The sequence below is a fragment of the Capra hircus genome, chromosome 21 (genome assembly GCF_001704415.2).
Source record: "Capra hircus breed San Clemente chromosome 21, ASM170441v1, whole genome shotgun sequence".
NCBI classification, from domain to species: domain Eukaryota; kingdom Metazoa; phylum Chordata; class Mammalia; order Artiodactyla; family Bovidae; genus Capra; species Capra hircus.
The window spans coordinates 68,255,382-68,323,910 of record NC_030828.1 but is presented as its reverse complement, the minus strand read 5'-3'; the positions used below and the strand labels follow the sequence as shown (position 1 = coordinate 68,323,910).

At 60.0% G+C, this 68,529-nt stretch overlaps 2 protein-coding genes across 2 annotated transcripts; one reads left to right on the top strand and one right to left on the bottom strand.

The window, feature by feature from the left end:
• On the top strand, positions 14,320-26,007 carry TMEM179 (transmembrane protein 179). The gene is made up of 4 exons (XM_018066596.1): positions 14,320-14,758; positions 20,629-20,766; positions 22,501-22,579; positions 23,928-26,007. Exons 1-4 carry the CDS (start codon positions 14,454-14,456, stop codon positions 24,105-24,107), a joined length of 702 nt encoding a protein of 233 aa, XP_017922085.1. The 5' UTR covers positions 14,320-14,453; the 3' UTR covers positions 24,108-26,007.
• C21H14orf180 (chromosome 21 C14orf180 homolog) lies at positions 27,452-34,130 on the bottom strand. Its single transcript, XM_018066598.1, has 5 exons — positions 33,961-34,130; positions 30,150-30,276; positions 29,704-29,830; positions 28,139-28,174; positions 27,452-27,740 (listed from the first exon to the last, which is right to left on the bottom strand). The coding sequence occupies exons 2-5, from the start codon at positions 30,258-30,260 to the stop codon at positions 27,535-27,537; spliced, it is 480 nt and encodes a 159-aa protein (XP_017922087.1). The 5' UTR covers positions 30,261-30,276; positions 33,961-34,130; the 3' UTR covers positions 27,452-27,534.

The window sequence follows — 68,529 nt, the reverse complement described above, 5'->3', positions numbered from 1 at the left end:
GCGTGAGATCTCTGGGTTAGAGGAAGGCCTTGGGTTTGCCTGCAGAAAATCTCCGCATCTGCTCCCAGCGACGGGTCCCCACCCGGGCAGCAGGCGAGAGTAGGATGGACCCTGCTGAGCAGAAGGAGATTTGCCCACTGGAGAGGGACCCAAATTATGATCCTGCGGCTCATACATGAACCACTATACAGATCACTGCCTCCCAGCCCAGCACTCACCTCCCCAGGAGCCCGGGAGAAGCTTCTCTTTCTAATGCAGAGAACAGAAGGGACAGGCCCTCGTTTACCACCTTGGGGATGTAGTGGGATAGCTCTCAGTTTTATCCCATTTTGAAATCTAAACACTTGGCAAAGGGAGAGAGACCTAGATCCTCTCCCCCGGGTATGTCACTGTCTGAAACTTCAAGGCTGGTCTGACCCCCTGGCATTCTGTAACCCAAGTCACCAGCACTTCCGGCTCAGAAATCCACTGCATTGCAGAAACACGAAGTGTTTTCTCTACAGATGCAGACTCCTTGGTTCAGACTTTGACTGGTTTTTTGGGAAGATTGCCCCACTGCAGCCTTGCTGTTATTTTTGATGCCAGGAGAGCTCTTTCGCTCTTGTGAGTTGTTCCTGGAAGTGTGGGTGTTTCTCCAGGAATCATCTCAGAGTGGATCACTGCAGGTCAATCCTCCCCAGTATCCTCGGGGATGGGCTTAGGGTATGACTCCGGGCTCTACTTCTGGACCCTTTCTTGGGCTGTGGTTGTGAATACTGTTCCTGCCTGTCTCTGTCCTTAGCGGCTGCACTCGCGCCTTGGAGCCCCTTCTTTGCTGGTGTTTCTCGCCCCCTCTCTCTCCCTGGCCCCTCCCGCCTCTTGTGTGCTCTCGTTTCCAGGCTCCTGGCCGCCTCCCCCTTTCCCTGACGCCTTTATTCAGCCTGCTCTTTCTCGGGGGTCTTGACTTTGATCTTTGCTTCATGGATGATTTTCCCTGTTCTTTCCTTTTCTCTTCTGATCTCCACCAACCTTTTCACTTCTTCCCGCTTCTGTCCATCTGTGTTTTTAGAGTTTGAATTTCTGACTCAAGATGGTTTCCGTATCCCCCAATGCTCTTTTGAGTATATTGGTGGCTCTAGGAGTAAAGAACCCTCCTGCCAGTACAGGAGACGTAAGAGACTGGAGCTTGATCCCTGGGTCTGGAAGATCTGCTGGAGAAGGAAACGGCTACCCACTTGAGTATTCTTGACTGGAGAATTCCATGGACAGAGGAGCCTGGCAGGCTACAGTCCATGGGGTCACAAAGAGTCGGACCCGACTGAGCGGCTAACACTTTCACTTTCACTTCAGCATAGAGGTAATTTTGCTCTGTTCATTTTGTGGATTTGGAGGGGGGGTGTTGGCAAGGTTGCTGGTTCAGCGGCCCCTCTTCCATCTGTGCAGCGGAGAGCCAAGTCCGGGTTCCGTAATAGATTCATTTCTGGGGGCGGTGGGAGCGGGGCAGGCGGTAAGCCCCCTGAACTAAGGGGGCCTGGAATCTCCCTGTTGCTCTGCTTTCTGCCTTTGCCACGTGACTCCTACAGGGGAGGGCTTCCTTCTGTCTTGCTTCTCCTGACGCGTTGCTTCTCAAAGCCCCCACTTTACGCGGGTGTCTCCGCAGTCGGTGCCCTGATGTGCGGCACGCGGGTTGCTGTGCGGGCACGTGGGGCCGCCCGCTGCCCTGTTGCCGGGGGTTCTGCTTCTGCGCTGGCTGCCCGGCCAGCCCTCGTCTGCAGCCCCCTCCCCAGTGCTGGATTGCTCTCACTCGCTGCAGAGCAGGGGAGCCTGCCTGCTGGGTCTCCTGTCCTCTCTCCCTTTCTTCCGCACTCACAGTTGTTCTGAAGTCGCGGCGGTCTCATCTTCCAGTCGTGCTGAGGGCGCGGTTTCCATGCGGTTGTGTTTGTTCTTGTTTTTCGTTGTTTCTGGCAGCCCTGCAGGGGATGCAGACCCAGGCCGCTTCCATCCTCTTTGGTTCCCCAAGTCCTGTTCTGGGAGCTTTAGAGCACATTTCTTATGCGAGTGATTTAAAGATCCCATTCATGTGTTTAAGACTCAGTGGGTTTTATTTTCTAATGCTTTGTCTTTGAAAATTTCTTTCTGCTGGCTTGTGGGCCTTCTCTTACTGGTTTTCAGAAGGTCTTTATGTATTCGGAGTAGTGTGACATGTCTGCCTGACTTCCCCCAGGCTCTTAGGTTTCCTGTTGATTTTGCTGATGGGGAGGTGTTGGCAGCGCTGGGTGCAGGGTGAGCTGTTAGACCTTGACTTTCACTTGGGGATAGGAGGTTTGAGAGCAGGACCTGCATGTACGGAAGGAAGGAGGCAGGATTCAGGGAGGAGGATCCTGGGGCAGAGGAGCTGAGGAGGAGGGGGGAAGGAGGCGGCAGAGCCGGCCCTCGGACTGTGGAGGAAGGAGACAGGAGAGTGTGCGGCGGGCGTCCGGCTGGGGTGGTGACAAACGGGGATGTGAGGGCATTATCTGCACAGCCTTGCAGAGTGGGAGACCATTTGCATAAATATTGTTTGCAAAAAGCAATTAACGGTTCATTTACATGCAGCGAACTAGCAATTTGCACTTTTTTTTCAGGAACAATTTCTTTGCCTCTGTGCACAAATTCGATGCATTGCAATTGGCCTTTGATTGTAGGGCATGGCAGTTTTTCATGTTTGGTTCTTCTCTTGGTTTCCTGGGCTATAAACATTTTCTTTTTAAAAAGGAAGTGCCAAATAAAGGGCGGAAGTTCTCCAAACTGGTGCTCCCTGTACTGGTCCCTTCACCCTCTCCTGCGCCCTGTCTCATCCCCCCAGCCCCCGGATGTTCCCCAGCTGCAGACTGTGTCCGCGTTCCGTCTGTGGCCGCAGCCTTCTCACAATACGGAGTAGGGGCATCCGCTCGGTGGGTGGCAGACAAAGCTGTCCCTGGGTGTGGGACAACCTAGAAATCAAACACGTTTTGCTCAGGGCAGGGAAAGGGCCGTCAGTTCCAAAAGGGCTTCCCCCAGCCTACGCAAGCCTTCTCCTTGATCTCTGATGAAGTGGATGCTTGTGTGTGAATGAAGCTTTTTCACCTGGACACTGATTGGCTGCGCTTGTCCCCTGCCGACCTGAGGTCACCTCGGTGATCAAGGGTCTGTCTAAACTAGGATCAGCGGCTGTGGGATCTTGGTTCAAAGAGGCAGGGCACGTCCGGGTGTCTGCTGGCTCTGGGAGGGGTATGGAGCGCTCACACCCAGTCTGGACCCAGTAACCTCAACCAGGCATGACCTGCCCTTCCACTCTTACTGGAAACTGAAGTTAAGTCTCAGCCTTTAGCCTTCCTTTGGCAAAAGAGAAAAAAATACCCTGGACACGTTTAGAAATGGCAAGGAAGACTTTCTTCAAGACTGTTGCAATAGGAGAGAGAGACTGGGCTCAACTCTGAAAACACAGGGACAGGTGGGCAGGGTGAGGGCATGGATGGGAGGGTACCCAGAGGGACGCGGGGCGTGTCCCAGGTGCGGGAGGCGGGGCTCGGCCGGGTGTCAGGAGCTGGGGGTTCCTTTCATCTGCTCACTTGGCTGCTGTTTAGTCAATACGTTGTGTCCAGCTCTTTGCAACGCCATGGACTGTAGCACGCCAGGCTTCCCCATCCTTCACCGTCTCCCGGACTGTGTTCCGGTTCACGCCCATTGGGTTTGGCTGTGCCGGGTCTTAGTTCTGGCGTGCGGATCTAGTTCTCTGAGCAGGCGTGGGACCTGGGGCCCCTGCATTGGGAGTGCGAAGTCTCAGCCACTGGGCCTCCAGGAAAGTCCCGGGGCGGGGGCGATTCCTGCTGAGCTGGACTCAGCCGGCCAAGGACAGGCTGACTGGTGGAGAGTGCGCAGAGGTGGCTGAGGTTCGGTCGCGAGAGGCCGTGTCGCCCCCAAGGGCGTGGCAGGCGACAGAGCAGGGGCCTCATGGGAGAAGGCACAGCTAAGGTGAGCTCACCGGCACACATCGCCCAGTTTCCAAGGCATGGGAGCCTTCGTGAGAACAAAGGACAGCGGAGCCAGCAGAGAGGGTCTGAAATGCAGGACTGGAGTCCCAGGAAGTGAGATGGAGGGCGTGTCGGAGAAACAATCTGGGGTAAACTAACCTCGCCGGGAGAGACCGCCTGGTGCTGAGCAGGATAAATGCAGACAACTCCCCCACCCCACACACACCAAACCTGCTTCTGGACACATTAGAGAGCAAAATGATGATTTTTTGATGAGACGCCTGGGATTTAAAGACTCGTTAGGAACAAGCCAAATGTGTCTGTGGCTGGGCTGCGTGAAGACTGGAGATGCCATGGGGCAGCCAGTGGGCTGGGACAGGGAGCTGAAGGGACAGAGTCAGCACACAGGGCGAGCCGAGACGGGGCCTGCAGGCCTGAAAGCCCCGCACCCACCTTCTGGGGCTCCGAGAGACAATCGGGGGTAAACTAACCTCGCCGGAAGAGACCACCAGGTGCTGAGCAGGATAAATGCAGGTAACTTCCCCACCCCCCACACACCAAATCTGCTTCTGGACACATTAGAGTGCAAAATGATGATACAGAGAAAACCCTAAAGTCTTCCCAAGTTGGGTGAGGAGGAAGAGGCAGGGGATGTTACTGAAAAAAAGCAGGGATCAGACTGACATCTGTCTTCTCCATGTTGGAAGTGATAAGACAGAAAAGCCTTCCCTGTTCTGAGAGGAAATGCCTGGGTAGTCCATTATTTATGTGTAAGAAAGACATTTGGCTCTCATCACCCACCTTTCTGGAAGAACCGCTGGGCGATGTGTTTCAGCAGGAAGGAGGGTGACGAGGGCGCTGCTGGCGACGGTTATTGTTGGAATTCTGCTAAGTGATGCACACAGATGACCTGATTTGAGCCTCACGGTGAGGCTGTGGCTCAGGGGCTGCTGCTCAGATTTCACAGGTGAGGATGAAGGTGCAGATGAGGATGAAGTTGCAAAAAAAAAAAAAAAAGGTAGCACATTGTGACGCTCAAATAAATAGGTATCAACTGTAAAAATGTTAACAATCTGAAGCTAAAATTTCATGTGGGGTCAACAGGGGAGGCTTGGGGGAGATCTGAGACATGGAGAGAAATAACATCACACTGCGAGCCTTGCCTTGTTCTGAGGGCATCTAGGCCCAGACCGCTGCCAGAAAATTGTGAGTTTAAGTCTACCGGCAATCAAGAGAAGATTGGAAATAGAATGCAAATATTTCAAAGGCAGTGAAGGAAAAAATGGAATAAGGAAAACTGTTGCTGTAAAATAAGGTAAGGAAGGGGAAAACAAATAAAATAGAAAATATGAAGTGGGAGTTTATTTTATCACAAAGCACAATAAATGTGAATGGGTTAGGTAAATGTGTTAAAAGATCAGGACTCTCAGATGGATTTAGGACAAATTGCAAAAAAAGCTGCAAAAAAAATCCCTATAAAAATACCCCCCAAAAATGTAAGTAATGCAGTATTTATATCATAGAAAGTAAAATTCAGGGCAAATATTTAAGAGGGCCAAAGGAGGGTATTTCTGATTGGCAAATAGAGAAGCTCACCAAGAGCACAGGGACGCTGTAAACTGCGAAACAGCGAGACACAGACACAGCAAGAAGGGATTTGCAAATCCAGAACCCCGGTGGGGGGCCTTCCCCTCCAGCTGTGTGGCCCCCTCCTGCCGCCAGCCCCCAGCCCTGCTCCCCCAGGCCAGAGGGGGTGGTGAGGCCTGGTGGGGGCGTCCCTTCCAGAGTCTTCCATCTGCGACTCTGACTCTGAAGAGCTCCCGTCGTGCCTTGAGCCCTGTGTGTCTCTGCCCCTCCCCCTCAGGCCCCTCCCAGACCTCCTGGACCCTCTGGGCCCCTCAGGGCGGCCTCTTCCTCTGGCTCAGCGTGGCCCATGGCTTGAGCGCCTGTGGTGCCTGTGTCTCGCAGAGTTAGGAGTCGGTCCCCCATCCTCCATGTCTGGGGACTCTGGAGGGGGAACCGGTGCTCGACTCAGGGCCATTATGGAGCAGGTACCCAGACACGGTCCACGGGGGAGAACGGCTCACGGATGCCATCCTGAGAACAGCTCTGGGTCGTGGCCCTGCCCCCACACACGCCTGGCCTGCGGTGGAGAGATATTAGCCCAACCTGCAGATGAAGACGCAAAGGTTCAGGGAGGCAAGGTTTGCAGCCGGTTGGCCACAGGCCAGGAGGAGGCCAGGAGGAGGCCGGGAGGAGGCCGGGAGGAGGCCGGGCGCTCCTCTGCACTCCGCTCTGCAGACAGTCTTGCCTCAAGGGCGCTGGGGGAGCTGCCGGCCACTGGCAGGCCTGAGAGCAGCCTCCACATCTGACTCCAGGGCGACTGCCTGGGAACTGCACAGAGTTCCTCCAGACCCCGCAGCACCGGGCACCTGTGGGCCACAGTGTTCCTCCAGAGCCTGCAGCACCGGGCACCTGTGGGCCACAGTGTTCCTCCAGAGCCCCGCAGCACTGAAGCCGCACAGTGTTCCTCCAGACCCCGCAGCACCGGGCACCTGTAGGCCAGGGGGGACAGACGGACGTGGGCCCAGGCCGCCTGCAGGCTCCGGCCCCCCCGAGGCTGTGGGCTGGCCTGCGCCTCCTGCTCTGGGCGCACCCGTCTCACGTGTGTGTCGGATAAACAGCCAGACTGCCTGTGCAGAAAGCGCAACGCTGCACACATTGCTCTGCAATTTGCTTTTCAGATTTCGCTCTGTGATGGATCATCCTTCAAGCCGGAGCCTGGAGCCCTGGCTCCTTATGTCTCGTGTGTAGGTTTTTCCATCGAGAGGAGGCACGGGAGTGTATTCAGCCTGGCCCTTGTTAGTAAACATTCTGCTTGTTTCTGCGTTCGGGAGGCACAGAGCGTTGTGATAAACATTCATGGACATATGTCCTTACAAGAGGAAGATCTGGGGAGGGGGGTGTGTATGTGAGAGGACGGAGCAGAGGGAGCTTCTCAGATGTGCCCCCAACCCCCAGACCCAGCCGCCCTCCCTCTGCAGCCGGAGCCCCGCCCCCTGGCCTGGACACACCCGCCCCCCGCGCCCACTACTGACCTTTTGCGTTTGGAGTGATTTCCACTTTGGTTTGCGCCTCCTCACTGCCCGCGTGTGCAGGCACCGTTCCACATCCAGGCTTATGTTTCCACGTGCATGAACCCTCCGTTTATCCTTCATCTCCTCAGTCTGCGGGAGCTCTTTGTGCAGGCGGGGAATTAACCCTCCTGATTACATGGGCTGTGCGGGTTTTCTGTTGCAAATGGAGAGACAGCTGTGCGAGTTACAGGCCCCGGTGTTTGTCTTTAGATTCAGTACTCGCATATTTTAAGCACACAAATGTAACATTTTTATATTCAATATGTAATATAGTCACGTAATAGGCTTCCTTGTAGCTCAGACAGTAAAGAATCTGCTTGCGAGGCGGGAGACCCGGGTTCGATCCCTGGATTGGAAAGACCCCCTGGAGAAGGAAACGGTAACCCACTCCAGTAGTCTTGCCTGGAGAATCCCATGGACAGAGGAGCCTGGTGGGCTACAGTCCGCGGGGTTGCAGAGTCGGACACGACTGGGGCTCCTGACACACACACAGAGTAATGTAGTATTTAAAAAATTGCTGATGTGTTTCACTTTGCCGTAGAGGATTTAACATTTGTATAATGGTTGAATAGATCTCTCTTTTTTTTGTTACTGGACCTCCCCTCTTGGCTGAAAGTGTCGCCCTGACCTGGAATTATGCCAATAGTCTTACATTTTTTTCTTATTGGATGTCTTTTGTTTTGCACTGCATTCTGGTCCTTTAAAAATACTGAGTGTATTCTTATATTGGGATGAGGTACGGGTTAAGCGTGCTTTCCTCCCCACCTCTGATCGGCTATGGCAACACCGCTGTGCGGTGAGCGCGCCCGCTCCCCGGCCCCCACAACTGGACGGACAGGCCCCTCTTTCCTCTGCAGGGCTCTGCACTTGAGCCGTGTCTGCCCCTCTAGCCCGTTCCCCTGGGTGGTTCTACACCTGCTTCGTGGCAATGCTTAACACTTTGCAGAACGTTCTGACAATCACGGAAAATCCATTCTTTACAACCAAACTTTAAAGTAAAAAACTAGGAATTGGGTTGGAGTGGCAACACCCCTGCAGGTTTCTCTGGGAAGGACTGGCCTTCAGTGGCGGGAGGACGGCTCACCCAGAAGCTTGGTGCTTCCCTCCGGGCCTCCAGCCGCGTTTTCTGTCCTTCCGTGGCGTGGATGTCCCTTCGTCTCGGCCACGTGCCCCCTCCAGTCTCCTCGTGTTCGGGGACTTCGCGGCCGGTGTTCCACTCCCAGGAGCTGGCTGGTTCCCAGGGGGCTGGGATGGGCCGCACGGAGGCCCCGCAGGACCGAGGTCACCTGCCTGTGCCCACCAGCCGCCTCCCTGTAGGCCGGTTTGGGGGCAGCTGAAGATGGGCCAGCTCCTCCAGTGCCTCCTGGGGTGGAGTCCATGTCCAGTGACCGGCCAGTCTGGGGGTGAAAGGTCCAGCCCCAGCTCCAGTCTGGGACCCTTCTCGGGGGGCCGCTGCGATGGGGTCAGCTGGCTCGCGTGGCCTCTGAGTCGCTGGGCGACTTCTCCAGGTCTCATCCTGCTGCTCCCGCTCACTCACGGATGTTTTCCCAGGAGGCCCCTCACCCGCTCCACAAAGCACACAGCCCCGCGTCTGTTTCCCACCCGTGAGGTCCCAGGAGTCAGTTGCAGACACGGGATGGAGGTGGGAACGGCGGCCTTGGCGCCGCTGCTGGTGGCGAGGTCAAGCTGGGACCCTGCAGCCCCGGCGCCTGGGGTGTGACACCGGGGTGGGGCGTGTCGTGGTTGCTGGGCCCCATGCTGGGCACTTGGCGGCAGGAGCAGGGTCACGGCAGCGCTGCAGGATCAGACAGCTCCTGCCGCCGCGGGAGAAGGCTGCCGGGCAGCGGAGCCACCTGCGGTCCGGCCGAAGGCCAGTGTGAGAGTCCATGATGAGGGCAGAAACAGTGGGGGATCAGACCCAGGGCTTGGCTTCAAGGAGGCGGGGTTCTTGACCTTGGCAGGCCTGCCCCACGGTGCCCGAGCTCCCTGGCGGAGCTGCTTCAGAAGCTGGGCTTGGTCCACCGGCTGCCCTGAGCACTGCCCTCTACCTGCGCCTGGCGAGGGGTCACCTGCGTCCGGGACCGCTGCTCCCTCTGACTGGTCAGTACTGGTGGCCAGGGGAGGCCTGGGTCCCCGGGGCAGCTGAGGCCTGGGAGCCCATCCTGGTCTGTCCTGACCTTCCCCCTGTGGGTTGCCATGCCCTTCCCCGACGCCCAGAGTCTGCTTCCCGGGGAGCCTCCTGGGACAAACATTCAGGAGCCCCGGCTCCCCCGGCTCCTTGAGCCCTGGGCCCACGGAGGATGACAGCAGACTTCCACGAACGCGACCACGTAGAAATCTGAGCCACAGCTCCGCCGGGAAGTGCGTCTCTGCCGGAGCAGAGTGATGGGCCTGTGGCCCCGGGCACCCGGCCACCCGTGTGGCCAGCGCGTTCCTTTCCACCCCGTGGCGACAGCTCGCCCTGCGTGTGAGGAGCAGCGGCGCTCGTCGCGGTCTTGCCCGGGGCTGTGTTAGCTCCTGTCTTCTGCCGTCGTGTCACCGAAGGGCTTGAACCGTCTGGACGAACTTCACACGCTCACAAGGTCCACCGTGACTGTGATCATCCGATGGAAGGAGCTGGTGGGGCAGGTGTGCGAGGCCTCGGGGAGGTGCTGGAGCCGCGCAGGGCTCAGGGCCTGCCTCGCTGGCGTGCGTGCAGGGTCCCATGGTTTACGGCATGCCGGGGAGCCGTCTGCGAGGCCAGAGCAGACCACCCAGCCCAGCACCTGCTGCCACTGAGGAGGAGGAGGGACTAGGCTCAGAGGCTTCTTTGGGCCTGAAGCTCACACACAGGGGCCCAGCTCCGACTCATTTACTGAGTCCTGGGGAAGGGAGGCTGCCAGCCCTGGCTGCTCCCGGAGCAGGAGAGAGCCCCCAGAGATTCTGAGCTGGGAGGTGGGCAGCCCTCTGCTCAGGCCACACTAACGGGCTGGTCTCATGCCTCGTGTTAGAGGTATTTATGCGGGAATGGGTGCTTCGTGGAGTTCATAGGCCCAGTAGGGTCAGAGCGCAGGCACTCAGGTTTAGAACAAGGGCCTGCTGTCCACACAGGAGAACTGATCACCGTTTATGCAATAGCTCCGGACCTGCGGCTGGCGCTGGTGGAGACAGAGGGCCTGACACGGGGCCTTGGCCGACCATGCGGCCAGGCCCGCCCCACACAGGCTGCCTCACAAGGTCATGTCCACAGGAGGGGAGGGTGTGTGGGCCAAACGCACTCTGCCTGAGTCCGGGCCTGGCTATGAGAGAAGGAAAACTCCACAGCAGGTAGAGCTTTCGAGAAGCCTGGGGTCGCTGTGCAGCACGTGGGTCGGGCGTGCTCAAGGTGGGGACTAAGCGCATGCTGTGGTCTGGGGTGCACACCCGCTTCAGGACAGGGGGACCTGCTCAGGGGCCACAGCCCAGGGGACTCTGTCTAGAAGCTGCCCTCTGCCTCGCAAAGCTGCCTCGCCCGAGACAGTTCGTGCCCACATGGCCACATCCCTCGGCGTGGGCCCCGGGCCCCGGCGTGGGCCCCGTCCACCGACGCACAGGGCCTCCCGCGGGCCTGGCTGAGGCCTCGCTCCAGCTGCGCCCCAGGCCGACAGCCCGTGTGCCCAGCTCTGCCGCCTCACGCCTTCACGTGTGCTGTCACGCCTGGATTTCAGGCTTCAGCGTCTGTTTCCCAGGAAGCAGACCTAAGCTTCTGGCTTAGAGGATGGTGGCTGTTGAGTTTCGTATGTTTGTGGCCTGTCTGTCCGTTGATCTCACAGAATTCTCTTGTAAATTCTACTGATTTCTTAGCAGAGTATCTGGAGGGTTGTAGGTATACAGTTATATGTGCATGATGCTAAGTGGCTTCAGTTGTGTCTGACTCTTTCACGACCCCGTGGACTGTAGCCTGCCAGGCTTTTGTCTGTCCGTGGGATTCTCCATGCAAGAATACTGCAGTGGGTGGCCATGCCCTCCTTCCAGGGATCTTCTTAATCCAGGGATTGAACCTGGGTCTCCTGCGGCTCCTGCACTGGGAGGGAGGGGGTTCCTGACCACTAGTGCCTCTTGGGAAGCCCCATATAGTCGTATTATCCAATAAATATAATTTTGTCTGTTTCCAGATATATAGCTCACTCTTTTCTTTGACTTGTTTAATTGGGTGGACTTGCCCAACAGATTGTAATAGGTGTGAGAGTGAGACTTCCCATCTTCTTTCTGACTTGAATGCGTGCAGATTTTTGATGTTGCTTTGTTATATACACTGTTTCTAAAAATTAGTTAATTGATTGATTGGGTTGTGCTGGGTCCTGGTTGCAGTATCTGGGCAGTTGCTCTGCGACATGTGGGATCTTAGTGCCCCGATCAGGGATTGAACATGCACGCTTTGCATTGCAAGGTGATTCTTAACTACTAAAGCACCAGAGAAGTCCCTTGATGTTGTTTTAAGGTATTTTTTAAAAAATCATATTCAGGTAATTTTCTTCTTATTACACAGACTTTGAAAAAAGGAATGGGTATTCAGTTATATGAATGACTTCGGGTATCCCTGGATAAAAAATTAGTGATTTTCTCCTTTGCTTGTTGATGTAATAAATTGTTGATAAATTACCTAAAGCTAACCTGCTCTTACATTTTTAATAGCTTCTGCTTGATCACGTTTTCTTAGTTTCTTATTGCACTGGACTGTATTCAAGATGCCAATATTTCCTTTGAAATTCTTTGCATCGGTATCTGTAAATGCACTTCCTCGTCACTTTCTTCACTTTTCTAAGGGGATTCTGGCATGAGTGTAACACTGACTTTTAAAACATGAATTCTGGGGGTTTCCACACTTTCTGTAGATTGAAATCGCTTCAATGACGAGGGAATTCCGCGGCTCTTGGAGGGCAGAGGGGGCTCATCTCTGAGCACGCTGGAGTCTCACACCTGTCACAGCGGCGGATCTCGGACTGCCCCGGTGGCCCAGGGGTCGAGCCTCTGGCTTCCCGTGCAGGCGATGCAGGTTCAGTCCCTGGTTGGGGAGCTCAGGTCCCACGTGCCTCTTGGCCAAAAAGCCAAAGCATGAAACAGAAGCACTATTATAACAAAGTCGATCAAGACTTTACGAGATGGTGGATACTTAATGATCTTCCTAATTTTTCCGCAGTTCTCCAGTTGGGCCACTCGCCTCTCAGTCGCTGTGGCCTCTTTTGTTTTGGCCAAGCTTTTGAAGTGTAAGACCCCTTCATGTGTGTTTTTTAAAAATAGATATGTTATTCCAGCAATGTCTCTATCTTTTTGAATTTTGAGATATTTACGCGTTTACGTCGGCCGTGCTGGGTCTTTGTTGCTGCGTGGGGCTTTTCTCTGGTGGCAGCGGGCGGGGCTCACGCTCCAGGTCTGGTGCAAGGATTTCTCATTGCGGCGCCTTCTCTTGTCGGGGAGCCGGGGCTCCAAAGCGCAGGCTCAGTAGTTGTGATGCAGGGGCTTTGTGGCTCTGCGCTAGGCGGGATCTTCCTGGACCAGGGATTGAACGCACGTCCCCTGCATTGGCAGGTAGATTCTTATCCACTGGACCACCAGGATAGTCCCCTGATGCACTTAAATTAGCCAATCCCCTGTATCATGGACTTCCCTGGTGGCTCAGACGGTAGAGCGTCTGTCTGCAATTCAGGAGACCCAGGTTCAAGCCCTGGGTCGGGAAGATCCCCTGGAGAAGGAAATGGCAGCCCACTCCAGTGTTCTTGCCTGGAAAATCCCATGGATGGAGAAGCCTGGTAGGCTACAGTCAGTGGGGTTGTGAAGAGTCAGACACGACTGAGCGAGAGGACGTCTGAAATATGGACATAAAGGTAAATTTGTATGACATTTTAAGAGAGCAGTTTGCTCATTTCTGCCAACCCTCAAAACATGCAGACCCAGCAATTCCTCTTCTAGGAGATACTTGTAACAGTGCGCAAGCATATGTGTACGAGGAAACTCACCCAACAGTATTTGAAACAGCAGAAAGGAAAGGCATTAATCAGCTCCCCAAAGAGGAACCGTTATGCAAACTGTGGGATCATCGTAATTATCGACTGTTACACAGCTATTAAGAAGAATGAAGTAAAGCTCTATATGTGGGCAGGGAATAATGTCCATGACATATCGCTGAACTAAAGAATCAACCTGCAGAATGGCAAGTGTGCTTGTGTGCTTAGCAGAATGCCCAGAAAAGTAGAAGCCAGACTGTGAGAAGTGGTCATCCCGGTAGCGTGGCAGGGTGGGGGTGGGGAGGGGCAAGAAGGAGACACTGTCTTATTTTCTGCGTTTCTGTGTGGCTTGACTTTTAAAATGAGCATATATTTCTTTGGCAATAAAACAAAGATTTTTTTCATGCTTGCAACAAAAACGCTGATGTAATTTTAAACCACTTGGCAGTTTCTTTTAGGAGGAGGCTTTCTCTGCTCTGGGAATTGGACTAAACGTGCCTTGGTCTCAAAAGGAACTAGAAAAGGCGTTAATTCTGTTAATTAATGCACCGGCAGATTCCGTCTCAGCAAAGGCTGTCTTAATGAGGTGCTGGGGCATCCATTGTTTATCTCACCAGCACCAGCGCAGAGCTCTGCTTGTCAGGCCGTGTGAGAGATGGCCGTTCCGAGGGGGCCTGGCGGAGAAGCAAAGGAGCTCACAGACCCGCTCCTGGCTCCCGGCTCCCGGCTTCGTGGATGACCTCTGTGTCGTTTTCAAGACCCCAGCTCCTCGCCTGTCTGTCTCATGTCCCCTACACTTGGTGCAAGCCCAGAGTCCCGAAAAAGAGCCATTCCAGCCTGGGCCGCAAACCTCACTCCCACCCTCCCTGTGGGCATCTGGAACTCGTCCCTCTGAGCGCCCCTCTCCCGGCCTTCGCCCCTTAACGCTGATGCGGGTGCTGGGGACCAGGGAACCGTTCCATGTGAAGCCCACACACGTAGCTCCTGGCCCCAGAGTCGGGTCTCCGTAAGCCGACGCAGCGGTCCTCCTGCTTCCTGATTTTCGTTCTGCTTCCGCGTCGGTGCCGGTTCCCCGGCTCCCCGGCGTGGCCCTCCCACGCCCCACGCCCGCTGTCCGGCTTTGCGGCCTTCCCGCCGGCAGCTGTCCGCGGTGCTGGCCACAGGCGCGGCCCGCGCTCGGCCGCTGCGCACGCGTCCCGGGCGGGGCGCGCAGGACCCGCCGGCGCAGCCACTGCGCAGCCTCGCGCGCGGCTCCGGCCGGGCCTGCGCGCGGCGCCGGGAGACTCAGGCGGCCCCGGCTCCCGGCCGGCGCCCCTCGCCCCGCGTCCCCTGCCGGCCTCGCCGCGTCCTCCGGCCGCTTCCTCGGCCCGCCAGGCCTCGCCATGGCGCTCAACAATTTCCTCTTTGCGCAGTGCGTCTGCTACTTCCTGGCCTTTCTGTTCAGCTTCGTGGTGGTGGTGCCGCTGTCTGAGAACGGCCACGACTTCCGCGGCCGCTGCCTGCTCTTCACCGAGGGCATGTGGCTGAGCGCCAACCTGACGGTGCAGGAACGAGAGCGCTTCACCGTGCAGGAGTGGGGGCCGCCGGCCGCCTGCCGCTTCAGCCTGCTCGCCAGCCTGCTTTCTCTGCTGCTCGCCGCCGCTCACGCCTGGCGCACGCTCTTCTTCCTCTGCAAGGGACACGAGGGGTAAGTGTGGGGGGGTGTCTCACGGCTGCCCTTCTCCGACAGACGCAACCCTCACCCCCCACACGGCGCCCCTTCTGTGCCCACAGCTCCCCAAGGAGGAGCGCGAGCCCCTCCATCTCCCCGCGGTTCCAGAGGCCTTAAAATATCAGTCATGGCTCATCACTTCCAGGGAAACTGCGCTTTGTCTCCACGCAGAACCCAGGGGCCATGGCCGTCTCTGCACAAGGCCATTGCTTCACTGGACAAGGCGCGTCACCATCCATGTCCCCGGGGGCGCAAACGTTGCATCGTCATCTCTGAGCGGACTTGGGCCTCCTTCGCTGGCTCTGCGGGGCCCACACCCGTCAGCACCGCGGACAGCTCCCCGTCGGGTTGGGTGGTTGGGGAAGAACGGGCAGGCAGAAGGCCCACCAGACTAACCGGGGACCCTCCCCGCGTCCCCATCCTCCTGGCAGAGGGAAGCTGGAGGGAAGCCCTCGAGGCCCACCGCCGGCACTCACACCTTGGGTGGGGGATGTGGGAGAGGGAGTGGCTGGCGAGTGAGGCCCCCGCTCGCTCCTGGCCTCTCTTCCTCGTCACCTTTCCCTGTCTTGGCTCTATTCTGTGAGAGAGGGGGATGTGGCTCCCTGGGGTGGGGGTCCTCAGTCAGTAACACTCCCCGGGCCTCCACCCTTGTGGGACTCACTGTGCCCCCCCCCCCCAGCCCCGCACGCCCAGGCTGTGGATCGCCGTGCCCTGGAGTGGCCAGAGCTCCGGCACAGGAGGCCAGTCCTGCCTGCTGTCAGCCCTCACATCCATGTGGAAGCTAGGCCTTCTCCCAACTCTGCCCCATCACCCCACCCATCATCTTCTGGCGGTTCTGGGTGACTTTTCACTTCTTTTGGGGGGGAATTAGGAGATGAGCAGAGGCCCCTGAGCTCTCTCAGTTTTGGCTTTGGGGTGGAGAGAGGGGTGGAGAGATAACAGGAGGCTGCAAGCTGAAAAGCAAAGGGCCAGCTGAGGCTAGGGGATCCCAACCTGGGAAGGTGTGAAATCCCAGCAACCCATGTGCATGAGCTTCTGGGGCTGCTGTAACAAAGCACCACAAACTGGGGGCTTAAAACGATGTATTCTCTCACAGTCCCGGAGGCCAAAAGCCCAAAATTAAAGAGTCGGCAGAGTTGGTTCCATCTGGGAAGAGAACCCTTTCCAGGCGTCTTCCTGGTGCCCAGTGGCCGCCTGCCACCCTGACGTCCCTTGGCTTGGGCCTCCGTGACTCCAGTCTCTGTTCCCCTCTGCATGGGGCCTCCTCTCTGTCTCTTTCCTTCTTCTTAGAAGGACCCTAGTCACTGGACCTAGGGCCCACTCCAAGGCCAGGATGACCTCATCTGGAGATCTTGAACTTGGTGACGCCCACAAAGACGCTACTCCCCAGCGAGGTCTCACTCGGTTACTGTGGTACCGACGCGGGTTGGTGCTGCAGAGGATGCGGTTCAACCCAGTGCTCAGGCTCTGGGGTCTGCAGAAGCCACGTGTCAGCCGGGGGTCTCTCCACGTGCTGCGGGCTGGGGGCTCTGTGGGGTGAGCCCAGGCCAGTCCTAGAGGGCACCTGTCCTGCTCACTCTGCCCTCAGCCTTCACGATGACTGTGTCCTGAGGAGATGTGTGAGGCGTCACCTGCACCCACATTGCCAAGCGCGGTGCCAGCCGGTCAGTGCCTCTGGCCCAGGTCGAGGCTGGAGGAGCAGCTCTGATTATGAGACGGGGTCTGAGGAAGAGGACGGGTGGCCAGCAGGTGGTGCAGGCGGAGGTCCCTTCAGTCTGTGCAGCTGAGGGCAGAGGGCACTAGCCAGGTGGGGGCCGGGGCTTGACCATCAGCTCACACCCATGGTTCCTGCTCATTTCTACAAGGTAAGTGGCCTCAGGGTGTTCAGCGTCTACCCAGTGAGGACATGTAAGTGGCTCTCTAGGTGGGGCTCAGCCCCTGTGGCTCTGAGTGATGTGAGATTTCAGAGAGACCATCAGAGGCTGGTGGAGACGGGAACGGCAATCCACTCCAGTATTCTTGCCTGGAGAATTCCATGGACAGAGGAGCCTGGTGGGCTACAGTCCATGGGGTTGCAAAAGAGTCAGAAAATGACTGAGCAACTAACACACACGCACACACACACACACACACACACACACACACACACACACACCCCAGAGGCTGGGAGCAGGCAGGGTGCAGAGAGCCCAGAGCCTGCAAGAAAGGAGTCCTGGTCACGCATGCTGCCCACTTCACACAAGCTGGGCAGGAACTGGGGTCAGCTTCCACCCTTCATTGTCTCATAGAAGGTGTCCATCAGCTCTGTGAAACAATGAGCATCCTCATATTTTTTAAAATTAATTTTTCTGGGAGTACAGTTTCTTTATAATGATGTGTTAGTTTCTGCTATACAGCAACGTGAATCAGGTATACATGTGTGAAAGCTGCTTGGTCATGTCCGACTCTTTGGGACCCCGTGGACTGTAGCCCGCTAGGCTTCTCTGCCCATGGAATTCTCCAGGCAAGAATACTGGAAGGGGTAGCCATTTCCTCCTCCAGGGGATCTTCCCCACCCAGGGATTGAGTCTGGGTCTCCTAAATTGCAGGCAGATTCTTTACCGTCTGAGCCACCAGGGAACTGAATCATTCATACGCATATATCCCTTCTTTTGCTTTTTTAGATTTTTCACCATCCCTGTTTTAATGACAGAAAACTGAGGCTTGGCGGTGTGCGTGCCTCCCTGCGCTCCTTCCTTGCGCCTGTCCCCTGAGGGCAGAGGGAGCCTGCGCTCGTCTGAGTTGTCCTGGTTGGAGGAACATCTTGGGTCCTCTGTCGCTTTGCATCAGTTCCAGGGGCTCACCTGTGCTACCACCAGTGGGCCGACCCTGGTGGCCAGGGCTTAGCCAGCTTTCTCTTCTCCAGGCACATCTGTTGCAGAACGCCCTTTTCGGCCATCAGGATCATGGCCGTGTGGTGGCCCACCTGTGTCCACCCGCCCCACGCTGTCTGTCACAGAACTCGGTTGGCAGTTGGTCAGCTGTGATGCCGTCTGTCTCGAGTGCCATTCTTCTGTGTTAGCTCTGATTGCAGGCCCTGGTCAAAGCTCTCGTGGAGGTCACGGCTGTCCATCCGAGGGGACCCTGGGCTGGCTGTGCCCATGGTGGGCACACACCTTGTTCACCTCTGTGTGCTCAGGGCTGAGCGTCGGGCATGGTGCCCAGAAGGCACTAAATTAGTGATTGTTGAGTGAATGACAGAAAGATTGCCGCCTCTTGACGTCTGCTGCTTCACGGCCACTCGTGGGCCCAGACGCCTTTGCAGATTCACCGTCTGGTCAAGGAGTCAGCCCTCTGGGATTGCTGTGTCTGGACCTGCCGTGGGCAGAATGTTCAGCTGTGGGCAGCCAGTTCTGGCACAGTTGGTCAAGCTGTACAGACCCGGGGAGCAGGTCTGGGGTGGGTCAGGGAGAGCCAGGAGGCTGGGAGGGGCGGTAGAGAGAGCCGTGTGATGGACAAGGCCCTCAGGGGCGCTGGTGGCCCCTGGAGTCCAGCCCACGGAGGACCCACTGCCCTGGTCAGACTCGGGTTTTTAAGAGGGGCCTAGCTGCTCAGGGTTCAGCTTGCACCTTAATCTCTTAAGAGACCAACTTCAGAGACACCAAGGAGGCCCACCAAGACTGAGGGTGGAATCCCACCCTTTGCTCTGTGTGAGGGGCTTGTGGTTGGGTCTCACGCTCATGGTCTTGACACAGTGTCCGTGGCGCCAGCCCCCTCCTCATGCAGAGTGTGTCTGCAAAGTGGGCGCCCCTGACTTGTGCCCGGGGGGTGTGAAGAGTCATGGGTGGAGGCCACTTTTGTACAGGGGGAGTCACCCTGCTTGCTGCCTGGAGGGAGGGTCCGTGGATCCGTGGTGCCTGTGTCTTCCTGGGTCATTGCTGTGTCAAGGGCCCTGGCTGAGCTGAGGGTGAGTCTCAGGCCCAAGGGCCTGGGGCAGCCTTGTGCGTCCAGGTGGCCGTGGTTTGTGATTGATGGCTGGGGAGTGCTGGGTTAACACAACCCATCTGCCTGCCCACATGTGTCCCTCAGCCTGCGCATCGCTCCCAGGGCTTACCAGGATAGCTGTCACCATGGAGACGGCACATCCGGGCAGGGCACCCTGGGAGGTGGCAGGAGGAAGGCGGAGTTAACCCTGTGAGTGCCAGGCTCCCATTCCTGTACTGTGAAGTCTGGGGGCTGGGTGAGGCTCTCACACACCCAATTCTTCAAAAGCCTGTGAAGCCTGGGACAGATGCCGAGGAAACTGGCAGAAAGTGAGGGAAGAGTCGGAGGCGGCTGTCGGCCGGCAGGACCCCAGCACGGACCCTTTCCTGTCTCGTGGGATGAAAATGAAAAAGTCGCTCAGTCCTGTCTGACTCTTTGTGACCCCGTGGACTCTACCGTCCATGGGATTCTCCAGGCCAGGATACTGGAGCAGGTAGCCATTCCCTTCTCTAGGGGATCTTCCCAACCCAGGGACTGAACCCAGGTCTCCAGCATTGCAGGCGGATTCTTTACCAGCTGAGCCATAAGGGAAGCCCGTCTTGTGGGATGGAGACCCCCAAACTGCATCCCTTTAGTAGGGATGCGGCTGGAGTGTCTGGGGCTTCTGTCTCTCAGAGACTGTTGTAAGTCACCCTCAGAGGTGGGAAGGGGCAGCTTTCTGACGGGGCGGCTGTGTCTCAGGCCTGCTGTCCAGGGTTTCCCTGAAGGTGTCTGTCCACACTGAGGGTGAGGAGCCCGCCCGGGCTTGTAGGATTCAGTACAGATTGTGGGGGGTGGATGATGGATGGATCGTGTCTGTCGCCCCTTGGCCTCAGCCAACAGTCACCACGCTCAGGGACAGTAACTTTGATGTTTTCTTGGCTGAGGTCCCAGCCGATACCTTGTTTGATGAATGTTCTCTGTGAAGCCGTATTTGGCCAATCATTCCGCTCAGATTTGATGTCCTGAAAGCACTGATGTTCACGTGAAATCTGCAGCAGGTGGGAGGTGGGCCCGGGCTGCCATCCCACCAGGGGGACTTCCCTCTGCCCCCTGGCCCTTCTCGGCGGGACAGCCCTGTCCCCCCGCCCCCTGCAGCCTCAGCTGGGCCACCTGCTCTCCTGTGGGACTCTGGGTCTCCAGGGGGTGGTTTGGAGAAGACAGGATGCTCCTGGGTGGCTAGGAGAGTCCAGAGGGTGGGTATTCCCACCATGGCCCCTCGCTTGCCCCACGGGAGGGCAAATGCTGGCGCCGTCTGAGAGCATCCCAGTGGGGACCTGCCCATGCGCACCCTGGAGAGGCCCTGGCCCCCCGGGCGGTGTAGCCCCGCCCTGAGTGAGCTCTGCCCTCTCGGCCCTGCCCCCAGGCCCCCCAGGCACCCGCCCTGGTCGCTCCTTGGCCTTTTAGGTTCCAGTGGGGAAATCAGAGCAGGGTCATGTGGCCTGCAGTGTGGGTGCCGCTCAGCTGTGCTGATGGCCGAGCGGGTAGACGGCCTTGGTGGGTGCCCGTGAGGGTGAGCCGCCAGGAAAGGCGGTCTGGTCTGCCAGTGTGGCTGCTGGCCTCGATGCTTTGGAACCAGGTGGACTTGCCTTTAAACAGAGGCCCTGTCTCTGCTATAAGATGGGCCCCACTCCGGGGCTTTGGGAGGACGGGCTGAGCAGGGGGGCTGTGGGGCGAGGGACGCTCTGGGAAGGGCAGGGACCCTGCTTGGCCCCACCCGGTCCCCTGGGCCCAGAGCCCCGCTGGGAACCTGAGGGCCGGGGTTGCCCCCCGCCGCCGCCTGGCGCTGCAGGGGTGCTGGGGGCCCAGGCGGGCTCGGTGACGGCCTCCCGCTCTCGTTGCAGCTCCTTCCTCCACGCCTGCCTGAGCCTGCTGGTCAGCGCCTTCGTGGTCTTCCTGGTCTTCATCGCCAGCACCATCGTGAGCGTGGGCTTCACCATGTGGTGTGACGCCATCACCGAGAAGGGCGCCGTGTCCCGCAGGTGCGCTCCGGGCCCCGCTGCGACTCCCCACCAACCTCCTCCTGCACGGACCCTCCCGTGCCGCCCATGGTGCCCCCGTGGCCTGCGCACACCTGGCCAGCCCCTCTGCTGGTCCGCACCCCCTTCCCAGTTCAGGGAGCCTGCAGCAGCTTCACACCGGAGCAGACCCCCCAAGGACCCTGGGGGTGGGCTGGGGGTGGGGGTGGAGGTCCCGGAGGTCAGAGGTCCCAGCTTCCCCATCATCGCCAGCAAGTGGTCGGATGACGGGACCCCATGGGCTGGGCTCCAGGTCCTAGGAGGAAGATGAAGATGGGGTGAGCGGGGTGCGAGGGGCAGGACTGGGAGTTTCTGGTCAGAGGGGGTTGGGAACAGAGGCCTCGGGCCAGGAAGGATGCTCTGGGTCCTGAGTGAGGGGCCGTCTCTGGCTTGGGGGCAGCCCCAAGTGGAGCATGGTGACTGCTGGACCCTGGCCTAGGGCTGCCCACTGCCCAGCCCTCAGGGCAGTATCCAGTGCCCCAGGACAGGGCTCTGGAAAGGCAGGGACCCTTGGGTCACCTCTTCCAGAGGCTCCAGATTCTTTCTCTAAGAAAAGTCTGATCTGGAACTTGAACGTATAAACCAACGACAGAGCTGAAGTGAGAGGCAGTGGTGGGGCCCCTGCCTGCCACCCTGCCCCTTCACCCTGGGGCCCTGCCTGCCACCCTGCCCCTTCACCCTGGGGCCCTGCCTGCCACCCTGCCCCTTCGCCCTGGGGCCCCTGCCTGCCACCCTGCCCCTTCGCCCTGGGGGCCCCTGCCTGCCACCCTGCCCCTTCGCCCTGGGGGTCCTGGTGCCTCTGCAGAAGCCTCGGGCGCACAACAGAGGAAGGTTTGAGCACCCAGGGTGGGTGACTCCCTCAGGGTCCACAACAGGGCAGCCCCTCTGTGTGTGGGGGTCTTACCCATGCTGAGCTGTGTGGGCTCTCCCTGCCGAGCCCCCAGCCACTTACCACCCCCTGCCCCCTTTCCCAAGCCCTCAGAGCGGGGACGGGCCCCTGGGTATGGCCTTGGGCTCCTCTGGAAAGGTACCCAGCGTTTCTTTACCCTCATGGACTCCATTTCCAGCCCTCAGCCTCATCCCCCCAGCTCCTTCCAGGGTGAGCCTGGGCCTCTGGGCCTCCCTCTCTCTGGGCACCAGGCTCCCATTCCTGTGTCCTGACGTTGGAGAGGCTACAGGTCCCTGAGCCCAGGCCCCATCCACTCCAGGCTTCGGAGGCCCAGCCCGGCCCAGCCTGTCCACATACAAGGAGCTTGTGGAGGTCACTAGGGCCCTGCATCATGTCCTGTGGGTTGCCTCTGGGTTTGCTGGCCTGCGCTGCCAGCCCCAGGCGGTTAAAGGGGTGCCCTCGGATGCCCGTTAAACTCAAGCAGGGCTGCTGTGCAGCTCAGTCTGGGGACTGAGGGGCCAGAAGCTGCAGCCCGCGCCTTCTGCAGCCCCTGGTCCTGCAGTGCCGTGGGGCCATGGGGGGGCAGGGCCGGGGGCTTCAGGGGAGTGATGGCCAGGGCTGGCATCCCCCACGGTTCAGGGTCAGATGGGGTCAGATCTACAGGGTCCCTGCTCCACCGATGGGGCCCGGCAGCTCCCTGTCTGCCCCTCCTTGGGGACAGCGCCTTGCCATCTGGGGATGATGCTCTGCTGCCCGCCTGCTGGGCCCTCCCAGGGGTCACCATGCACTCCCGCGTCTTGCCGTTTTAGCTGTGAAGAGCTCCAGGGCATCGACTTGGAGCTGAACGTGGACAACTCTGCCTTCTATGATCAGTTTGCGATTGCCCAGGTAGGCAGGGCTGCCCGGGTGGGTGGGGCTCCCCGGATGGGCGGGGCTGCCCGGGTACCAGGGAGGGGACCACTCTCTGCTGAGCGTTCACTGAGCGCACAGTCCCGCTCCATCCAGGAGGAAACAGACTCTTGGTTAAGGATGGTGTCATGGTAGAGGAGACAGTGAGCGCAGCGCTGGGGGAGCAGTCAGGAAGGCTTCCTGTAGGAGGGCTGGATCTTGGAGGCAGAGGATTTTGTGTGGGTAGGGAGGAGTAAGGCGTGGAGCATCCCCGGAGGAGGGAACAGCCTGAACTGAGGGCAGAAGCGGGAGGCTTGGGGGGTGAGGGGTGGCTCTGTGCTGCTCATCTGAGCCTGCAGGCTGGGGCCCGGAGCCTGGATCCTGGTTCTGGCTCCACGTGGGCCCTCAGATAGATGCTTGAGGACCCACAGTGAAGCCCCAGCCGGGGCGGCCGGGGAAGGGTCTGAGGGAGGGGGTCCCTAGAGGGGATCCGGCTTTCCCATTTGGAGGAGCCCCTAGCCACTGTCTGGGGAACTTGCTCTGCCAGTCCTGCCCCTTGATCAGCTTCGTCCCCTGCCCTCCAGGAGACCATGGGTCAGTCTAGGGACCCCGTCTGCTGGACATAAGCGTGTCGGGACGTGCGGTCAGAGAGGGCCTGTCCCTCAACATCTGCGCCTGACCCTGATGATGACCCTGATGGCGGGGGTGGCGGGATGCCTGGGCAGGTGGGTTCTTTCGGCTCCGGGCAGGTCCCGCCAGCCTCTGGGTCCACTTCTGGCCCTGCATTGGCCAGTGGCCGGCCTGAGGGTCTTTTCCAAGTGAGGAGCCCTCTGGGGTGGAGGCTGGGGGGCTGGACGTCAGTGGGTCCAGCTGAGATGAGCCGAGCCTGCCAGAGACACCTTCACGTAAATTTAGTGGGAAACGCTCCCGCCCGAGTTTGTGCTGGTTAGATAAGGGAGGTGCAGGCTGAGTGATGACAAACACCTTCCACGGAGCCAGTTTAATTGCGCCTCGAGCCTGGTTCTGATTAAATTGTTTCTCCTCCAACTGTTTGGAAACAGCAGATAAAGGTCAATTTGTTCCAGTGATTGGAAGAGGCTCCCTTACAGAAGAAACGAGCTCTGCTTGGAGCCGAACGGGCCCAGTACCCGCCTCCTGCCCCGGGGGCCCCACCTGGACATGAGGATGGGCAATGTTCCCGAGGCAGGGGCGCGGCTTGGGGCCGAGGGCTACCAGACACCGGGGGTGATGATGCCCCCATCCTGTCTGGCCCTGGGGGGTGGGCAGGTGCCCCCGGCAGTGTCCCTTGGACCTGGCCGGCCCCCTGACGTGCTCTCCGCCCCTGCAGTTCGGCCTCTGGGCCTCGTGGCTGGCCTGGCTGGCCATCACCGTCTTGGCCTTCCTGAAAGTCTACCACAACTACCGCCAGGAGGACCTGCTGGACAACCTGGTCCATGAGAAGGAGCTGCTGCTGGCCCGGCCCGCCCCCCGCGCCGCCTTCCAGGACGAGAAGAGCGCCGTCATCTAGGCCCGGCCGGCCCCCACCTGGGCTGGGGGGCACGTGCTGCCCTGGGCCGCGGCCCTGGCTCTGCCCAGCCCCCACGCCTTGCATGCCTCACCTCGGCTCTGTGTGCAGTGCTGAGCGACCCCCTCACTGGGCGCCCGGTTCCCACCGCGGACCGGCCTGGCAGCCAGCGGGGGTGGGGCCGCCCTCAGCCCCCAGGCTCCATGCAGGGGCCTCCACCCATCCTGGGGGTAAGCCTTGCGGAGGCCCCCGGCCAGTGGGCTTGCTGTGGTCACGCCTCCCTGTGGGCCTCGGCTGGACGCCATCTGTGTGACCTCCTGCCAGGTCCCATGGCAGCAACCTGTGACCTCGGTGTGACCCCAGCAGCCCAAGATGGCCACACGTCACTCTCGTCACCTGCTCCTGAACTGTGCGGGGGATGAGGAGCCCGCCACCTGCGGGCCAAGCGCCGCATGCGGGAAGGAGCCCCTCGCCCCGGCAGCCCCCAGGGCTAAGAGCCCCCGACTCTGGCTCCAGAGCCCCTGGGAAAGCACAGAGTGGTGGGTCAGCCTGGGGTCAGGCCGCAGCGGTGGTGCGGGCTTCCTGGGGGCCTGGCCTGGGGAGGCCCCAGGGGCCCCGCTATGGGCTGGGCCTGTGCTTGTGGGCTGGAGACGTGGACTCTGGATGTGGGAGTGACGTCTTGCAGGGGAGAGGGGCCAGGTGCCACTGAGGGTGTGTGAGTGCATGTGAGGCGTGTGAGGGTGTGGACGTGTGTGTGCTGTGAGTGCACGTGGCCAGTGTGTGCGAGCGTGCATGAGTGTGCACGTGAGCCTGCATGGCAAGGTGTGAGCGTGTGTGTTGTGTGTACACATGAGCGTGCCTGTGCACAAGTGTGTGTGCAAGTGTGCGTGTGTGGGTGGAGACCAGAGTAGGCAGCTGTCTGCACCCCATCCCCAGGGCCCCCTGTGCCCCAGAGGAGGGGCCGCTTTCCCATCTCAGGGGGCCCCGAGGGTGCATCCCGCCCCGCGGCGGCAGGCGGAGGAGCTGGCGGGGGCCTGGGGCCCAGGATTCGGTGCTGAGCCGCCTGGGGCTCCTGGCTGTGGACGCCGCTCAGGGCTGCCGGCTCAGGAGGCAGGTCTGGCCCGCGTGCTGGTTTGCCGTGCCTCCATCTCCCTGAAAGGAGGGGCCCGGGGCATCCAGGGCTCGCAGATCTGGGCCTGGGTCTAGGGGCCCCCTGCGGCAGGCAGCCTGGCCTTGGGAAGCAAGGTGCACGTCACCTGTCATGATGTGCTCAGCTGGCACCTTTCGGGAGGGGGGCTCGGGGCATAGGTGATGGAGGCTCCTGGCATCTTAGATGCTCTGGCCCTTGGCCTGGTGGGGGTTCTGGCCAGAGGAGCAGGGGCCTTGGGGAGGGGTTTTGGCAGAACCTGAGGCCCTCAAGGGGACCTGCCTGTCCAGTTCACTGGTGCCTGAGAGCTCCTGGTCTGTTCTCCGCAGAAGGGGGTGGCTCTGCCTTGCCCCCCAGCAGGCGGTAGCCATCTGGGCTCTGGAGGGTGGAGCGGGCCCTGGATGTGGGCTTCTGGACTGGAGGCTCTGCTGCAGGTGTGGGTGTGCCCGGGCACTCATGGATGGCCTGGAGCCGGTCTGGGCCCTGTGTCCTCTTTCAGGGCCACACGCAAAGCAGAGCGGTCACTGACGCACAGGCCGTGCCCTGGGGCCCCTGAGGAGGGTCTCCCCTGCCGCTCCCTGGATACCTGCTCCTCCCCAGTGCTGTCTGATGATGGGCGCCCTACCCTGATTCTGCTCCAGCTTAACTGAAAGTGAAGGTTCTTCCACCAAATGTATTTATTTCTCAAGTCAAAATAAAAACAAAAATACCTGAGCCTCAAATGTGGACGAAGGATCAGGTGTCTCTTTATGCATCTTTTCTGCCTCTTCAGTTTGCCTTTGTTTCTATTTTCTGTCTGCTTTCAATTGAAGACTGAAAACACCGCCTTCTGTGTTTGCTCCTGGAGTTTCCCAGACTTGCTGGGCACCAGGAGCCCCCCCGCCCCCCGGCGGCTGCAGCCTCCATCTGGGCTCTGTTCTGTCTGCTTCCCGTCACTGCTCGGGTGTGAGGATGGATTCAGTGTTTCAGAATGCTCAGCGTTCTCGGGTGCACCTTGAGCGATACTTTCCCCAAAGCAGCAGGGGTCCAGGTCTTGCAGACCCACCGGAGCTGAGCGGGTCTTTGCAGAAGCCCTGAGCTGAGAGCGGTGGGCCTTGAGGAGGGGTGTTGGGGAAGCCGGGCACCCCCGAGTGCTCCCCTCACGACGGGCTCAGGGCTGGTGGGGCTGACCCCCGTGGGTTCGGTTCTGCCACTTAGCCTGCCCGTCCTCTTCACGGGGTGGGTGGGTGCAGGGGGCGGCGGGTGTCCGTGAGGTTGGCAGCTGTGATGCTGGAGGGTCCCCAAGGGCCGCTGCCCCCGGAGGCGGGCCTCTGTCTGCTGGGCTCCCGGCTCAGGGCTCCCTGAGTTCTGAAGCCTGCAGGGACCCTGGAGACGGGTGCCCCGGCCCCTGAAGCCCCGGGGGGCCGGCTCGCACGGCGCCCCGACCTCTGCAGCGGCTGCCGAAGTGAATCCACAGCAAGTCGGTCCCGACTTCCCTCCTTGGGGCCAATGTCTCCGGGAGGAAAGAGGTGGCAGTATTTCAACAGAAAACTGGCGTCTCGCCACTTAAGCCGTGGGGGCGGACGGCAGGAGCCCAGGCCGCGAGTGGGCGCCCGTCTTCGAGCTGTGGGGGCTTCTCCCCTGGTGGGGCCTCCCTGCTTCGCTCAGGCCCCTCTCCCTCCCTGTGTCTGAGCGGACCCAGGGTCTGTCTCCGCAGAGCCCCCTCAGTCTGGCTGTGTGGGCTACATGGTCACGGGGCTCCCGGGCTCCACACAGCCCACGCGGGGCCTTTGGGACCCAGGCCCAGATGGCCGCATCCCGAGGGCGGCGACCCTGCCTCTCAGCCCTCCTGTCCCCTCTCTGCCTCCCCCAGGCCAGCAGCTTCGAGGGGCCAGGTGGCACACATCCCCTGGACAAGCGGGGCTCCCCAGGCTGGGGGCGCAGCGCTGGCAGATAAGCTGGGGTGCTCGGCCCCCCTCACGTGACTGCAGGAGAGAGCGCACCCCGAGCCACCTCTCCTGGTTTTGGGGTCTGGGCTTCAGGTCCCCAAGCAGCAAAGCCCAGTTTCCTTTCCTTCTCTGGGTGCCCCGGAAAGAGGGAGGGTGCCCCCGGCTCCAGGGGCTACAAGCAGATGCTTCCAGGCCCAGCCCAAGGTCACCGAGAGTTCCTGCCGGGGTGAGGGGGCGCCTGAAGGGTAGCCCTAGGGGCTGGAACCCGTGGGTGCCCGGGTTTCAGTGGTGACATTCTTGTTTGAAGAAGACCTCCTGGTGGATGACCCTGGGCCCTGGGGGGCGGGCGTTGCCATCAGAGCTGCAGCAGGCAGCGCCAGCAGTCCAGGGCAGCCAGCTGCAGGCGCAGGAGGGCGGCGAGGAGCCGGGCCCGGAGGTCCTCCAGGGCCCCGGCCACGGGCCCGGCCTGGCCGCAGCACACGCCCAGCACCAGCGCCAGCAGGACGCAGGTTGTCAGCCGCAGAAGCAGGGAGCTGCCGCGGGGCCGTGGCCGGCTGGGCGCTGGGGGCCGAGGGGGGAGGTTAGCACGGCTGGCAGGCCTGACCCCGGCCCCGGCGGGGACCCCGCGGGCGCCCTTCTTCCCACCAGCGGGGGCCGGTGCGGACCCTGCGGGGCTCCCGCAGGGGCTGGCAGCTCAGTGACCCCCAAGGTCCCCGGGGGCCTGGGTTTCCCTATCCCTCTCTGGCCAGTGGGCTCCTTGCAACGGGGGCCTGCTGTGGGCACCCCGCCCTGCGCCTTCCCTCAGGGGGCAGTGAGGGGCAGAGGGCGGCCCTGGGGAGCTGCTGCCCACCCGTGTCCATCAGGGACCCCAGCTGAGGGCGGGGCCCTGCCAGGGTCGGGGGTGCTGGAGCCGTGGGGGTGGGGCCTCTGGGGGTCGAGGGTGAAGGCTCTGAACTTACCCTGGGCAGCGGCGGTGGGCTCCCTGCAGGCGATGTCTGGGGAGGAGAGTGAGAGTGGGCTTGGGCAGGGAGGCGCCTCCCCTCTCAGAAGGTGAGCCCACTCCACCAGCCAGGCTCCCCCAGGGCGTCCCCCGTCAGTCTCCCTCCTGAGGACCCTGAGTCTGACCAGGTCAGACAGAGCTCCCCGCTTTGCCGATGGAGACGAGCTCCCGCAGGTCCTGACCTGGCCGGGTGGTCCACCCCCTGGCTGGCCTCTCTGCCAGTGCCCCCCGCCCCGGGGTCCCACCCAGCCTCTTAAGCTTCAGGTTTCAGCTTCCAGATGCTGGGCGCCTCCTGGGGGTCCCGGGGGAGGGGTGTGTGTGGAGTCTGCAGGGGTCCTGGGGCGAGGGTGGCTGGACGCCTGGCCTCCTATCCATCCTGCTCGGCTCACTGGAGGCCCCGGGCCAATGCTGACCGGGCCCTGACTCCCCGTCTGAGGGTCTCTGCTTTCGGGATTCGGGAGCTCCTGGGGGTGGGGCCGATCTGGGAGGGAGGGGCAGCTGAGTGTCGGGGCAGAGGCCCTGGTGGAGGCCTCTCCCGCTGGTTACCACCGGCCTCCATAGGAGACGCTGACATGTGTCGGGGCGGCGAGCTGCACTCACAGCTCGGCAGGACTCGGAGTCCCGTCCTTAGGGGCCGTGGCAGCAGAATCTAAGATGCCCCCACCCCCGCCGGGTCCCTGCCTTTGTGTGGTCCCCGCTTCTTAGCCTGGGGGCCTGTGACACGCTTCCACCAGCAGGACACGGCAGAGGGGCCAGGGTCCCACAGCTCTGATGGGAATCCCCATGGGGCACCAAGTCAAGAGATGGGGTCTTGGGTGGGCCTGGCCCCATCGGACGAGCTCTCCGGGCAGAGGGTCTGGAGGTTGGGGAGAGGCTCCTCTGCTGCCCTTGGAGGTGGAGCTTGGAGGACGTGAATTCTGTAATAACCCCCGTGTGCTTGCACCAGGGACCTGGGCCCCGGGTGGGGCCCGGTGCTGGCTGACTCCCTGATGGCCACCTCCCTGAGGGAGGGCTGACGTGGCTGTGCCCGGGGCCCCGACCCACAGGGCTGCTGGGATCATCAGTGCGGGTTGCTGAAGCGGCTAAGTCTGTGGTGTTCGTCACAAGGCATCGCTAGCTGACACAGGGCTGTGGCCCACGGGCAGGGCTGGAGTAGGAGTGAGCTGGGCAGGGGTACAGAGTGGGCTCTGGGATGGCCCTGGGGCGCTGGGCAGGAGTGGGGAGGACCGGGGAGGTGAGCAGTGAAGGGTGGGGGGCAGGGAGGAGCTTCGGGATGCGGGAGGGAAGAGTGGGTGGGCGCAGGGACCCCTGCCCTCCAGCCTTTCCTCAAGAAGACAGGGATGGCCCCGGCGGCTCTGGTTCTAGGTTTCCTGTCGGTTGTGGTTTTCTTGACGGCCACTCAGTCCTGCCCGACCCCACGGGCCTGGGTTTTACTGTGAGGGCAGGGCCATGACTGCGGGCCCCGCCGCGGCCCTCCACGAGCCCCCGCCCACCCCGCCGCGGCCCGCTCGCCTCCTCTCTTACAGCGGACGGCCACCTCCAGGGGCTCTCGGAACCGCACGTGCCTCGTGGTCCTCCGCGGCTCATCCCCACGGCCACAGCGCTGCTGTGAGCTTCGTCTCAGGATTGAGGCGGGGCCCTTTCTGCCCTCCTGGAGGGTGGGAAGTAGAGGGAAGCGAGCGGAAGTGAGTCCTTCCCGTCTGGCCTCCCGGAGGCTGGAGAAGACAGACAGCCTCGCCAGAGCGCCTGCTGCTTCCTCTGGGCTTTGGCAGGGGGACCCCTGGGCGGGTGGGGGGCCAGGCCTCCTGGGTCTCCCAACCCAGCCCTCTCCCCCTGGGGTTCCTGGGGCAGAGACCACCCCTTCCCTCTCTGCTTCCTCTCCCCGCCACCCGCGGAGGCCCAGCCCTTGGACCAGGTGCACGGGGCCCTGGGCCCCCCGAGACCAGCGCCCACCCTGGGCCCTGCCGCACCCTCCCCGCCCTGGGCGTCGGTGAGCCTGGAGCCGCCTCCTCATTCTTTCTTGTCTGATGCTGAGTCTCTGGCTGGGAGTCGGGGCTCCAGGCGTGCGCTGCAGTCTTCATTTACGGGGACATGGTCCTGAGATAAGCAGACATTATTTATTACCCAGGGTGCACGCACAGGAATAAAATAAAAGGGGGGGGAGATTCTTTCCAGAAGCTGAGCTGGCATCCGCCCACCCCTCATCCTCCCTTCGACCTGCTCCCGGCGTGGAGGAAACTTGCTTGCTCAGAACCGCGTGGCCAGCGTCCTCCCCTGCTGCCATCTTCTGAATCATCAGCTTTAATGGCTGCGTAATATTCCGCAGGGCTGACCCTGTGATTGACGACCATGCTCCTTCATTAGCGGGGATGTTCGGGAGGTTTGCATTTGACTGTTGCCACTTGCAACTTTTTTGAGGCCACAGATAAGACTGCAGTAAACATCAGCGCTGCTTCCTTCCTGGGGATGCTCCAGGCTGAAAGCCGGCATCCAGGGCTGGGCTTCAGCAGGGCTTCGTGGGGGCTGGGAAAGGCTTCTCTGGGGTTCATGGGGGCTGGAGCTGCTGGGCCCACCCAGACCGCTTTTCCCTCTGTCTCTTTGTCCCTCCCTCTCTTTCTCCCTGGTTCTTAGATTGCTCGTGTAGTGAGTGTAAGGCGGTGCTGCCCCCCGGGAGCCTCTGAGTGTGGTCTGTCTAGTGTGAATTTTCCTTCACGTCCTTTGAAGGGTCCTTGACTTTTGAGGCCTCCCTCAGTCCTGTGCGGGTGAAGCCAGGCAGCCCCAGGCCTGCTTTGAACCTGTACAGCAAAGCGGGTGCCGGGGGTGTGGCCAGGCCCTCTGTGCCCGTCCCCATGGATAACAAGAGCGGGGTGGCGTGGGAGCTTCTCCCCACCCATCCCCAGCCCCAGGCTCTGCCGGGGCCCTGCTCTGGGGTCCTGGGTGGGCCTTCCTGCTCCCTCTCTATGGGGGCAGGTGTCCGTGCTTTATGAGGGGTGTCCTCCAAGGACCCCGCCCCCCAAGGGTGGAGGTGGGGCTGAGTGAGGCGGGAGCTGCCGGGTCGGGGAGGGGTGCCCGGGGTGCCTGGTCTGGGGAAGGGCTCTCTCCATCTGGGAGATAACAGCCCGGCCATTCAGTTATTTCAAAAAGGAGCAATTTTCTCCCGTCTCAGCGTCAGGCTTTTTATTGCAAACAGGGTCACGGGGGTGGAGGGGTTGGGGGGGGGAGGCCTGCTCTGGCAGAGGCCCTGGGGGGCCAGGGCTCTGCCAGTGGCCCAGCGGTTGAACCCCTACTGGGGTTCCCAGGGCCCTGCCCCCAGGCCGGGGGTGGTGGGATGTGTGCACACCTGTGTGAGCACTTTGGTGAGTGTGCACGTGTGGATGCCTGTAGATGCACATGTGTGAGCGCTGTGCGCACACGTGTGTGTGTGTGGGTGCACAGGTGTACCTGCATATGTTGGGCAAGAGTGTGTGTACAGCTGTGCGTGACCATGTTCACCTGTGCGTGTGAGTGCACACGTATGTGGAGCACGCGTGAGCACGAGTGTCCGTGTACATGCCTTCTGTCTGTGCGCACACGTGCCAGTGTGCATGTGTGAGTGTGTGTGTGCCTGTACACGTGCGTGTGCCCGTGACTGGCTGTGAAGGTGCAATGCGGTGAGTGTCCCTGGCAGCTCCGAGCCTCTGGGGCAGGCAGCCTCACTCAGCCCCATCCTGTGACCTTGTGTGACCTTGGCAAGCCCCTTAACCTCTCGGAGCCTCCCGTTCCTCAGCTGGAAACACCCCACAGCTCTGGTTGGGGTGAGCGTGGCAGCTCTTGCCAGGGCGCAGGGGTAGGGGTGACTGGGACCTGCCTGGGCTCACAGCCAGTCAGCCTGGGTCAGCTCTCAGGGAGTGGGAGTGACCATGCCCAGCACAGAGCCTGTGTGCAGGGGGAGCTCCCTGCAGGGTGCCCTGCCCGCCGTCTCTCAGGAGCCCCAGGCCCCTCTTGCTCCCATCAGCCTTCAGCCACACGCGCAGCCTCGCCCAGGCTCCAGCTTCTGTTAGAGGGCCCCCTGGCCCCTCCCCAGCCGGGAGGCCCCCAGGACTGGCCTGAGTGCTGGGCTCCACCCTTCTTAGGCTCAGGGGCCTGTCAAGCCGAGGGGCTGAACCTCAGTTTCCCCCCCAGGAACTCAGAGGGAGGCGTGGCTCCGGTCTGCCCAGCGGGTGAGGCTGCTCTGGGCCCTGCCTCCCACCTGCCCGCAGGCCCCTGTCCTCCCCGAGGTGGACGCCCTGTGTGGGGGCGGGCAGGCCCTGGGGCCTCCGGCAGGGACGGCGTGTAACATGAGTGTCCTTCTCCGAGGCCGCCTTGTGACAGACGGGCGATAAGGGTGGAAAATAGCTCTGGGCCTGCAGAGTGTCACCCGCTCCTCCGCCCCCTGTCGGGGCAGGCACGGCCTGCTAGGCCACTGCCTTGGGGGGACCCTGTCCTTCCCTGGGCTGGAGACCTGCCCTGGGCACCCCCAGAGCTCCTGGGCCAGTCCTGGGGGCCCTGAGGGGGCCAAGCGAGGCTCCTCAAGGTTCTGCCTGCTTCCCAGAAGAAGGGGTCTGGCCAGGGTTGCACCCCCAGGATCCCCACCCCCGATGGCCTGTGGGCTCTGGCCTAGCACCTTCCCTCCGTGACCTGACACCTTTGGGAGCTGGTGACAGTATCCACAGCAGTCCCCTGACCTGCCTGCTCCCCGGCCTCTGGGGGTGCAGGGTGGGCCGGGCCGGCCGGCTCTCGCCTGGTTCAAGGCCTTGGACAATGCCAAGCCCTGGGCCCCGGCCCCCTGGTGTCTGACCCGGCCCCACCGGGCTCCTGCTTCCTGCAGGCCAGGCGGTCTGCACCCTGTGTCTGTCCCCAACCTTGCCCCCGGCCCACTGGCCTCTGTCCTCATCGGGGGCCCTTCCTCAGCTCTGATCCCACCGTTGCTCCATCACCCTCCAAGCCTCCCTGTGCCTGGCTGCTTGCGGGGCCCTGGGCTCAGGTGATGGCCAAGCTGGGCTGGTCCTGCAGCCCTCAGGGGCCTTGAGCCCGAGCTGGCAGGGCCTCAGCCAGCCTTCCCGCTGTCCTGTCCCTCGGGACACCACCTCCAGGGATGTCCAGCCAGCGGAGGCGGGAGAGCCAAGCCAGCCAAGACCCCACCCCGGAGGCTGAGCTCACGCATCCCTCAGCTCACACACTGTGTACACGCACACACACCACACAAGTCACACACACCACACACATGTACACACACACACCTACACAACTCACACACACACCCCACACATGTACACACACATACATATTCACACATGCACACACCGTGTACACGCACACACCACACACATGTACACACATATTTACACACTCACACACTTTGTAAATGCACACACACCACACACATGTACACACACATACCTCCACACTCACACACTATATACACATACACACAGCAGACACACTCATATATACCACACACATGTACACACACATACCTACATACTCACACGCTATATACACCCCCCACACACATACATCCCACACACATGTACACATACACACACACCTAGATGCACACACACACACACCTCCATTCTCACACACCGTACATACCACATATACACACACTCAGACACACACATACCACACACACCATCCCCATTTGTACACACGTACACACACACGTATACCACACATATACACGTAACACACAGCACACACAAGTCACACACGTGTCTCCACACTCGCTGACATGCACGCACTCATGCCAGGCAGGCTCACCTGGGCTCCTGGCTGCCGCACCCGAGGCAAGCTTGCCCACCTGCACCCACAGTCCACTGGCGATCAGAGCCTCTGGCAGAGAGGGAACCGGAGCCGGGGCAGCTTGCGAGCGGCCGAGAAGCTTCTCTTACACTACGGGGTGGCGGCTTCAGCGGCCCTCTGGACAGCCCTGCTGGAGGAGGCCGTCGCTGTGGGGCCAGTGGCCTGGTGGCATTTGACCCCCGCCCAGAGCGGCGGGCTGAATTCAGGGGCCTGACACCACGGGCTGTGCCTTTTCCGAGCTGGGGAAGGAGACAGAGGCTGTGGACGCCCCTGTGCCAGCTCGCTGCGGGCGGGTGGGAGTAGGGAGGCCGGCCGGCCAGCGTCCCTGGGCAGCTCTCAGCCTGGCAGCTCCCCAGATAGCACCGTTTCCGAATTGAGCTGGGGGAGGACTCCGGGGAGCCCCGTGGGCTGGTCTCACTCGCTGGGGCTGCCCACTGCCTCTGGCCCTGCCTGGAGTGGGGAGTCAGGGAACGGGAGCTGGCCGGGGGTCCCCGAGGCCCCTCCACACTGGGACGCTCAGCCTGCACATTTCTGGGGTGCATTTAGGACGTGGGGCAGCAGCAGGCCCTGGTGACGTCTGTGTGTCCAAAGCAGGGGACAGCTAACCTCGGCCTCGAGCACCCCAGGTGATGGGGCCCATGGACCCCCATCCAGACCCTGACCACACTCACCCTGAGTTCCACCCCTGGGTTTTGCCCACTGTCCAGAGCGCTGACATCAGGTTGGAGAGCTAACGCTCCCCGGGTGCCTGCACACAGCAGGTGCCAAATAAGTGGTGTGTCCTGAGCCCCCCACGCGCACAGTGGGAGGGATGGGGATTCCCTGGTTGAGTCAACTCAGAAAAGAGCTGTGTCCCTGTGTCCCGAGCTTGGTTCTCAGTAAGTCCCGAGACCAGAGGGCTGGCAGGGGTCAGGGTCCCACCCTGCCATCCAGACTGTGGTCCCTACTGAATGCCCGAGCTGTCCTGTGCCTCAGAAGGCCTGACCCGGGGTGTGGGCGGCGTGTGGAGGCCCCCGCATGGCTGCTTTGCCCACGCACGGCCTGGCCTCGGGCAGGAGCTCGGATGGAGGGACAGCGGGCCCTTGGCTCAGGCCTGGCCCCTGGGGAGGCGCTCAGAGCGCCGGGGGCTGGGATGTCCCTGAAGGCACTCGCCACCCCTGCTGGGCAGACAAAGCATGCGGTCTAGAGGGGCCGGGCTCCTGCTGTCACGAGCGCCTGGCTCGCCTGGGGCTGTGCCCAGGTGAGCCCTGCAAGCCCTGGTGAAGGAGACGGGCGGCCCCCAGCCCCAGGGCAGGCCCTGGTGTGCGCTCCGCCGGCCTGCCCGCAGCAGGGTCCCCGCCTGCCTCCGTCTTGGGGCCTCTCCACCCTGAGCCTGACTCCTAAACGGGAATGAGCATCCCCTGCTCCCCGGAGCGGCTCTCACCTGGCTCCCTCCCAGCTCTGTGAGGGGCGGTGCGGGCCGGGCTCCACAGCTGCCCCAGCGAGTCGTCCAGCACGGTCCTGGCCCAGTTGGCAGCACCCCTCCTATGCCCTGGATAGGTGGGCACTGGGTTGCTTGGGTGAACAGGGCCACGCCTGCCTGGCCTACCACGGCTCCGGTCTGGAGCTGCTGCCTGCCTGCTTGCGGGGCCGATTTCTGGCCAGTCTATGTTCCCGCTCCAGGCCCCTCTGCCGGGTTGCAGAGCTCGGTCAGCTGGCAAAGGCTGAGCTATAATTACTCTCCTCTTTGGCAGAAATAGCAGCGACCCCGAGGACAGGCCACTGGCCCCAGAGCAGGGAGGGGGTGACCGTTTCCCAGGCCCTGAGAGCATGGGCCGGGCCTGCAGACAAGACGAGGGGTCAGTGCCCTCTCACTGCCCTCCAGGCCTACGTGTGTCCTCCCGGGCCAGTTCTGGAGACAAGCAGTTCTTGGAAAACCCAAGGGCAGCGTCAGAGGCAAAGTATTGCAGGGAGAGGAGATGGGGTCTGACGTGGGGGCCGGGCGGGGTGATCACAGCGTCCAGCCGCTGACTGACCTGGCCCAGAGTGGAGCTCCAGAATGGGCAGGGGCCCGCCCTGCCCCCTGCTCCTGCACCCCACACATCCTGCCTTGGCGTTCTCCGGAGGAAAGGGCAGAGCACAGATCCCAGGCTGCGGGTTCAGGGCACCACGTCTGAGGCCCAGCATTGCCCCCGGGATAGCCGGGCCGCGGGGCTGAGGGCCCAGCTTTCCCAGGGTCTGACATGGGCCGGGAACTGGGGGTTCAGCTGTCTATTGTGTCATTTCCTGGCAGGCGCAGAGCCGCCCCAGACCTGTGGATGAGGAAAGGGCAAGTCAGAGGGGGAAGGTGACTTGCCCGAAGTCACACAGCCTGGAGGGGCCGGCCTGGCCCAGTCGGTGCCCCCCGTCCCCCGGCCCCCAGCCCAGGCCAGCTCCTGATGCGCTGGCTCACGCGGCAGCCCCCGTGGAACGAGGTCTCCAGGCGTGGAGAGACCCAGCTGCTGGGAGGGTGCAGGTGTGGCCATTGGCTGCTGTCTCACACACGTCTGCACACACCTTGCACACCTTGCCTGACACAACCCACATTTCCGGGTCCGCGGCCCCGGCCGTCTTCAGAGCCCCCACTAGAGCCGCTCCAACCCCCCACAGACCCCCTTTCAACAATAAAGACCCTGTGACTACGCTGCCCTTCCCCGCTCAATCCAAGATCATCTCCCCGTTTTAAAGTCGTGCACCTTTGATTCTGTCCTCAACCTAATTCCCTTTGGCTGTGTGACCTAACACATGACAGATTTAGGGGGTTTGCACGTGGACGTCTTTGGGGGCGTTGTTCTGACCCCCGGCAGATGGCAGGGGTGCAGGTTTTTGGGGTGCTGTGGGATTACGAGATGAGGGCCAGTTAATTTGAGATGCGTGGGGGTTTCCTGGGGCGGGGGAGTTAGATGTACGTGTCTGGTTCAAGGTGACTCTAGCGGGAGATGTGAATTTAGGGTTAACCTCTTGGTAGCTTGAAAAATGGTCCCCAAAACACACTGTATCACCGGTCTGAAGCCTGCTAATGTCAACAAACTTGGAGCCAGCACGTGGGTCCCCATCAGGGGGAGCATTTAACGCAGAAGGGGAAGCAGTGATGTGGTCACAGACGCAGAGGTTGGAGGAAGGGGGCCACGAGCCCAGAGCTCTCACAGCCACCCAGAAGCTGAGAGGGGTGGGCGGGACCTTCCCCTCGAGCCCCCAGAGGCCGTGTGCTCCTGCCAAAAGCTCGATTTAGGACCCCTCCGAACCCTGAGAGAATCGGTTTCCGTTCCTCAAGTCAAAGGGTTTGTGGCAGTTTGTTATAACCGCTACGGACAAAGAACCAGTTCATCTCAGAGGTGGTACAGAAAGCCATGGGGCTGGGGGAACGACCTGGGGGGCTCTGAGCACCAGCCCTGAGCCCCGCCGTGTGATGAGGTCAGGCTGGTGTGGTGGGCAGAAGCCGGGCAGGGAGGTGCAGGTGGGGGGCCTGTGGGGCGGGGGCAGGGAGAAAGGGGGTGCTTCAGGGCCACCGCCAGGCCAGGAGGGTCGAGGAGTGGAGATTCACCCCAGGCCAGCTGTGAGGAGGTTGCAGGTGGACGCGGTAGGCTGGTGAGCATGAAGCCTGAGGGTGGGGGACTCAGGAGGTGGGGGAAGGGCAGTGAGGAGGGGAATGTGGGCTCTGTGTTGGAGGGGCTGATGCACAGTGCGGGAGGGTCTGGGAGAGAAGCCTGGGGTGGGGTTCACAGTGCAGGTAGGGGAGAATTTCTACCGACAGTGAGGTGGTGAGCCCCCTGGCAAGCAAGGGGGCACTCCTGCCTTCGGGGCCTCTCCAGGATAGTGTGCGGTGGGGGTGTGTGCAGAGAGGGCGAGAGCTGGAGGTCAGGCGGTTGGGGTCTGGCCCCTGTGGGCGCCCAGGAGAGGCTCTGCTCTTCTGGTGTGGGCGCAGGTTGAGGGTCCACCTGAGGTCACAGCCTGGACCCCCCCCATCGATGCCCTTCATGGGAGCAGACAGCCTGTCATCCTCAGCTTCTGGCGGTAGGGGCCGTGTCTGCTCACTGGCCAGGACCGCCGTTCACAAGATGTGGTTCCCCGGGCGGTGTCCCCTCAGAGCCTGGCGGGCCCTGGTCCCCGTGTCGGGCGCTGGCGTCCTCGCAGCTGCGGTAATGGGAACCTCTGGGCCCCATTGTTCGCTAACAGAGAGGCCCGTTCTCCCTTCTCCTAAATTATTCATGACCTCCAGGAGGCCGTAAAAGTCCTCCGCTCTCTACAGGAGCCGTAATTACAATGATAAATTTTATTTATAAAGCCCGTCCCTCCCAAGGGCCAGCTGCCTGGGGGGCCGTACAGAAGCCGTAACCGGCACAGGGGCCACGGAAAGCTGCCTGTCACAGCTGATTTTCCTGGCGGGGTCTGGGCAGTGGAGTGTCGGGGGCGGGGGGGCGGTGGTGGGAGAGGGGAGCTCGGGCTGGTGGCCTGAGCTACTGAGGGGGCCGTTTGGGCTCTAATGGGGCTATCGGGTGACCCCGGCTTAGGCCCCCTGGTCAGACATCGGTGGTGGCCGACCTCCCGATCTGTGAGTGTCCCTCCCCCGTCCCTGGTGCCTGTCAGTAAAGCATCTGCCTGCAATGGGGCAGACATGGGTTCGACCCCTGGGTCGGGAAGATACCCCTGGAGAAGGGAATGCCAAGCCACCCCAGCATTCTTGCCTGGAGAATCTCATGGACAGAGGAGCCTGGTGGGCTATAGTCTATAGGATCACAGCGAGTCAGACACGACTGAGCGACTCACGCTTTCTCTTTTTCTTGGTCTCGCGGACCTGGCTCCGGCTGGTCCCAGGGTTGAGTGTACACACCCGTCACACACAGCCTGGATTCACACACCAGGACTGTGCGTTACCCCCACCTCCACACACACACACACACACACACAAGCAAGGGCATGTGCTCCGTCCTCAAAAGTGAAGTGTGTTCGCTGGGTGAGGACGTGTGTGAGCCCCGGGTGTGTGAGCCCTGGGCACGTGAGCCCCAGGCATGGCTCCGAGCCTCGCAGGCCCCTCGTGGATGGACCCCCAGGGTAGGCCTAGTGTTGGCCCAACTAGGACATGGTCCCCATGGGGACGTGCCCACATAGGGCCCCAAGGGGGCAGCTCAGGTCGGGGTTTGAAGCAGGGCCATGGGGTGTCCTGGCACCTCTGTGCATGGCTGTCTGGATCTACATGGGAACATGAGGAAGAGTGTGGTGCTGGATTCAGTGGGCATGTCCCCTGCTCCCCTGTCCCTGCCTGCACGGCCCTGAGCCAGCATCTGCCCATCAAGAGCAGCGGACGCCGGGTAACAAGAAGGCTGCCCGCGGGGTGGTCTAGGTTCCGGGGGGACCCAAGGGCCACGCTCTCCAGATGGCAGGCGGGCGCTGGGCCCTGGTCCGCAGCGGTGCGGGCCCAGAGGCGGGTGGTCAGCGGGGCCCTGGAGGCTCACGGGTCTGCGCGGCCCAGACTTGCGGGCATGGGATGCTGGCCCAGGCTCTGCCTAAAGCCGCAGGCCCAGGGTGGGGAGCGCTGGTCCTTCAGACAGTCCTTGCTACCCCTGGCGGAGACGGTCCTCCCCGAATGTCTGGCCTGACGAGGCAGGAGGAGCCCGTCCGCAGGCCTCCAGAGAAATGCTGTGCCGGGAGGAGCCAGAGCCAGAACTGCCGGGGGAGGGGGGGTCTGGGTGGGAGTGGGTGTCAGGGACCCAGGCCCCTCAGGATTCGCGTGAGGGCTCCCAGAGGCCAAGAGGCAAATGGAACGAGCTCGAGCCCCTCGCAGTGGGCCCAGCAACGTGCAGACGGGCCCTCCACCTTGGCCCGGGCCCCACATGCCCCGTGGGCCGTGTGACCTCAGCGGCTGCAGAGTCCCCTCATGGGTCCCCTCACCTGGCGGGGGCGGAAAACCACAGGGCTAAGAAAGACCAAACCCAGCCAGCCAAAGAAGCAAGCAGATGCTCCTGAAACTGCCCACCCAAAAGGGTCATTCCACACCCCCGAGCGGTTGACAGCGATCAGAGCAGTCCCCAAAGACTCCAGAGATACAGGGCTGGGGGCCCAGCCGTTTCCCCCTCAGCCGAGTGTAGCCCCTGCTTCCTCCGGGAGGAAACGGCGGGGCAGCCTGACCGGGGTGCCCGTGGACTGGCGCGCCTGTGGACCGGCGCGCCCGTGGACTGGCGTGGGCCCTCTTCTCCGCACGTGCTGAGCCGCTGGTTTGGGCGGCGCGTCCTCGCCTGCCATCAGACTCATGGCCTCGCCCCGGGAAGGACAGCAGGACGCACGGCCTTGCTTCCAGGTTCTGCCGACTGTCTCGTTCTCCTGCTGCCATGCAGCCCACCCAGACCCCTGGTCTGCAGACAATCCCGCCTCTTCGCCATGTCCAGCCAGTTGCGCTGACCAGGGCTGGAGGCGCAGCCAGTCCACAAGAACACCTTGCCTTCAACTCTGATGGGTGGTCTCGAGGGGCGGGGTTGGGGGGAGTGCATCTCTGTGCTTTGCTAATGAAGGTGGAAAACTCCAGCCTGGGTCCCGGGAGCCGGCTGAGCACGTCAGTGAGAGGTGAAGCTACTAGTTGGCATTCTGCTGTCCCCCAGTGGTGGGGCTGGTGTCCCTTGGGTGGGGAGAGGTGGCCAGAGTTTTCTGATGATGGAAATGTCGGGGAGGGTTGGTCAGGGTCTGAGAGGGGCAGAGGGAGGCTGGGACCAGGGGTCGGGGGAACAATGGGGTGGGAACCCTGCGTGTGGGTCTGAGTTGAGAAGGTGGGCTGGCGGGGGGCTGACGCAGGTCACAGGGGATGGGGAAGGGGCTTCGAGGCTATGCCTGCCTCCCAGGGTCAGCCCTGCCCTGTCCTTGCTTTGAGTGCGGGGCTCGGGGGAACCATTCCGTCCTGGGCTACGTGGCCTCGGGAGCTGCGCCCATCCTCCCCCACCCCCGCTTCCTGCCCTGATGGCAGGCCCCGAGCTCGCTCAGAGCAGGGCCAGCTGGGTGGGCTGGCACAGGCTGAGCCCTTGGGGAGATGCCCCCAACCCCAGGGCGACCAGACTGGCACTGACTGGCACGTCTGGGAGTCCCAGGCTTGGTCATGGCGGGTCCACAGCACTGGCCTACTCTGGAGCGGGACCCCGAGAAGGCCAACATCCCGCATTTCCTGGTTCACCCTATTCCCACGTGTTACTTGTTTACTTGGCTGTGTCGAGTCTTAGTTTCGGCAGGCAGAATCATTTTTTTATTTTAGTTGTGACATGCAGGATCTTTTAGCTGTAGTGTGTGCGGTCTAGTTCCCCGACCAGGGATCGAACTCAGGCCCCCTGCATTGGGAGCTCAAAGTCTGAGCCAGTGGACCACCAGGGAGGGATCTGCATTTCAAAGAGGTCTTCTTGGGCTTTTCTGATTTTCTCAGTAAAACCAGCTACAAAGTTTCGGTGAGAAAGTGATTGCCCCGTGGACAATCATAGGGAGGAGCCAGGCCCAAGTGAGGACACTGGTGACCGGGTCATGGGAGGACGTGCAGGACCCACACAGGGCAGGGCGGGGCCGGGGCGGGGCCGTGAGCGGGGTGGGGGCGGGGCGGGGCGGGGCCAGGGAGGGGCGGGGACAAAGCGAGACTGGGGCGGGGACAAAGCGAGACTGGGGCGGGGCCCGGGCCGGGGGCCGGGGCGCTTGCACAGCAGGGGCTGTGGCAGCTTCTGTCCGGAGGGGCCCACAAGCCTTCCAGAGACTCCCAGGTTGTACGGCGGGACGCGGGTAGATGCTGGAGGAGCAGCCTGGGAGACGCAGGGTCACACCCAGGAGGAGGTGGGAGGGTCACGCGAGGAGAAATGCCCTGGCGGTGTCCACGCAGCTAATGTCTGGGTGGAAGTGTGGGGCCCTTGTGAGACTGGAAAGGACTGCTGGGGTCGTGACCTTGACCTTCTCAATCCAAGTCAAGTGAAGTGAAAGTTGCTCAGTCGTGTCCAACTCTTCGCGACCCCATGGACTATACAGTCCGTGGAATTCTCCAGGCCAGAATACTGGAGTGGGTAGCGTTTCCCTTCTCCAGGAGCTCTTCCTAACCCAGGGGTCGAACCCAAGTCTCCCGCATTGCAGGCAGATTCTTTACCAGCTGAGCCACCAGGGAAGCCGGAAAGTAATTACAAAGTTGATTCTTCCTGTTCTACCAGAGCGCACCCGGGAAGGAGGCGCCCTCGGCCAGCTGGTGCTCCGTCTGAGCCGCAGACACGCGGCCACCCGGTGGCAGCCAGAGGCGCGGAGCGGGGCTAATTCAGGGTTGGCCTCTCTGCTCCCCAGACCAGCGGACCCTTCCAGACGGTCGCTCTGAAGGAGGTCCAAGTGCTTTGGCCACGCAGGGTTGGCTACAAACACCGGGAGCCCTGCACTCACCAGGGAAGGGCCAGGCTGCAAAGCTGGGAGGCGCGGTACTACCCACTGTCGGGTGGAGTAATGGAGTCGTTACGATAAAATACCTTTGTAGCGCATTAGAGGTGAATTGATTCCGCGGTAAAGCAGTCTTATTCTCCTTTCAGGGGCTTATTTGGAGCTTGCGTTGACGGCTTCCTGTGTGGAACCGTTTATGAAACTGCAGTGCACGCGATCCACCCTCACCAAGTAGAGTGGGGTGTTGGGGTGGGAGGGAGCGGGGCGCCCCCAGACCACAGGCAGCTTCCTGCTGGAGGCGTTGGTGCACCGAGGGCTGGGAGCTGAGGGCGGGGCCCCAGCCTCCCCTTTGCACCCGCCTGTCTGCTTGTCCGCCTGGCACCTTTGTGCCCCGTGCTGACCCTGTGCCAGGCCCCGGACGGACGGCTCAGGGAGCCCAGGCAGGGTCCCGGGAGCTGAGACAGGGGCTGGGAGACGGCAGGAGTCCTCCCTGCCAGAGTGGGCCGGGGGTGGCGGCCGGGCGGGGGTTGTGGGGGGTGATAGGGACCTGGGGCTGCATCTGAGGTTGGCAGAGGCCACAATGGGCATGGCCAGTGCTGGGAGGGGTGAGAGGTCAGGACCACCTGTGCTGGGAGGGGCCACGGTGGGAGCCACAGGGCAGGAAGGGCTGGGGAGACTCGGGGTGGGGGCGAAAGCCTGGGAAAGGCTGCCAGACGGCCCCCTGGGCTCCCATGGCAGCACCCCGACTGTGACCTCCGGAGTGGACCACGGCAGCTGTGTGCGTGGCCCCGGCAGAGACCTGCCCCAGGGCCCCCCCAGGCAGGGGCCCAGTTGTCAGCCTCCAAGGAACTGGACCCTATCCCACAAGTGGGGAGACCCAGCCTAGAGGCAGAGGAGATGCTCCTGCGGCTTCACGCTGCCCCGGAAGTTTGGCTGGAAATCTCGGGGAACAGAGTTCCGATTCTTGCCATCTAGGCAGGCCCAGGTCCGCACTTCCAGGATGTTTGCGGTGATGCTGGTGCTGCCGGGCCAGATGGGACTCTGTGGCCAGACCGCTGGTCAAGCCGCTGACCGCTGGGGCTGCTGTGCGGGGCCTGTGGGCTGCAGCGCTCCATCCCCCAGACCCACTGCCTCGGCCCTGGGGTTGGGGTCCTGCGGTCCTGCCCATCCCTGGCGTGTGGGGCTTGATGGGCCCTGACTCTGGCCGGCCCCTCCCCCTGCAGCTGTAAAGGCCCCTGGACACAGGGAGGCAGGGCCCCGCCCACAGGACCCAAGTGCCTGTCAGGGCCCACGGCTCAGCCTGGGGTCCAGGGGTCTCCAGAAACCCTCTCTCCCGCTGCTCCAGGGTGGCGGCACTCTGGTGCTTCTCGGCGTTTATCTGGGGAGACCCGCACTCTGCTGGCTGAGTTGTGGTTACCTTTCTGCTCCGAGGGGGACTGGCCCCGCTGCCCCTCCAGCCCCAAATCAAAGGATGGTGGCTTTAATCTGGGCAGAAGGTTTAGGAGCCGGCGTGATGGATCTCCCAGACGGTGTCTGCAAGCCCGGGGGCCTCATCCAAGGGGTTTCCCTCAGCCTCCTGTCCTGCACCCCTGCCATCCATCCAGCCGGGAGGAGCCCTGAAAGTGGGAATATTTGGACCCCATGCGACTTGGGGAGCATGCTGGAGACAGCCGGGGTGGGGAGCGAGGCCGTGTGCCCCTCCCTGGACTCAGGGGCACTGCCCACCCCGTTCCCTCCTCAGCCCCCGAGGCCCCTCCCTGCCCTGCATCCTTGGGGGAGGGCCCTCCCCAGCACCAAGGCCCAGTGCCCCGGCTGCCTGCTCTGAAGCCTTCCAGCCTTTCTCTCGTCCTCCCGGCTCAGCGCCCCCACCCCCAGCTCCTGCCCCAAGGGACCCGGGTGGGAGCCCTGGGGGGCTCTGGCCCCTCTTAGGAGCTTGCTCGGCGGGTCTCCAGGACTCAAGGCCCTCGCCTGTGTCTGCGCCCCCGCCCTGAGGCTCTGAGGAGGTCTGTGTCTGTGTGGGCTGCTGTCGGGCTGGGTGGACAAGTGCCTTTGTGTGGGATCCGAGGCCTGAGCTGAGGAGAAGGCAGCAGAGGAGGGCAGGCCTGCCACTCACTCAGCTCCAGGTTTCTCCCTGCCTCCCGGCCCCGCTTCCGAGGGCTGCCCCCACACCCCAGCAAACACGAGAAGCAGAGCAGGCCCCCGGTCAAAAAGGGGGGCCCAGGGTCACCCCGGCTCATCGCTGCCTCGGACTCGGGAAGCTCGCCGGCTCCCAGACCTGCCTCCAGCCCACCCTGAAGGGCGGGCCTGCTCAGGGATCCTAGGTGGACGGGTGGGCTCCCAGAGATGGCAGTGTGGACAGGGTCTTTCTGCCCAGGCTGGGGGTTCACAGATGACCCAGAGGGAGAGAACGTGGGTGCCCCCCCTGCAGGAACCCCTGGGGCTGTGGGCGATGCCCATCTGTGCACACTTGCTCTCACACCCTCCCACACCGGCGGTGATGCCTGGTGCAAGCCCCACCCTCACTGTCACACGGATCCCTCTGGGGGGGGGTGGGGGGCCCGGGCGGAGGAGGGAGGCAGGGCTGCAAAGTCTGTGCCTTGAGTCAGCCAGGGGGCCGGCGTGGTCGGGCTGTGCGTCTGGGGGTCCTGCCTGCCTGGCCTCCCTGCCCCCCTCACCTGTAGGACCAGCAGCGAAGAGAATCTTTGCTGTCTCGGGGGAGGAGACGGAGGTGTTTCTGCGAGCTCCATCCGGCCCTGCGGGGCGCCCTGAGGGGCCATCATGCTTGCCCCCGTCCTCAGGGAAGCTGGTCAGGGACATCGTGTGGACCCCAGGCAGAGCCTGTGGCCTGAGTGGTGGGGTGCAGAAAGACAAGCGCCCCACAGGTGTCGTCTGCGTGTGCCAGGCCTCCAGCTGGGAGGGGCACAGAGGGTCAGATCCCCCATGCCCTGCATTGCGCGGTGACAACCCCTCCTCTCTCTGCCCGAGCTGACTGGCACCTCCTGGAGACAGGCTTCTCCTGACCTGTGGGGTGCGAGGTGGCCCCCACCAGGGAGCCCCCAGCGTGGGGAGCTGGACTCCCTCGGACGTGACTAGGCAGCTGTGGTGACTTTAGGCACCCTCTGCCCAGCTCTTGCAGCTTCAGCTTTGGGTACAGGGGTGTGCTAAGTCGTGACGAACTCTGCGAACCCTTGGGCTGTATAGCCTGCCGGGCTCTGTCCATGGGATTTTCCAGGAAGAATACTGGAGTGAGTTGCCATTGCCTTCTCTGGGGATCTTCCTGATTCAAGGGTCGATCCCGGATCTCTTACGTTTCCTGAATTGACAGGCAGGTTCTTGACCACAAGCACTGCCTGGGGAACCCAGGGCCCTGGGGCAAACACTCAGGTCACACTCAGGTGAGGGGCTGGCCTGCGTCCCCTGGCCCAGTCCCCTGACCACTCCAGGGCCCCCGACGGGGGACCGAGCCTTGAGACAGGGTGACTGCGGCTCTCGCAGGGTGACGCTGCCCCACGTCTTGAGCTCGGCACGCTCGCTGTGGTCCTGGCCTGGGGGTGGGGCCCTGCCCAGGGAGGGGTGGGTGTGGCACAGTGGCTGCCCAGCTTCTCTGCGAGGGGCCTGTCAGAGGGCCTGTAAGCCAGCTGCTTGGAGCCGCACAGCCAGGCCCATAAAGGGCCCCTGAGCTGGCCGGGCAGGTGCAGTCGTGTGCTACCCGGGTGAAGCTGGAGGAGATGGCGGTGTGGGGGCCGTGGGGGCCGGTCCGGCCTGGGAGCAGCAGTGCGCTCGGACGACGGGCTCCCCAAGCCCCATGGCACCCGCCTTCGCCGCCCCAGGGACTGTGCGGGAAGTACTGGGTGCTAATAAATAACTTGAGTCACAAAACCCCACCTTTATCATGTTGATGGGCGAGGGAAGCAGGGAGGCTGAGGGGAGGCCAGCAGGCGTGAAATGGCTCATAAACGGCCCTCCTGTGGCTGCGGCGCTGGGCACCAGGCGCTGAGGTCTAAGACCCAAGCTGATTAGAATTTTTTTGCAAGTTATTTTTTACGTGAGTAATAACAGCTCTTTTGAGACAGTAACATGGCACAGGAAGGGTTTTAAAGATCCTCAGGAATTGGAATTTGATTAGCAATCAGGCCGGGCTCTCCTCTCCGCCTGGGGCGGCTCTAATTTCACGCATCTATGTTCTTTTTATTGTCTTTCCCTGGGGAAACCGAGGAGCTCCTTCCGATGAGCCAGACTCCTTTCCAAGATGGAGGGTATCTCTCCCCAGCCAGGACTGGGGCTGGAGACTCCTGGACGCGTAGTCCGGCCAGGTAAGCCCAGGAGGCCAGCCTCCGGCAGGTGAGGCAGGGCAGGTGTGGGTGGGCCGTGGCCCTGGGCTGGGCCGATGGGCCAGCAGGTGGCGATGGAGGACCGGCTGGGAGGCCAGGCCATCCCCACCGAGCATGGGGTGAGGTCAGGCTCACAGGCCTGAGCCCCTTCACCCCATCCCGGCCCAGGCCACTAGACAACCGCGGGGGCGTCGAGGGCAGAGGGCTTCCCAAAGGCAGGCCCGGCCAGCGGTGCAGCTTCTGGCCGGGTGAGGGCGCCCCACACCCACAGGCCCTGATGGTGTGCCCGGGTCTCGGGGCCCCCGGGGAGTCACAGCCTGGGAGAGGGGCACGTCCTCTCAGGACAGCCTGCCCCTCGGTGGACCCACTCTGTGGAGGAGCCCCCTGCTCACGCTGTGCCCGGAGGGATGAGCTGCAGGCGGCCCCCCCAGCCCGGGCAAGGGGAGGGGTTCCCAGCCTGCAGGGGCCTGGCCACCTGCCCCCGGGGGACACACCCACGCCCCCTCTCCTTGGCGTGTGGGAGCTTCACGGTGCCCTGGGAGTGGCTGGGCCCGTGGTGGGGGCTGGGTCCTGGGGTCACGGACCACACAGGGCCCCCTGGTCAGTGATGGCAGTGACGGGGGTTCCTGCCTGAACAGGGAGGAGCGGTCCCGGGGGCCACTCTGAGAACGGACTGCTCCGAGAACGGGCTCAGGGCTGGGGGAGTCGGCGGGCCCCCGATCTCTCCCTGGGCAGGGATCTGGGTGCCTGTGTGTGTGGGCAGTGGGCAGGCCCGGGGGGCCACGCTGCCTCCGGCCGGGGTGGGAGAGGTTTTGGAAAATGTCCCGAGGTGGCCTTTCACGCTCTCTTGCTCTTCCCAGCTGTGCTTGTTGGGCAGATGCTCCGTGGCCCGTGTGGGACAAGGAGACGCCCTCTGGGGGGCCCTAGACACAGCTTCCTGTGGCCATTTTTGCTTGGGCCTGACTCCGCAGACATACTCGCTTCCCTGTGGGACGCCTGCCCTGGTGGTCAGGCAGACCCAGAGGGAGGAGACCTCCTCACCGCAGGTCCAAACCCCACAAGAGGGGCTCTGTGCGGTGGGCGTCGGTGGGTGAGGTCTCTCCGCTGCCCTGGGAACCCCTGTCCCTGTCTGGCTGGCCGGCCATGCTCGGGTGGCCCGCCCCTCCATCAGCCTGCCCGGGTGACGGGGGGCTGGCCCCTGAACCTGTCTCAATTCATTTTCTCCGCACCCCACCCGTGGTCCTACACAACCACGCTCCCTGCGCGTGAGTGTGGGGGAGTGTTGAAAAATTACCTGCCACTGGCGCTTATTTAAATCCCAGGGTGATTTATGAGTGTGGACAGTTTTAAGGCCACCACCGAGCAGGTAGTTAGCCAGACTGCTGAACTGACAGTTTCCAAAGTGAGCGCAAAGGCACAGGCCAGTGGCTCCGCGTGGAGGGGCGACTTCTCCGCGCGCTCCTGCAGCCCCCACGCGGGGAGGGCCCAGGGCGCCCTGCCTGACCGCAGGCTGCTCTGGGAGGGCTGGGAGCCTCGGGGACACGTGGCCTGCATAGGGTGAAACGTGGTGTCCCCAGGAGTGGTTGGGAGCAGGGTGCGACTCCATGGTTCCTCGCAGGCGGAAGGGCCGGGCGGTGGGAGCGGGAGGGAGGCTGGGGTGAGGTGTCCCTGGCCTGCCTCCGAGCGCGGCCGAGGCCGTGGGGCAAGGACAGATGGCTGAGGAGAGGGGAGGGCTGCGAGTCCCATGTGCGGCCCTGGGCTCCTCCCTGAGGAGTGGACCCTGCCAGTCGGGTCCCCGCCCCCGCCCCACAGAGGAGCCGCAAGGAGGCGTCCCTGCCAGCGGCTCCAGGGCTTCTGTGCCGCCCTGTGCACGCGTGTGCCGTGAGTGTGCCTGTGGGCATGGCGTCTCCGCAGGTGTAGGGGGTGTGTGCACGCAGGTGTGTGGGCACGTACATGCCGGGCCCTCTGGCGCGTCTCCCCCGTCCAGTGAGGACGTGTGGGGCCCAGCGGTTGACAGCAGCTGCCCTCTGCTTCGGCCCTCCCAGTGTGGACTGAACCAGGAGGAATGTCGGTGACAGACCTTTGGGTTGACCGCCAGCCCTGCCTAAACCAGGGGAGCCCCTGGGGCAGGACAGGGAAGGCAGAGCGGGTGCTGGCGGGGCTGGGCTGGGGGCTGCCTGGGCCCTGCAGCAGGATGCCCTGTGCCCTGGCGCCTGGTGGGTCCCTGTGGCTCCCCGTCTCCCCTTCCATCAAAGGTGGGCTGGGCTGGTGGCAGCTGAGGGCACCTCTGGCTCTGAGGTTCCATGATTCTGAGATTCTCGGGAAGAGGGCGCTGGACCCGAGAGCCCACCCCAGCAGAGAAGGGCCCTCCTTCTGAGCCACCTGGCTGCCGGAGCCCCGGCCGGCCGGGCCTCCCTGTGCCTGCTCACTTGGCGTCATCTGCTTCACGGACACCAGCCATGTCAGCCTGGCACTGCACGGGCCGAGTGGCCCCTCTGGGGTGGACGCCTGGGCTCAGGGGCTGAGCAATGAGGGCCCTGAATGGGGCCTGGTGAGGTGGGTGTGTGGTCAGCGCGCGGGAGGAAGGAACCAGTGGACACTGGGCGGTCGGGAGGGAAAGGGGCGGCCGAGGTGGGCCTCGGGGGTGGCCCGCGCTGGCTGTCATGTGCACACCAGCCCCCCCGCCGCGGCTGCCGAGTCTGGGGCAGGAAAGGGTGTTGCTTCTCTTGGTTTGCACAACACCCTCCCAAAATCCAGACGAGGGCTGCTGGGAGGGGTCTGCCCTCTGCCCAGGCAGCAGTGCCCAGTGTGCCATGGGGACACGCAGGGACCCTGAGAGAGAGGCTGGACGTGACAGGCCCACGGCCAGTCTGGTGGGGTGCCTGCCGGGTGCTGAGGCAGGAACTTGCAGGGTGGTCCTGAGGCCCGAGGTGCCCGGCGGCCTGGATGGCGGGGGGCACAACTGCAGGGGCGCCGAGCGGAGTGCGGCTGTGGGTCACAAGTGCACACCCGTAGCTTGTGAATATTTAACAAGGCCTAACAAAAGCCCATGCATAATTAACCAGGCAGGCTCGAGAAGCCGGAATAATTTGTCTTCTTAAAGGGGGTTTGGTAATTTGTTAAGCTGTTTTCAAATCTGCAGACTAGCTGCGGGAGCCGTTCTGATTTCTAAATTAATTTGTGTGATTCAGAGAGTGGGAACTTCGCAGCGTCTCTTGGTTCTGCGGGGGAGGGGGAGCGGCCCTGGCTCAGCGTGGGCGCTGAGGTGTGTTGTGTGTTTGTCGATCGATCAGAATCGATCAGTTCAGTGTGTTCGTTCACGGAGCCCCTGTGGCTGCTGGGATCCGGTGCACAGGACCCGGAGGCCCCTGCTCCCAGGTGAGGAGGGTGATGTGACCTCGCTGGTGTGGAGGCTGAGTGGCACCCACGTCCTCGGAGGTCGGTCCTAACAGCACCTTCTGGGGCTGGTGGCAGGCGAGCCTGTCTGGGAGGCCTGGAGACGTGGGAGCGTCCTTGGCACTGTCCTTGGCTGAACTCTGAGGTCGGTTGACCACCTGTGATTTAAGGACCAGACTCCTCACTGTGAGCCATGACTTAGGGGTCCCTTGAGTCATCCCAGGAAGAGCCCTCCATTTCCAGCCCTGGGTCTCGGGACCACTGTGAGTTCCGGGGGATCTGTGGGGCCACTCTGCTGGCGCTGAGCCCTGTGGAGACCGGGTCACAGTCTCCTCAGGTGGCAGCTGCGGGGTTGGGGGTCAGGCTCGGCCCGTGCGTTCTTACCCCCATTGGGTGGACAGGAGGTCCTTGCTCAGAGGAGCTGTGTGGACAGCAAGGCGGTGAGTAGAGAGGGTCGCTGGGTGGAGGTCTTGGGGCCAGGAAGGCCAGCGTATGTCTGCCGTCTCCTCATCTCCTTGCCTCAGGCTGCAGCTTGGGCAGGGCAGGTGGGGAGCCCCTGGAGCTCTGGGGCCGGAGCTCAGCATGGACCTGGTACGCGCGGGGTGTCACCTCACCCTCCCGTCCCCCAGGGCCCCCCACCCTCGCAGGCCCTCTCCCACCCTGCAGCCATCTTGGGCTCTCAGCTGCCACAGGCCTGGGTTCCCCCTCCCCTGCTAATGCATTTTCCCAACTCTGAGCTGGTTTGAAGCAGCCTGATGGTCCTGGAGGTGGGGGCGGGGGTGCGAGGGCGGCCCCCCCCACCCCAGGGCCCCCCACCCACCCCAGGGCCCCCCACCCCAGGCCCGAGTGTGAGCCAGACCCACCTGGCCGAGGCCGGCCCAGGACCGTGCTGCCAGCGGGGCTTGGATTGAACTGAAGGCACAGCTCTGATTTCAGGGGACAAAGTAGGTGCTTAATTAACATTGCCCCTTGCAAAGGGGCAGAGGCAACCGGAGTCACAGTTGGTGATGTCGGTCCCTGGGCCATGGTGGCGTCTGCTGTTCCCAAGAACTCATCCACACACCTGTTCAGGTGGGAAATTGAGGCTTGGGGGGAGTCCTCACCCGGTGACGTCCCTCCGCACTCTCCACTCCACCCCCTCACTGCCCCAGCCCTGGCAAGCCTGGGGTCCCTCCCACACCCTGAGGGGGTCGCTGGGCCGAGGCCACCACGCCTCTTCCTCCTCTCCCTCCCACATCGAGGCCTCAGCGTCTGCTCCACGGCTGGGCGAGTCCTGAAATTCTCTCTCCATTAAAAATAAATGCCCCATTTTATCTGCCTGAAATGACTCTGCTCTGATTGTCTCCACGCGCTGCTGTGTACGGAGACTATAAAATCATCTTGCGGCCATTAATCCCCTGTATCCGCTTGGACCTAATTCTTGTTAAAAATACACTGTGCTCCAGCTGCCTGGGGAATTGGAGTGAGGTCTGGGAGCCCTGGGGTGGATGAGCCGGGCAGGAGAGTGTCCTGAGAGGGAGACGGGCCAGGCGGCACCCGGAAGCCCGAGAGGGTCTAGTTCTCTGTCCGCTGTGGGACCCCCGGCCCCAGACACTCAGGTGGGCTCCGGCGGTCCAGGGTTCCGGGACGTATCAGCCCCCGGGTCACCTGTCTATAGGCGCCTGTGCTGGGCCACCTGCTTGCAGAGACTTTTCCCCATTGAGGATAGAGCTGGGCGGCAGGGAACCCAGCTCTCGGGGTGGCACGTGGGTCATGGGTCAGGCCTGTGGCTTCTGCTTGCCACCCCCCAGTCCCCATTTCAGACAGAAGCCGTAAAGGTGTGGAGTTTCACCCGGCTCACTCACTGGGAACCCGGCTGCCAAGCTGTGACAAATGGGTGGCCACACCAGAGCCCTGGCCCCGCAGGGCAGCGGCCTCGGGCACCGTCGACACAGCTGCGCAAGCGCCCCTGTGTGCTCGGTCCAGGACCTCCTCTCGCGGGGCTGGGACGCTTCGCACGCCTGGCACCTTGGACCCCACTCCAAATCCAGCTCCTGACTCAGGAGCTGGCCACAGGCCCGCCCTCTCTGCGCAGATGGCCACCTGTCCCCACAGCCAGTGGCTTCGTGGAGGCCCCTGGAAAGCGGATGCTGGCATTTGCCTCTCTGCACGACTTCAGATGCAGCAGCCTGGGTTTGGGCTGGGGTGAGTGGGGGGCATTGAGGGGAGCCCCCTCTGGCCCTCTGCACCCCCCGCCTCCCGTCCCAGCCTGCTCTTGGCCCCATCCTGCTGGTGTCCCCGCTGTGGGTGGTCCTCACGGCTCCCATTTGGGGTCCGTCTAAACTGCAGCTTTGTGGGACCCACTGTCCCCACGAAGCCCCTGGGGCCCCACCCTCTCTGCTGAGCCCACCCGGGCAGCGAGCAGACAGGTCCCCGCTTCTCCAAGACACGCGACGACGTAAAAACCGCTGCCCCGCAGACACAGAGGCTTTAACCGACATTTCACTTTATGAGTGGCTCTATTACAAAGTAGACTTCCCCCTGAAGCCCCATCAGCTGCCCCGAGGGCTCCACTTGGCTCTGGCACGGCCATGCTTGTCAGTGTGGGGCCTGCTAGTTGCAGGGGGTGGGGGGTCTGCCCTCATGCCCGGTCCAGTGACAAGGGCCCCTTTCCCCACCCTGACCCGCTGGGCAGTGACAAGCCTAGGGACACCTGCCAGGACAGGCCCAGGGGACTGACCTCGCAGGGAGGCACCGCGTGCCCCTCCTGTGGGCTGGGGCCAGCCTGGACGACCTCGGAGGTCTGCGGGCCTGAGGACCCTTGAGGGCCATTCAGCGCTGTCCCCGTGGAGTGGCCCCCGTGTGGCTCCAAAGAGCCTGCTGCGGGCAGAGACCCTGGTGTGACTGGGAAAGGGGCTCGGCCTCGTGTGCCTTGGAGGGAAGCAGGGCCGTGTGCCAGCCTCTGGCTCCAAGTCACCCACCTGCAGACTTGTCTGGGGGATTCTGCTTGGGCTGAGAGAGGTGTTTCCCACCGGATGGGTGGAACGTCCTGACCCCTAGATGGGAACCTGTGGGAGCCCATGCTGGACTCCCTACTGATTGGGAAAGGCAAGGGTGTGATGAGTTCTCCTGAGGATGAAGGGACAGTGGGATGGATATTCATTCTCACTGTGAATGGATGGCTGTAATTTTGACCCTGACCCCGGCTGGGAGAGACCAGCTGTAGCCTGGAGTGAAGCCCCCTGCTCTCCTGATGCCAACCCCTGTAATCCTCCATGGCCTTGGGAGGCACCTCCCAGGTGAGAGGCTGAGGACCCTAGGCCTTGACACCTGCCAGACAGGATGGGTGGCTGAGCCTTGACCAGACCCTGAAGCAGACAGATTCCAGAGTCTGATCTGGGGTCTCCACAGGGCTCTCCAGATGCCACTAGAGGTAAAGAACCCGCCTGCCCATGCAGGAGACACAAGAGACGTTCTCTCCATGGTCAGGAAGATCCCCTGGAGAAGGAAATGGCAAGCCACTCCAGCATTCTTGCCTGGAGAATCCCATGGACAGAGGAGCCTGGAGGGCTACAGTCCACGGGGTCACAGAGAATAGGATACGACTGAAGCAACTCAGCACGCACGCAACATGGTGCTTGCAGGGGCTTAGCTCTTTCTGTTCAGCCACGTTTAATGTAGTTTCTGTCCTGCCAATTGCCTCACGGTCACAAGACGGCTGCTCCACCTCCAGCATCACATCTGTTTTCCAGGCGGGAAGAGGGGACAGGACAGAAGACAAAAGAGAGTGAAAAGGAAGGAACTCGAGGATGTTCTTGGTGAGCTTGGCACGCTCCCCTTTCATATTATTACTTCCTGAGGAGCCCACCCGGTGTTCCTACTTACATTCGGTTCAGTTCAGTCGCTCAGTCGTGTCCGACTCTTTGCGACCCATGAATCACAGCACGCCAGGCCTCCCTGTCCATCACCAGCTCCCGGAGTTCACTCAGACTCACGTCCATCGAGTCCATGATGCCATCCAGCCATCTCATCCTCTGTCGTCCCCTTCTCCTCCTGCCCCCAATCCCTCCCAGCATCAGAGTCTTTTCCAATGAGTCAACTCTTTGCATGAGGTGGCCAAAGTACTGGACTTTCAGCTTCAGCATCACTCCTTCCAAAGAAATCCCAGGGTTGATCTCCTTTAGGATGGACTGGTTGGATCTCCTTGCAGTCCAAGGGACTCTCAAGAGTCTTCTCCAACACCACAGTTCAGAAGCATCCATTCTTCAGCGCTCAGCCTTCTCCACAGTCCAGCTCTTGCATCCATACATTACATTGGTGCAAACTATACTACACGGCCCTCTCCAGCTACAAGGGGAGCTGAGGAACATTTGTGAGGCTCAGGGAGCAGGGATGGGAGAGGGGCTGCTGGTCGTGACTGCAGAAGCCCGGGTGGATGAAGGGAGGGTGAGCTTTAGCGTCTGCCCCTTGAATCAGAATACACTGCATATCACCTCTAGCTGAACGGTGAAGAAAGTCCTCCTCTTGCTTTTAACTCACTCCTTTTGACGTAAAGAACCCCCCACCCCACCCTGCCCCAAGACAGTCGGCCTCCTTCCGCCAGCCTCTGTGTAATTAACACGGAGCCTGAGGTGCTGGCGAGTCTGGCTGATTAGTTTTTTTTTATTAAAATAACGACGCCTTCCAGGCAATCAGGGGGAATTGCATGAAACTCAGCAGTTTTCACTGCTTATTTATGGTTGCGTTGCACAGTGGACAGTCTCATTACTGTCTGTAAATACCCAGGGTCATGTCCTTGGTGGTGAAATACTGCCTTCCTGGACGGCGGGGCGTGGCGAGCCAACTCCTCGGGGACTATACAACCCTCTGGAAGTGATTACCATGTACTTTAAGAGGGCATTTGACAGTCTCATCTGGTGCCTGGGAGCCTCTTAGGGGCCCGAAGTCCAGGAGGACACACAAGACGTGGGAGGGGCTGACCATAGACGGACGGGGCAGGGGGTGGACCTGAGGGAGGGGCTGAGCCTGGGGTGGACCCCTCAGGGATCTTGGGGAAACGCAACCAGCCTGGGTTCCCACCAGGGAGCAGGACTTGGGGAGCTGGCCCTGCTTGGGGGAGGCCGGTGCTGAGGGTCGGGGCCAGGGCTCGCAGTGCCCCCAACTGTGAGTGTGGGGTGGGACTGCCACTTAGTGGGGGCGAGGATCGCTGGGACCCTTTCAGCATCTCTACAACCTCGCCTCCAACTGGGGCCTGTGGTGAGATTGATTCAGGATAAGACACCAGCTTTCCTTTTGGAGTGAGTGCGGGTCAGGAGTGGTGTGTGGGGGACGTGGCTAGTCAGGGTTCTTCAGGTGAATGGCCCACTGGGGGTGACTTTCTAGGAAGAGGTTCACTGTGAGGGGTGGGCTCCGGTGGTGTGCAGGCAGAGAGGCCCCTGTCTTGGCCGTCTGCAGGCTGGGGACCAGGAGCCGGGGGTGTGGGGTGGAAGTCCTGAATCTGAGAGCTGCAGACCCGGCCTTAGGCCCCAGTCTGGGCCTCCCTGCTGCTGAAGAATCCGCCTGCAACGCTGGAGACCTGGGTTCGATCCCTGAGTTGGGAAGATCCCCTGGAGAAGGGAACGGCTGCCCATTCCAGTGTTCTGGCCTGGAGAATCCATGGACTATAAGTCCATGGGGTCGCAAAGAGTCAGACACGACTGAGTGACTTTCAATTCCACTTTCAGGTCTGAAGGCCAGAGAACAGGAGGCCGCTGCCCTGCCCACAGCCCTAAGGTGGGGGTGGGGGAGCCGCCCCCTCTGCTTGGGCCCCACTCAGGCCTCCAGTTGCCTGCACCTCAGACGCCATCGGATTCATGGGCTCAGCCAACTGACAACCGCCTCCCACACCCGGAGGAATGTCTTACCAGGCGTGCCTGTCTCCCCAGGCCAGGCAAGTCGACACTGAGCTCAGCCACTGCAGAGACCCTGATGGCAACACGGCGTTTGGAAAGTCCACGAGGGGAGGGGCTGGAGACAGGACGACTCTCCATCCACGATGGGAAAATCCCCGGGTAACCAGCCTGCCCCAGGCAGCAGGCAGCGTCCCCTCCCCTGGGTAGTCAGGGCTCTGGGGGTGTCAGAGCCCCTGCCAACTGGTGGCCCCTGCCCCAGCCAGTTTGGGAGCCACAGATGAAGCCACAGGTGCTGTGTTGGGCCCCTGAGGGAGACACACCACGCCCACCTGGCGATGGGACAGCGTGGGCTCAGCCCAGCCTGTGGCACGGTGGCCCAGACAGCACCCACTCACGCTGGGCAGCCTGGCCACCTGGGTACCTGGGGTCCCACTCTCTGGTGTCCGCCGGCCACCTGGCCCAAGCCAGGAGCTGTTTATTAAAGTGAACACGGTTACCCACTTATTGCCCAGGGTCCTCTGATGGGATTCTACCCACCCTGTCCCCCCCGCCTCCCTGCCTCCACACACACCGGGGCTCCTGCAGGCAACATGCAGGGCGTTCCTCCCCGCCCCCTGTAGGCACGGGCACCCCCCTGGTCGTTACGGACGGGTACGGTGTGCTCTTGCTTCGTCCCTGCTCGGAGCTGGGGGAACTCCACTGGAAGCCTGTCCCTCACCCCCACAGGCTCGAGCCCTGTGCCTCCTCCTTACCATTCAGGACAAAAAGGGGCGTCCTGCCAGTCCCAGGTTGTCGGGTCCGCCTCCCGCAGGCAAGGTGCCCACGTCCTGCTCCTCTCGTCTAGGTTACGGTGAAGCCGCCACAGCTTCTGTGGGCCAGACGGCAGCACAGAGATGGGGTGGTGCGGACATGCCGATGCCTCGGCTCTGTGGGGCCAGGAGCCTGCCTGCCGGGTACCAGGGGCTTGTTAGGACTTGGGTCTGGAGCAGCGGCTGCCGCGGGCTCAGCCGGGTGAGGTTTACGTGGCCCACGATGGCCTCCAGGCGGCACCCACCATGCTTGGCCAGGAAGCGCTTTTCCAAGCCTCAGGGGTGATGCTGTCTCTCCATTCCCTCCGGAAGCATGAGAGACTTTGGGGTTTGGCAGCAGGCAAAGCCCCAGGTCCCCACTGGGCTCCTGAGCTCAAGGCGGCTGCTGGAGTGGGAAAAGGACGGATGTTTTTCCTGCTATGCCCTCAGGAACCCCAGAAAGATGCCGGGGGCCAGCGGGGAGGAGCCTGTGGACTCACCCGAGGGGACAGGGGTCGAAGCTCCATTTACCCCAGATACCCTGAACACCCTCTCTGATTTGGGGACTACAGCGACATTCAAGGCCCCCCCAGAGTCTCCCCCTGGATGTCTGTCCTGACCCTCATCAGAGGCCCTCTGAGCTCCAGGTCCCAAGCCAACTCTGAGACCTGAAGGAGCCCTGAGGGGGTTCTGGCCACGGCCCCTGTGTCTTCTGGAGCAGATGGCTTCCCACGTGGTGCCAGCAAGCGCTGGGGTGCCGGCGACACGTCAAACCAGGAATCTAGGGATTTGAGTGTGTGTGTCCTCTCTTTTCGAAGCCCCAGTTCTGACCGCAGTCACCCGGCATCTGGAGTCATCCTGACTGCTCAGCGCCGGGTGGCTCTCTCTGCCTGCTTCCCTTCAGCCCAGCTTGGGGTCCTAGGATAGTCAAAGCCAACGCCGCGTGTGCTGGGCAGAAACATCCCCTCCTAAATGATGGGGAGGTTTTTGCTGGCTTGAGCCCTGCCGGGCAGGTCACCCAGTGCCACCCACACTGTTTCCATGGAGACGTGTGACCCGCGTTCCAGGTACCACGTCTGAGTCATTCAAGCGTCTTGGTTGCAAGCAACAGCACCCGCCTCCAGGTCTCTTAGGCAGAAAAGGAGCCTGTTGGCTGGATATCGGGTGGCTCACAGAATTGCCGGGGGTATGCATAACCAGGCTCGGAAAATGAATAGGAACGGGGGAGTCTGGGTGACCGGAGGCAGGGGTGGAATCGCTGCCCACAGCGCCACTGTGACCGCCGTTTTCGGAGACGGCACACGGCCCCTGCCTTCTCTTGCTTGCTTCCCCTAGCATGCCGGCTGACTGGAGGGCGCGGGGGGTCTGGACTTTAGCTCAGTTGCTGCCTCAGATCCGTTCTGCTCATCAAGTGGCCTGGGGATGCTGGACTGGGCCTGAGACCCACTGCAAACACCCGTCCTGGGAGCAGCTGCAGTCCCACGGAGCGTGCGGTGCAGGCGTGGCTCACAACTGCCCTTCGTGTCTTACGGCCGCTTGGATCAGGCCCCGTGGGACTCACCAAAACCCCCTTCTTCCAGTGTGAATTGACCAACCCAGCCTGGGAGCCCCGAAGCACTGCGCCAGGAACCCCAATAAACCTGGAGGGTCCAGCCTCCCTCCCCACCTGGGGGCCAGGCTGTGGCTCCTCCGCTTCTCTGCTGAAGCGCGGCCCACCTTGCAGCCCTTGTGCTCCGCTGCACGTGTGTTAACCCACAAGCCTCCCGGGTAGGTGGGACGACGCGGCTGGGGTCACGACAGGTGAACGGGGGAGGCCCTCACCCTGCGGCTGCCTGGTGAATCTCAAAGCTTGTTGATCGGTTCATGCTGCTGAAGCTCAGGGGCTCCCTGTTCCCTGCAGGGTCATACCTGATCCCCCAACGTGGCACCCCAGGGCCCCGGGGTCTCAGCCCCGCACATCCGAACTCCTCTCCTGTGGCCTGACTGCTACGTGCTTGTTGGAAGCAGGAAGCCCGGGAGAGGATGTGGGTCCCAGGGGTTGGCCAAGCCCCCAAGACACCCACAGACTAGGCCCTCTCCCCATGTCCCTGTGGTGTCCAGGCCCCCAGGCCTCCCCCCACATCCCAGTCTGCCTTCATCAGGCTCCCATAGTCTCCCAGCTGAGCCCCAGGTTCTGGAGCCCAGCGCCCAGAGCAGCCCAGCGCCAGGCTCAGACTCTCCCCTCTGTGGGCATAAGGACCCTCCCCCACCCCTGGTTGCCAGGAAACAGCAGACAGTGACCGACCCCTCTGGGGCTTCCAGAGCCTGCCCACCCGCAACTTTGCTCGTCTGTCTGCAGCGGATGGAGCTCCTTGCAGGCACAGAACGTGAGCGCTGAGGGGTCCCATCCGACTTTACCTGCCAGGAGGCCCAGGGTGGAACGGAGCGGCTGGGGAGGGGCAGGCTGGGCCCTGGCTGTGGGTTGGGGGGCGGTGCAGGGCTGCTTTACCTGGGTGTTGAATCTCACCCAGATTAAATGCTTGTTTCCAGGCTCCCCAGCAGGCAGGGTGAGTGTGCCTGGAAGGATGGGACCAGAAGCTGCCTCTTCTGCTCCCCCTCCGCTTGCGGGGGGCGTCCCTGAAGCTGGCCCTGAGACAGCTGGGAAGTGAGCTGTCCATCTGAGGGTGATCCCAGTGGCATGGTGGTGTGCGATGCGGGCAGGGCTTGCTCATGGCCGCTGGCTGCTGGGCCCCTGGCCTCAGTGCCCCCCGGGCCCCTGACCCTTGTCCTCACCCCGGCCAGGCCCCCGGCTGTCCGGCTTCACATCCCCTGGGCTCCTTCCAAGAGCGACTGGCGCTTCCACCTGCCCAGCGTGGAGGCTGAGCCTCCTCTGGTGCCAGGGGGTGCCTCTGGGCAGGGCTATGGGCCTTACGTTGGGAAGCGGGGGATGAGGAGGTGCACAGCAGGGTTGTGGTAAGCTGAAGGGGACCAGTGACCTCTGATCAGTGGACGGATGTTACGGCCCAGCCTCAGTGAGTCTGGGATCCGGGCCTGGGCCCTGGGTTCTGCACCCCCGGGGATGCAGACGTGGGCCAAGGAACGTCCCGTTCAAGTCCCCTTGTCTTGGGTCTGTGTTTCAGAACCCTGCCTACGTGTTAGCTACATTCGGGGCTCCAGCAGCAGATTCCCGGATCCAGCCTTCCCAGAGTCCCTGTCTCCAGCCTTACTCCACGGATTTGGATTCTGTCTCAGGCGGATGTCGGGGCTGCCGGGGGGAAATTACAGGCTGCTCCGGCTGACACTGAAGTTGCCTCCCCAACTGCTCCCTTCACCCCCAGCTCGATGACGGCCCTGGGGGGGGTCCTGCTCCAGCTGGGACTCGTGGGCCTCGGGGGCTGCTCGGCACGGGGGTGTGCACCAGCCCCGCTGTGCAGCAGCCTCGGGATGAGTCAGAATAAATTAGCATGCTAACGAGGGGGAACTGCACAGGAACCATCTGGAACAAGGCAAGTTGTCATCGGAAGAGCCAAGCTGCTCCCAGAGCCATACTTAACGCTTCAAACCCACCCCTCGCCCCCTCCCACAACCCGGGAGCTGGTTCTGTGCCACCCCAGCCCCGAAGCTTTCCTAGGGTCCCAGGGAGGGCGCAATGCAGAGATCACCTCTGAGCCTGTGGTCTCAGTGTCAAGGGAGGGTGAGGCTCTGAGGACCAGGGTAAGGCTCTGAGGACCCTGCCTCCACCCCAGGCACCTCAAAGGAGACTGTGGTGCCCACAGCTGGGAGGGCAGGAACCTCGGCCCCCAGACTCATCTGTTCACAGACATTCACACACGCGTGTTCCCTCCCTGTCTGATATACTACACCCCTTCTGACTCAAGCCGGGTGTGCTGTGTCAATACTTAGACCTGGAGAGACTCCCTGCCAGATGGAGCAGCAGGGATACTCAGGAATCTGCCTTTTGAAATGTCTGGCTCTCACCGGTAGTCAGTGTGCGTGAGAAACCCGTTTTGGGTCCTGGCTCTGCACCGCCTTTGTGGAGTCAGTTAAGTCCTTCAAGCCTCTCCCAGCCTCAGGTTCCCTGTTGGATTAAGGGCGACAGTAGCAAGCGTGTGTTCCAGAGCTGAGGCTGGAACGCCACACTGCAGGACCGCTCACGGCGGCCAGGACCTGGAGGAGGCCAGATGGGTCCTTAACAGCTTCAACACAGACACTTATTGAGGTGAAAAGAACCCTGAGTTGCAGAAGATGCTATTGTGTCGTTATTCAGCCGCTAAGTCACGTCTCACTCTTTGCGACCTCACGGACTGCAGCAAGCCGGGCTTCCCTGTCCTTCACTGTCTCCCAGAGTTTGCTTACATTGATGTTCATTGAGTCAGTGATTCTATCTAACCATCTCATCCTCTGTCACCCCCTTCTCCTCCTGCCCTCAATTCCTTCCCAGCATCAGGGTGTTTTCCAAGGAGTCAGCCAATGCCCTGGCTAACTGGGTCAAGTTGCTGCAGGTATGTAGGCACTTGGACAGATTAAACAAGCATGGTCTATATAACAGGCTTTGCGGTTAACATTCACAAGACTTCTCCATTTATATTTCAGCGGTTAACTGAGAGTGGCATCTCCCATGATTTTGCCATATAGATTTTTATGGTAAGTTACGTATTGCATTAAATGCTAATCACTGTGACGTGTTTTCTGAGTCTTGAATTATTCCTCAGACCAAATTGCTCCTAGTCATTTTAGTGCTTTTGAACTTTATCTAGTATGGATGTGACCAGCTCTTTTATTGTTTGTGTTTGCCCAACATATCCTTTCTTTTCTGCTTGTGGGATCTTAGTTCCCTGACCAGGGATTGAACCTGCCTCCCCCCACCCTCCCCCAGTGGAAGCATAGCGTCCCAACGCCTGGACTCCTGGGGAATTCCTTTTCTTTTCCTTTTCAACATTCAAGCATTTTCTTTTAGGTATGCTTCGTGTGAAGAGTGCATACTTGTACTGTTGTCTTTCAAGAGAGTGTTTATTATGAAAACAGGCGTGCTTGCTGGGGCATCTGTTGCTTATGCTGTGCTCTCCTTGTTCTCTCCTCGTCTTTGGCTTCGGGAGTCGTTTACTATTTTATTTTTCACTAGTGTTTTGGAAGGTTTAGTTCTTATTTGTATTCTCCTGGTGGTAAATTATAAGTTCGCCATGTATTTTTAAACCAGTGTTATCGAGATAATTGGCATACAAAAAATTGCACACAAAGTACACAGTTTAAAAGGTTTTGACATGTACACATTTGTGAAACCACCACCATAATCTAGAAAACGAACAAGTCCATCACAGACTGTCTTCACCTTCTCCTTGCTGCCTCTCGCCCCGTTCCTCCCTCCCCAGGAAACCACTGATCTGCTTTCTGTCATTCCAGATTAGTTTCCATTTTAGAATGCAAATGGCATAATAAAATATGCTCCTTTTTGTCTGACTTTTTTTCACTCAGAATAATTATTTTGTGACTCCTTCCTATGGCAGCGTCTGTCCACAGCTCATCCCTGTTAACTGCTGAGTACTGTTCCATTGCACAGATAAACAAATACTGTAAGTCATCACCTGATGGTGGATATTTCAGTCGTTTCCAGATTTGGGTTATTACAAAATAAGCTGAGGCAGAAAGAAATGCCTAGGTATTTGTATGGACATAAGGCTTCTTTTCTCCTGGATACTTAGAAGTAGCATGTCAGGTCATATCCAGGGGTATGTTAGTGTTCGCACATGCTCAGATGTGTCCAACTCTTTGTGACCCCCATGCACGGTAGCCCACAGGGCTGCTCTGTCCGTGGGATTTTTAGGCAAGAATACTGGAGTGAATTGCCATTTCCTCCTTCAGGGGATGACAGAGGATGAGATGGTTGGATGGCATCACCGTCTCGATGGACATGAGTTTGAGCAAGTTCTGGGAGATGGTGAAGGACAGGGAATTCGGGCACACTGCAATGTGTGAGGTCGTAGAGTCAGACACGGCCGAGAGACTGAACAGCAATATATGAGCATGCTGTTTTGATAACCGTAGCTTTGTAGTTTAGTTTGAAATCAGGGAGTGTGATACAACTTGATTAGTTTTTCTTTTTTAAAACTGCTTTGGCTATTTGGGCTCTTTTGTGTTTCCATGGAAATTTTAGAATTACTCCTTCTGGTTTTGTGAAAAATCCCATTTGCATTTTGGTAAAGATTATGTTGGCAAAACAAAAAGAACACTCACTGAATGGGAGAAGATATTTGCAGATAATATTTTTGTGAAGAGGTTAACATCCAAAACATACAAAGAACTCATTCAACTCAACATAAAAAAATATACAACTTAATCATAAAATGGGCAGAGGGCCTGAGTAGACATTTTTTCCAAAGAAGACATGTAGATATATGTCTATATATACATCATGTACCAAAAGATGCATGAAAAGATACTCAGCTTTACTGTTCATCAGGGGAATGCAAATCAAAACCACAGTGAGCTATCACTGCACATGTCGGTAAGGCTCTCATCCAAAGGACAAGGAAGGAGCGCTGGTGAGAGTGTGGAGAGGGGCGCCCGTGTGCTCTGTCGGTGGGAGCGTGAACTGGTGCAGTCACTGTGCAAAACAGCCTGGAGGTTTCTCAAAAGGCTAAACCAAAACTGCTGTACGACCCTGAGACTCCACTTCTGAGCAGCCAAGGAAAGTGAAAGCACTAATATGAGATGGACGCACCCTGTGTTCACAGAAGCTTTATCGTAACCAAGGCGTGGGAACCACTCGCGTGCCCATCCAGGTCCGCGTGGATAAAGAAGACGAGGCACGTATGCACAGCGAGACACTGCTTGGCCGTAAACAAGGATGAGGTTCCTCCACCTGCGGCAACAGGGACGGATCTCGAGGGTAGCACGCTAAAATGAAATGTCAGTGAAGGACAAATACTGTATGATTTCTCCAATATATGGGATCCGAAAAAGGGAAACAGGCGAGCAAAACCAGAGAGAAACAGTCGTAGGTTCAGGGGACGAACACGTGGTGCCGGAGGGGAGAGGGGTGGGCGGTGGAGGGAAACAGGCGAGGGAAACCGAGGCGCAAACTTCTAGTCACAGAACAACGGGCCACAGGGCGAGCTGCGCATCTGGGGACAGTGGCCACAGGACGTCGTGTGTGCTGACGCAGCGACCGTGCTGAGATGCACGGAGATGCTGGGTCGCCGTGTTACGGACCAGCCACCGCCATGATGCTACACGTGGGCTAGGCTTCAGAAGCAAACAAACTCAGAAAGAAAGACCAGACTTGTGATTACCAGCGGTGGGCGCAAGGGAGCATTGGGTGAAGGCGGTCAAAAGGCACAAAAGTCTAGTTATGGGGAAGGAAGGTTCAAAACGATCCACATAATTAATACTGCTGTACATTTGAAAGTTGTTAAGAGCAAATCCTGAGTTTGCATCATAAGGAAAAGACATGTATGTCTTTAATATTGTGTCTGTGAGATGAGGAATGTTCACTAAAATGATAGTTCTATTAATTTATTTCATGATGTATGTAAGTAAAATCATGGTGTTGTGCACCTGAAATTTAAACAAGAGCTGTACCCGGAGGGAGAAAACAGAAACGAATTAAGCTTTCATCTTAGGATATAAGGCAAAGAGCAAAATAACATCAAAAAAAGATGGGAAAAGAAAGTTGAAGGAAAGAGATGGACACAAGGACGTGACTAAGAATGAAGTACATGAAGTAACAGCAGAAAAGTTCAATTAAGCGGAATGTTCTGTAAATTAGAAATAAAATAGACAAACTCCTGGCCAGGTTCATCATGAACAAAGACACAAAATATATAAATTAAAAATATTAAGAATAAAGAAAAGAAACCTAATAACAGATATACAAGACGTGGTAATAGTATCTTATAAATATTGCTTTTGCCAATAGAGTTGAAAGCTTAGATGAAACAGTCGAATTTCTAGAAAAACATGTTATCACAACTGACTCAGAAAGAAAGAAAATCTAAACAATTTCATTCAGGAATTGAATCATGGCCTAAATTTTTCCTGTAGAGAAAGCACTGGAGCCTGCTCATTTTCCAGGCAAGTTCCACTAAATCATAAAAGAACAGGTTAATCTGGTCTTTGACATAATTTATCAGAGGATAGAAAGTTGTAGACTGCTCAAAAAACTTACTCTATGAGGCCATACTAACCTCCGTATCACAAGCAAACAAGGGTACAATAAGAAAAAATCCGGGCTAGTCTTAAAAACCAAGGCACAGAAATTCCTGAACCAATACATCAGAAGTGAGCTAGCTCTATCCCAGGAGTATAGGATGGTGTGATGCTAGAACATCTATAAATCTAATTCACCCACAGTAACTGAATAAAGGGAAAAGCATACAGGATCATCAAATTTTATGTCCATTCATCAGAGAAAAAAACTCTTGCAAACCAGGAGTAAAAGAGACCTTACTTGATAAGGAGTGTTGTTCAAACACTCATCGTAAGCATAATTCTTAATTGTGAAACATTAGAAGCATTGTCTTCAGAATCACGAACGAGAAAATGTATTTATTATCACTACTTCTATTTGCCTGGGGCCAAAGACCCTAGTCTGTGAAGTAGGGCAAGAAAAGAAATCCAAAAAGATTGGATCGAGGGGTGCCCTCAGAGCTGTTGGTAAAAAATCTGCCTGCAATGCAGGAGACCCGGCTTTGATTCCTGGCTCATGAGGATCCCCTGGAGAAGGAAATGGCAAGCCACTCCAGTATTCTTGCCTGGAGAATCCCATGGACAGAGGAGCCTGGTGGGCTACAGTCCACGGGGTCGCAAGAATTGGACACGACTTAGCAACTACCACCAGGAGGACACTGTCATGATGCTTACATAGAAAAAAATTTGAAAGGCTCTGCAGGTGTATTAATAGCAGTAATAATTTAATGAAGTGTCCCATCTAAGGTTAATATATAAAAATTAATTGTATTTCTGTATATCAGAAACAAAATTTTTTAAAAATATAAGCAAGATACAATTAAAACCCCCACAAAACAGACATAGGAGTAAACACAAATTTTAACAAATTAAGGACCAGACAGAGAACTTTATTGGAAGACATTAAAAAAAAAAAAAGTCCCCAAATTACTGCTACTGGTAAAGCACTCCCCTGCCAACCAGGAGACATAGGAGATGCGGGTCGATTTCTGGGTCAGGAAAGCAGGGCATGGCAACCCACCCCAGCGTCTTGCCTGGAGGATTCCACGGACAGAGGAGCCTGGTGGGCTGCCACCCACAGGCTCGTGAAGAGTCGGACACGACTGAGGCTGCTCAGCACGCACAGTGGGGGAAAGAACCATGTTCATGAGTTGAAAGACTGAAAACCAGGGAGTTCCCTGGTGGCCCAGAGGCCAGGCCTCTCGGCTTCACAGATATGGCCCAGCTTCAATCCCTGCTGGTGAACTGAGATCTTATAAGCCACACCACACGGCCGAAACGGGAAGAAAGACAGTAACACACAGATACCAGTTTCTCATACGCTGGTCTCCGGAGTTTCGGGCAGAATCACCACAGAGTTCTAATTTTAAAATCTTATGGAAGCAGAATGGTCAGGGAATGGTCATGGCACGCCTGTAGAAGAACCTTTCAGAAGCTTCCCTACTAGACGCGGGCGAGAAAAGACGCGGGCGTGAAACCGGAAGCTGCCCTCTCTCTATGCTTCTGGCTGTGGTGCAGCTTTCAGGTCTTAGCCCCAGACCCGGGATTGTGCCTGCGCCTGCGCCTGCTGCAGCGGGGGCCTGGAGCCCCAGCCCCTGGGCCACCAGGGGATTTCCCCACCTCTCCTTTTCAAAAAACTCCATAAAGCAAGTGAGAATTTTGAGAGTCCCTTGGGTAGCAAGGTGATCAAACCAGTCAGTCCTAAAGGAAGTCAACCCTGAATATTCATTGGAAGGACTGATGCTGAAGCTCCAATACTTCGGCCATGTGATGCGAAGAGCTGATTGATTGGAAAAGATCCTGATGCTGGGAAAGACTGAAAGCAAAAGGATAAAGGGGCGGCAGAGGATGAGACGGTTCGCTAGCATCACTGACTCGATGGACGTGAATTTGAGCAAACTCTGGGAGATAGTGAAGGACAGGGGAGCCTGGCGTGATGCAATCCATGGGGTCACAAAGGGTCAGACTGGACAAAAACAAACTGATAGATACAAGCGTATATATTTAAAGTGTACAGTGTGGTGATTTGATATAGTTTGTTAAATGATCACCCAATCAAATTAATTCTCATCTTGCATAGTTACCATTTTTTTTTTTTTGTGGTGAGAACACAACAGTCTTAGCAACTCGTTATTATTCGCTACAGCCACTATGCTGTGCATTAGGTCCCCCGCACTTATTCCTCTTATAACTGGAAGCGTGTACCCCTTAACTGCCGTCTCTCCATTTCCCCCCCGCCCTCCCCCCCACCCAACCCCCGACAATCCCCATTCTACTCTGTTTCTATAAGTTCAACTTTTTTTTTTTCATTTATAGATTTCACGTATGAGTGAGGTCATATAGCGTTGGTGAACTTTGACTTATTTTGCTGAGCATACCTTTCAGGTCCACCCAAGTTATCATAAACAGCAGGATTTCCCTCTTTTCATGGCTGAATAGTAGTCCATCATCTGCGTCATGTTTCCATTCATTTGCTGACAGACACTTGGCTTGTTTCCATATCTTGGTTCTTGTAAATTATGTGGCGATAAGCCTGGGACTGCGAATGTCTGTCTGAGATACTGAATTCATCATTTCAGATTTATGCATAGCAATAGGGTTGCTGGCTCATAGGACAGCTCTATTTTGAATTTTTTAAGGACCCCACATACTGTTTTCCATAATAACTGTACAAGTTTGTATTCCACCAGCAGTGTTCCAGGGTTCCTTTTTCTCCATATCCTGGTAATAGCCACCCTAATAGGTGTGAACTGAAACCTCACTGTGTTTCCCTGATGATTACTGATTTTGAGCACATTTTCACGTCCCTGTTGGCTATTTGCATGCCTTCTTTTTAAAATTGTCTATTTATGTCCTTTGTCCATTTTAAAATTGGATTACCTGTTTTTTCTACTGCTGCTGCTGGGTCGCTTCAGTCGTGTCCGACCCTGTGCGACCGCATAGATGGCAGCCCACCAGGCTCCCCCGTCCCTGGGATTCTCCAGGTGAGAACACTGGAGTGGGTTGCCATGTCCTTCTCCAATGCATGAAAGTGAAAAGTGAAAGGGAAGTCGCTCAGTCGTGTCCAACTCTTTGCAACCCCATGGACTGCAGCCCACCAGGCTCCTCCATCCATGGATTTTCGGCGAGAGTGCTGGAGTGGGGTGCCATCGCCTTCTCCGTTTTCTACTGGGTGGTAATAATTCCTTACATGTTTTAGGCATTAACTCCCTATCAAAGAAGTGGCTTGTGAATATTTTCTCCCACTCCCCTGGCTCTGTGACCATCCCGTGGGCCAAATATTTGTGAGTTTCCCAGTTTCCCTTTTGTTACTGATTTCTAGTTTCACATCGTTATGGTCAGAAAAGATTCTTGATACGATCTCAGTCTTTTTAAGTTTGTTAGGACTTGTTTTGTGACCTAACGCATGATCTATCCTCAGCTTTGCAGGCCACCTCGCAGTCTCCTGGGAGGATGAGGAAAGTAGCGGGGATTTTGGCAGATATCACAGAGCTGGGGAAGCTGGCTGCTCGTCCGCACGCCCTCAGAGAAACCCCTGGCTGAGGCAGGATCTCTCCTGGCACCGAACTGCACTGTGTTACGGGAGGG

What these genes read in the sequence shown, in the direction of transcription:
- TMEM179 (XM_018066596.1), top strand. Translation starts at nt 14,454, where the DNA reads ATGGCGCTCAACAATTTCCTCTTTGCGCAGTGCGTCTGCTACTTCCTG. An exon ending in CTCTGCAAGGGACACGAGGG is followed by an intron (nt 14,759 to 20,628) that starts GTAAGTGTGGGG and finishes CTCTCGTTGCAG; the next exon opens with CTCCTTCCTCCACGCCTGCC. An exon ending in ATCAGTTTGCGATTGCCCAG is followed by an intron (nt 22,580 to 23,927) that starts GTAGGCAGGGCT and finishes CCGCCCCTGCAG; the next exon opens with TTCGGCCTCTGGGCCTCGTG.
- C21H14orf180 (XM_018066598.1), bottom strand. Translation starts at nt 30,260, where the DNA reads ATGAAGACTGCAGCGCACGCCTGGAGCCCCGACTCCCAGCCAGAGACT. An exon ending in CGACGCCCAGGGCGGGGAGG is followed by an intron (nt 29,831 to 30,149) that starts GTGCGGCAGGGC and finishes CCCACCCTCCAG; the next exon opens with GAGGGCAGAAAGGGCCCCGC. An exon ending in CCTGGAGGTGGCCGTCCGCT is followed by an intron (nt 28,175 to 29,703) that starts GTAAGAGAGGAG and finishes TCTCCTCCCCAG; the next exon opens with ACATCGCCTGCAGGGAGCCC.